Source organism: Coptis chinensis, chromosome 8, assembly GCF_015680905.1.
Source record: "Coptis chinensis isolate HL-2020 chromosome 8, ASM1568090v1, whole genome shotgun sequence".
In the NCBI taxonomy this organism is placed as follows: Eukaryota; Viridiplantae; Streptophyta; class Magnoliopsida; order Ranunculales; family Ranunculaceae; genus Coptis; species Coptis chinensis.
Genome location: NC_141463.1, coordinates 81320410 through 81392498, shown reverse-complemented (window position 1 = coordinate 81392498; position 72089 = coordinate 81320410). Strand labels below are relative to the sequence as shown.

Genomic DNA, 72089 nt, shown 5'->3' with positions numbered 1-72089 from the left:
TGGAGGTTTTCCGTGCAAGCTTGTTCCTTAATTAGATAACCTCAATCTTTGCAAGCTTCCTAGACATTTGAATATGAGATATTTTATGATTGGTTTTTTTTTTTTTTTTTTTTTTTTTTTTTTACAAATTTTACTATTCACATATTATACAAGCAAATAAGGCAATACAAATCTCAATACAAGCAAATTATTATACAAAAATACTTAGCATGTAAACAACCTATAATCAAAAAATTGTAGAATGCTTTGTAAAAACCAATATTGTATTTCTAATATACTATAAACTTAAATAAAAATCATGCTAAATACAAATGCTTCCTAAACATGTGACATGCTACATAAAATATACGACACTAGTTGACGTTTGTTTCGTATAAGAATTTGATTTTGTCAATATTCATTGAGATTGCGAATGTTATATAGAGAGCAGCTTTGCCCCGAAGGGCTTAGAAATAACATACCCAACTCTGATTTTAATCCCTCGACGGAATGTTCTCTTCTTTCTTGACAAAATCAAATTTTTATACCAAACATTCCACACAAACATATATATGCTAAACAATCCCAATCATGCAAACAAAACTTGAATACACACTACAGTACGCATACAAGGTTTAAACATGTTATATCATGCAAGAAATGGACTCCTCTTATAAGTGAGTCGAGGAGTTAGAGAAAATGGAACCTAAAAATCATCCCGCAACTCCACCTTATTGATAAAATTTCAGAACTTCCTCGCAAGATATGGAATACTACTATCCACTCCAGGAACAGGGTTCACTGCCTCAAATAGGCATTGATATCATATGGATCCGGAGGACTTGACGTTCAAATGTGGGAATCTAATTCCCGAGAACAGTAGCGGGTGCGACTCAAAAACAACAACCACAAGTCGTGCGCCAACTCTGTTAAACTGGGGGACTCACGCACGCCACCTTTTTAGTTGCATCCCGCGACTAGAATCTAGTGCCAGATATGAGAATCTGTGACCAAAAAAAAATTAGTAGACAAAAATAAATTAAAAAATAAAAATAAAAAATGGAAGGGAGAGAAAAGGGGGGATTCCCCGTGACTTAGATGAGCTTCATTGTATTGCCTCAGTAAATGTTAGGCCGGCAGCAGCACCATTTTATAAGAATTAAATTAGATGATACTCTAACTCACACTTATATCAATTACCTTACTCTCGATTCATGTTGAAATATACTTCGAGTAAAGTGATAAGAGCCCAAAACTATAGTTTTAACCCCCCTAACAATTACCTACTGATCGGATTTGGCTGAAGAGGCACCAAAATCCTACTATTTATATGGAGTGTATCCAGAAGACGTGGAGGTTTCCTGAAGAGAGGGTAGTTGAAGAGGATGAGTCGGAGGATGAGGAGGACACGACATGTTTTCATATCGATGCCTTGGAAAGGTGTACGTCTAATGCATAACGAATGTCGGTACTTCATCGTGGCATGTGTTCTCTTAATACTATTTGTTAAGATCTCCAGACTCGGCAGGCTACCATACATCATAACTTTGAGACTCGTGCCCAACGGAGGATGAGCGTTGGGAAGAGATGAAGGCCGAGATGGAAGCTTAGCGAAAGTTCCGAGAAGATATGCTGGAACACTACCCACCCCATGGGGGTTCTTTTACTGAGGAGGCGGCTGTGAGGCACGAGCGTCGTCGCCGAAGGACGGATGGCTCTGGCCTTTCGGGAGCTTAGGAGCCATCTCCTTCTCATGTTCCATCCTCTACCAGCAGCGCGTGGTTTAGGGATATTATGAGTTGATGTTGTTTTTTATTTGTTTTTATTAGTTCGGATGTTAATTTTTTTTTGAATTCGGTAATTAATTGTATTTGAATTTGAATTTGAATTTAATTTGGTTCTTTTCAAATTGTGCATTGATTTTATTGTTAATCCCACCTTCCCGAATTGTTTGGGGGTGGTATTATTTATTCAGAGATTGCATTTAATCTCCTTGCTTAAAAAACCGGTACATTAAAACCCCCTCAAATCCTAACCACTCACAAAACCTCCCTGTTTTTTTGAAAATAATAAACTGACAAAAATACTCCCCCTACTTAACAGACCCGTGAACCTGTGAATCCTTCTATTTTCTCTCTTCCTTCTTTTTAGCTTTTTAGATCTGAAATTTCTTCTCCTACAAATCTAAATTCACATAGTTAAGATGGCAAAACAAAAGAAAAAAAATGGTTGAATCACCAACAAAAACTATGAAAGCAACAAAAGAGAAAATGAAGAACTCTACACTCTCGAAAAAAGCTGAAAATCCAAAAAAAAAAAAAAAAAAAAAAAAAAAAAACTTTCAAGTTCTAGAAGAGATGGAGATGAAGTTGAGAAGATGACTGCTCCAAAAACTTCGACGAACAAACCAAATCCGGTGAAAATCTTCAACCTTTAATCATATTTCTATAAATTTGTATGAAAAAAATGAATTTTCATATGCTTGTAAATATGAATTTACGTTTGTTTAGTTATTTTACTATGTATTTTCTAGTTTTCATAGTTTTGCAATTTCATTATGCATTTTTATGTTTGTGTAGTAGTTATACTATGCATTTTTATATTTTCGTAGTAGTTTTTACTCTGCATTCTTAATTTTTATTGTGCTTGTTTTTTCATGTTTGTGTAATGTGTGGTGGTAGTTTTACTCTGCATTTTAAAATTTGCGTAGTAGTTTTACTATGCATTCTTAAATTTACATAGTAGCTTTATTCTGCATTTTCATGTTTGTGTTGTAGTTTTATTTCATGTTAGTGGACACTAGACAGACAAAAATATGGTGAGTTTCTCATTAGTAGGCTAGCAATGACTTAGGTCTTAGACTAGTAAGGCTACAAACGAAACTCCGATCCACTATGTTCCAGTCCAAATCCTCTCTCTCTCTCTTTCTCGATCGATCGAACGAGAACCCTACAATTTCAAGCCTTGTCTACTCCAATTTCCAGTGAGATATCCACCAAAACGAGTTCTCTTTTCGGTGTTTGTAGAAGTCTTGGAATGAAATACTATGAAGTCCTTTGGTACACCCATGTCAATTAAACTGGAAAGAAGCCAATAAAGCCATCCAAAAACTGATGTTGTTTTATGATGTTATGTTTTATCCTTTGTGGGATCTATCTATTATGTGGTTGTGTGCATATTACATTGTATAAATGATTGGCCATCCCTGAGTTCAATTATTAAAGATTGTTTAGTCCATAGTAGTTTTACTCTATAATCTTAAATTTTCATAGTAGTTTCACTCTCCAATCTTAAATTTTCATAGTATTTTTACTCTGCATTCTTAAATTTACGTAATAATACATTTATGCATTTTAAAGTTTTCCTAAATGATATTTGTTATTAATTGGTTTTCTCTCATTATAACAGAATGTAAACAAGAAGAAGGTGTACAAGACATTTAGAGCTTCCGTAGTAACTCTACTAGGTCATGTGCAAGATTTTAAGGCAATTCTTAGAGATGACCATATTGCGAAGCTGAAAGAAACACCATTTGGAAAGTTGTTTATGGTGCTTCACAATGGTACAATCACAAAGACAATGTTAGAGAAGCACAGACACTACACATAATCAAAGTCTTACGAGCATACTCAAAGAAAAGGCGAAAATTCAAATTCGGAAAAAATAAATGGGTGGAACTGACTCAAAGCTGTTACTTTCGGCCAGGAAAGATAGTGTTATTCCAGTCGAGAACCATCCTTACTCGGGAGTGTTCGACTATCATGTACTATTACTGTTAATATGTTGGAGTTGTTTAGTATTCATATTCCGACCACAAATTTTGAAGATCGAAAACAAGTTGAAGATAATTAACAAAAGAGAATTCAATTTCTAAATGTTCTCTAATGTTAAAGTTGTTTAGAAAATGTTATTGTTAATCTTCTCATCTTTTCAGTAGCTATTTTATAGAACAAACTATTCACATCTACATACAAATTTGCATAGTTTAAACTAGTATGAAAATATAAATTTCCATATGTAAATATAACTTTACATAGTTTAACTCGTATGAAAATATGTGTTTTCATATGTAAATATAAAATTGCATAGGTTAACTACTATGAAAATATAAACTTTCATACGCTATCTCAAATTTACAGACATGTTCAGTTTCAAAAACTACTATGCAAATGACAGTTTTCGTATGTAAAAAAAAAAAAAAAATCATGTTAACCAAGTATCTAAATATAAATTTTCACAAGAAAAATCAGAAGTCATACTTATTCAGATTTAAAATTTTGGTACAGTGCCAATTGCTAGTTCAATTGCGGCTTGCGCTTTTTATTTTCCTCTTGCAACACCACTGCTTTCATTCATTTTCTTGTTTCATATTTTTATTGGCTTCTTGATTGTATTCATGCAATCATTTTTCTCTTGGGCATTTCCACAAATATGCAATGAGCATATTCAACTTCTCCCCCACCTTGAATATATACCACTCAAATTTATACCTATAAAATATGGTTATCCATGAACCCATTTTCTATCACAAGAAATCGGTGTTTTTTTTTTAGTGTAATGAAGAATCTTTGCTGTTTTATTGGAAAAAGTAGTTCTTCTTTGAAGGATCATGATTTAATGAAAAGGGTAGAATAGGAAACCAAAAATTTAAGGGGATAAAAATTAGACCGCAAATTGCTTATAATTTGGCAAGGTCTAAATAATAGGGAGGTTCTACGGATACGTTCGTGACTAAGGAGTTTACACATAACCGGATTGGATTGAGGGGGTTGAGGCCTATTTCTTAATTATTTATTCTAACATGATTTTTATATGATCCTCAATTTTAGAAGTTGATTTGGAGTGATTGTTGGGAATATTGTCGATATTGGCAGGCTATGAGTAGATATGGTGGTAGGATGAAATCTAAAAGAGTTTAGAAGTTATTATTCTAAATTCAATCTAAAAGATATTAGGTTTGGTTTAGAATCAAGAATATGGCTTGTTTCCGTTTCGGTTTTGGAAATATTTTGTTTCCGGCAATTGCCTTAAAGCTTTTTGGCAACTTCCCGATTTGTTTTGGAAACTCAAAACCTATATAAACTTCATTCATTCTCCACACAAAACTCACATCTCTCACCTTTCACTCCCAATTTTTCTTTTTTTTTTCTTCTTCACTTCAGCACTCAAGTAGCTCGAAGTGCGCCTGCGCCCAAAACACTATAAAGAGAATTTCCCCTGAGCGCAACCCGCACCCTACCAAGACTAAAAGTGAGCCCCGCGCAAAAAACTCTTGTAACTTCGAAATTCACTTCGAAGGCCAATTACCGCCTACCCGAGCATAGTTTGAGCCCCCCGCTAACCCTCAGAGTCCGCGAAATATTCTGATTTTTTGTGGGTTGTTCCAAGATCGTTTGCAGCTATTCTAGAGAGTAGTTTTGTGATGAAATCTCCTACAGTCATACCGGAGCAATCTTTCGAAGACTTGTTGGGAAGCGAGACTTATGGAGGTTGGTTCCGCGACAAGATCTTGCAGTTAGGATGGCGGCATCTACTGGTAAGTGATGACAACTCATATTCACCTCAGGTTACTGCATTTTTCTACAATAATATTACTTTCTATTGGAACCAAGACGGAGAACAAAAATTTTCCCTTGCAATTAATGACACGACAATGGAATTCAGTAAGTCTTTGATAACATTAGTTTCGGGATTGCCCTTGCCGGATCCTATGCACACGTGGGGATATATGATCGATAATGCATACCTCTATGACTATACATATTTTCATGAGTATTATGGGGGAGGGGTGTTTCGTATAATGGACCAAGGGCGTTATAACATAACCCTTGGTAGCCTGTCCCTGAATGTAGGCACCACCATGTTATTCATCCTGATGAATATCTTAAGGGAGTGGCAATTTACTTCTGCAAATAGTACCGCTGGTGATGTTTTTCTTGCTTTAGCTGAGGGACGTCGCCGATATGACATTCCCCGAGTATTAGTGGATAGTCTTAAAAGAGCCCAAAGCATGAGGCATAAGTATCTTCTTATGCCTGTTTTGGTTTACCGCATCATGCACGGTTGTTTACCTGAATTCTGTACCCAGTTCACGGATTGGAAAAGGGTTAAAGTCATGAGACCCACCAATTAGGTGGTTCGTTCATTTCGAGTTATGACTTGGCCTGGTTGGCAGGTGTAACCTCATTTGGTTGCCCCTTACACCCCATCAGACATAGTAACACTCGACATGTTAGCACGAGTTGATGACACACGGTGGCGGGCTTGGCAAGTTATCATGGCATGGCAGGACGTGAAAGAACCTCATCTCTTTGAAGAGGAAGATGAGGAGGATGACGATTAAACGGGAGATAAGGTAAGTTTTTTTAGTTTTAGTTAGTGTCTGCTTATGTCCCAAGCAATTTAATTCTTGTTAACCCCATAATGGGTGGAACTCATATAGAGTTGTGTCTATTTTTCTTTTTCTATATTAGTATGTTTAACCTTATTTTGCAGATGTTTCAAAATTTCACACATTTCCATGGTATTTTTCTACCCTTTTTATTAAAATACTTTGAGGACAAAACATGCTTCTTGTTTGGGGGTGGCATAGAAACATGTATAATTAAGGCATCTGTTAGGATATAGATATGTATAATATGCACTTGTTTTCTAGTAAATTTTCAAAAAAAATAAAAAAATATGAATAAAAAGTTCATGCTATACATTTAGGAATATTGGTATTATTTTCTTTCTCTATGCTCTCAATAATCTAGAAGTCTCACGTAGCTTTTGCATGAAAATAGTTTTTAGAAACTTAGGTTAATATGTAGGTAATAATCTCTACATCTATCTATAACTATATTACATGAGTATCTATAATTGTTTGGCAGTAAGTTTCTGAAATCTAGGCTAGAGTACTTATTCTACAAATTCTGTGAGAATATAGCCTAAAGCCTTATATGAGTTAAACATTTGAGAAATGACATAAAGGAGAAGTAAAATCCGGATAGAGAAATCACACGTCCACTTACTTGATCACTATACCATATCCTAAGCGAGAATTTAGGACTTCTTTGGATCGATATAGCCAGAAATTCAAACCTATGAATTATTTTCCGCTAGTCGCCCCTTTGAGCCTTTCTTTAGCCTTTCATAAACCGCAAATCCTTTAACCTTTTACAAAAACAAAAATCAACCTACCCATTATAGAATGAGTCTGAGAATAGGATGAGTGAAGAACAGAGAAGAGCAAAACCTGTGTAAACAAAAATTAGTTAGTTGCTTCAAAAAATAAAAAGAAAAGAAGTTTCCATCCAAAGAAAATAAAAGAAAAATAAAAATAGAAACAAAATAAAACTCCAAAAAAATAGAATAAAGGACTCAAAAAGCCAAATAAAAAGGCTAAGGATGAAAACAAAGTGTAGAAGCAAAAGAACAAGGGTTTCTCTAGTTATGTAATATGAAGACCCTATTAACTCAGACTTGTCTCTTTTGACTATCCATTTCCTTCCTTCTTAAACCATCTCCTAATCCCCGCAACACCTAATAAAGACCTCTAGCTCAATTAGGAATAGGTTAGTGTGATAGTAAGTGGCAGATGTATTTGATCGACTCCGGCTTCCTTGTGTGTCATTGAGATTGTAAGGTAAAGTGTGCCCACTGCACACTGGAGTAGCAAAACTTAAGCGGAAAAATCAGAGTATTTTTGTCTTGACATTTATGTAAGGACCTACTTAAGGACGCTATTCCGAATTTTCAGAAACGGGCCTGCTAGTGCATTTCATAGTATTACTCATTGTATATATGTTTATTCGTAGATGATTGATTATTATGAATATATTAGCTTAGGTTTCAACTTGATTATTCTGTATTCATTGCTAAGTGAGATGTATAGATAGTTGAGACATAAATAAGAAAATAATAGTTTTGTTTCTTAGTCGTTGTAGTATAGATGAAGTTTGTGAGTACCTTCTCTAGAAAACTCTCACGAGGCTATAACTCGTCCACTAGGAAATTTCTAGTGGTTTAAGGCCTTGTTGCATATGGTCAATGCAATCGCACTCGGCCAAACGAGAGTAGTTAGAACTTTATTTTTGGTCACTTATTTTAATTTCTCATATTTGCTTGAGGACAAGCAAAATGCTGTTTAGGAGTGGTTTGATAAGAGACCAAAACTGTAGTTTTAACCCCCTAACAATAATACTTTTAGACCAATTATGCGAGTAATAAATAAGAGTTAATGCTGATTACGTGTTTTTATGTATTTCAGGCATTGGAGTCAATTATGTGCAGAAATGTGTCACTTTGGCGAGATAAAGGAGGAAGGGTTGGTTGTTAAGAAGTTCTGTGATTAAAGGCCAAGATTCAATGAGAAAAAACCTTTTAAAAGCCCGGTCAAAGCTGAAAAGTCAAAGTCAACGCGGGCAGAAATAGCGCACAAAAGTCAGTAAAACTTCCAAAGACTATATCTTTGGACTCAGACCTCGGAATTGGGCCTACCTTATGTCAAAACGACCGGCTCGAAAAGAGTTTTTAAATGGTTCAACTCTTGATCCAATCAGAGGAGCAAAAGTGGACAAAAAGTCTACTGAAGTCAAATCCGGCCCAAAACATGGCTCCTCAGCCCATGCACGAAAATGTGGATTTGGTCTCCTCCATTTCAACATACAAGACTTAACTCTTAAGAAGTTTTGGAGGTAGCCATTATAGATCAGTTTTAGATCTAGATTTAGACTCCATTAATTAATTAGTTTTTACTATCTTGTTTTAATTTAATTATTGAATCAATTGTTATTTCTTCATTAGATCAATAAAGTTAGTTAGTTCTTTATAATCTAGTTTTATTTTCCATTAATTATTTAGTTTCAATTCATAGATTTAGTTATTTGTCATTACTAGTTTCAATTAATTCTTGCATGATTAGATTTCCATTTGAATTCAAATAAGCAAATTTAGAATCTTTATATCATGTCTTGTTTAAATTCTATTAGAAATGATAGTTTAATGACTCTAGGCTAAACCTCCATTAGAGGGGGTTGAATAAGCCTTGATGAAAGCTTGATTGTTGTTAGCGTAGAATAGTCATAATTTTCCATTCCAATCTAGAAAGTAATTAGTTCACCATGAGAATAGGTTTGATTGCTTCACATGCTAGATGTTAGTTGGTAGAGATTACCATGAACAACTAGGGATTAGGAAGAACCAATCGCTATGCGAAAGCATTGCAATTTGGATTACGATGAATATTCGCTAGTTAATTAAGTCGAGTTAAGGTGGAATCAATCCCCCCTAATTTTTATCTAGTATCAATTTAGCATTTCGTAGTTGAGTTATTCATATCTTGTTTAGTATTTGAATTGACATCGTAGTATAACTCCCATCATTACTCTCATTAACTTTGGTAGGATCGATAGTCTTAGAAAACGCAAATTCTAAAGAACTAGGAGTGGAACGAATATTTTACTCCAATCTATTGCGATAGCATTCAAGAGTAGAAAACTTTGATAAATACTTCATAGAAAATAGCCTTAGTTTTACTTGCGTTTGAGTCTCGTAACTTATTCATAGGTAAAACTAACGTTTTACATATTATCATAAAAGAATCGTCCCATGCCTAAGAACCAGAGCACTTGTTCACAACTTAGCTAGACTATTCAAGAGAAACCTTAAATGAGAGAAGGCTTTAGGTGGAAGTTTTTACACTACATTACACTTCTTTTAATTACAAGTTCCAAAAGTTACTAATAACAAATTTATTCTAAATTTACTAAAGAAGATAGAAGAGAGAAAAGTGTGGAGGATTGATTTACCATGTGATTCAAACTACTATTAATGAAAGACATATTTCAATTGTTAGTTTTCATATTCACTTTGATTCATAGACAAATCAAAGTGAGAAATTAAACTTTGATCCCTAATAGAATTTCTAAATCTCTAAAGAGATTCTACTAGCATGAGAGATTAAATTAGCACCCTATCTCTAGAGAACTTTTTCAACCTCTAGTTTATTTTCCATTTCTAACTATTTTGTAACTGAAGTAAAAATCAAACTTGTTAAATTTTAAGCAACTGAATTACATCTTCATTAGTAGAGTTATCCTCACATGGGTTTATCTAACCATCCACAAGGGATGGGTTAGGTCATGGTGAGATAAATACAACTAATAAAGAAGAAGAAGAAGAAGAAGACATTTCTTATTTCCTAAACTATGGAATTATTTTCCTAAACATGAAACTAAAAGAGAGAATAAGAGAGTGCAGGGCTACAAGGCCTCAAATCCACAAGTAAATTGGCAAGTTTATTTAGAGAACCACCCCTCATATTTATAGTTTCAAATAAGTGAAATGGGTGGCGAAGATTACATATTATATTTTCAATCTAAATGTTACAATTTAATCTACTTTTATAATGGAATATATTTAATCTAAGTGGAGAAAGTGGGAGAATAGTAATTCCTATTACAAGATAAATAATTAGGAGTGGTTTGTGCATTTATTAAGTGGAAAAAGTGGGTGTTTACATAAGGTTTCACTTGATGATATCATGATGAATAGTAATTGGATTTTTATTTTGTCTTGGTTAGAACTTGTTTTAATTCTCAGTCCATTTAATTGATAAAACCTATATGCCATTGCATAAAGCTTGTTGCGATGATCGTTTTGACAGGTCACACGCCCAAAACGAAGTTCGGAGTCAAAAGACATGATTTTTTGAAGTTTCGTTCATTTTTCTACAAGATTTGACCAGGGCTGACCCAGAATTGACTATTTTAACTAGACATCATGGACTTGATTATGATCTTTTTAAACTTCCAATAGGCTTCTTTCGAAGTTGATAAAAAGACTTTGTTTTCAATTAGCATATTCACCTTGTTTCCATGCTAAAATGCCGATTCTTTCTAAAATTTCATCATTATGTGTCGTAATCTGCAAAAACATGAAAACACAATTAATTTTCATCTTTTACACACATAATTAACCAATATGTAATGTCTCTACGGGCTTTATATTATAGTTTTGGGTGCTTATCAACAATCCTACACTAGCTAGTAATAAAGTTAACTCACATTAGGGGTCTCCCAAATTAGCTAGGTGATTCATTAAGTTAGGGAGTTTTTCAACTTGTTTGAAAGCAAGAATGAAAGATGCGTTAGTACTAACTACCCCTCCGAGTAACCTGACTCCCTAAAGTGGACGTGAAATGTTTGGGTGGAAGAAACTAGGATTTTAAAAGATAGCTCAATTTGTCTTTGCATTGCTGCCATCACGCCACCAACAGCCAAGGAATCTGATAAGCAGCAAAAGCTTTCACTCTCGGCATTTAGGCTGATTCGATCCAAATGGAGAGCCAATTTTTTGTAACTGCTACTTCCACTGTTTCTGTTATAGCATTGCATTCCGCTATGTAATTAGTAGTAATACCCAAACTTTTGTAGAGTGTACTATTAGTATTACTACATTGTTATCTCTAAAGAAAGCTCCCAAACCTGCAATTCTAGGATTACCTCTTGCTACACCATCATGATTAATCTTGATTACACTTGCAGTCGAGGAAAACCATTCACACTCATAAATCTTAGGTGCTCTTTCAAGATTCCCCTAGCACTCCAAAGTTCTTTATCACCTCCAATCCTTGTCAGTCATTCCCCCACATATGCCCCTTCGAACCCTGACTTGCATGATGTACTTTTTTATTTATTTTTTACCTCTTGGGGGATATATAGGTTTAATTTGGATCTTCAAGAAGAAACTAAAACATGATAGTTGTATTGCAAAATACAAGGCTAATATAAATAGCCAAAGGGTTTTACTCAGAGATAAAATTTATACTATTTTGGAACCTTGCTCATGTAACTATAATTTCTTATTTAGAATTCTAAAGACTCTAGTTGAGTAGATGTGATCCACAATTTTATTCATCAAATGGTTTTCTAAAAACTTTTCCTAAAATAGTCATCTTGATGAAGAAAATTATATGGATCAACTTGAGGAACTACAATACCAAGTAGTACCAGGTGATGAGCTTAAGGTATACAATTTAGTTAAATTTTTCAATGAGTTAATACAAACGCCTATAAATAGCATGAGAAATTCGACAATATATTGGTGTCTTCTAGATATCAAAATAACGATGTTGATAAATATATGTACTTTCTTTAAGGTAAAGTAAGACATATATATGTTAATCTCTCTTTGTTTAGATGATTTAATATCATGAGTGCTAGCATTGAGAATGTTTATGAGACAGAGAAATTCCTATTGAGACATATATAGACTGTCATTAGAGATATGATAGTTAATTATGTTGTTTTATCTCATTTCTGTAACTATTATATTAAGTTGTCAAGATGTTAACGTTTGAATATAGTTGTAGCCCACAGCATACCTTAAACCAGACCGACCGGATGGTATAGGGGAATTTTAGGCACAACAGAATTGAATGACTGGTGAATATAGGAATTAAAACTTATGTTGGTCTCATTATGTTGTTATAGCACTTAATAGAAATATTTTTCATTGAAAACTATGGGTATTGTGATAGTAAGCCTGTGTTAACACCTCTTATGACATATATTCATCTTATAAAAAATAATCTACTTATGTTTCTCATACTAAATATGTCAATATCATTGGTAGTTTATTGTACTTGATGGATTATATATGTGAGAGATGACATATATAATTCCCACATTAATGGCATACTGAGCTGATAACCCATTGTCCTTATAAGGAACATTGATGTATATTGTCAGATTGTCCAAGTACTATAGCGGAGCCATTGATTATGGACTCATATTTAGTAGATTTCCATCATTGTTGGAATGGTAATATGTCATAAACTGGATCCAGTAATGTTTATGTGTTTACCCTTGGTGAAAATTGAGTGTCTTAGATATCATCCAAGCTAATCGCCTTAGAAAAGGCATGTGATGATGCTGAGTAGGTTAGCAACCTCTTGGTAAATCTTCCCATTGGCTCTAAACAGCCTCCTGATGTGTATATGTTTTGCAACTATCTCATTGCAATAGCTAAGACTTAAAGAAATATGTGCAATGGGAAATGTATACATATAAGTTTGAGATATAACTTAATCAAGCAGCTGCTAGAGATTATGTTAGGTCGGACTTAGTTTGGCCACATGTCTGACCGCAGAACTTATTTGGAGGCAAGTGGTTATACATCGAGGGGGATGAGATTTATGCCCATATATAGGGCGACACTGACGGCAACCCTACCTATGTGATTGGAGATCCCATGAAGTAGGTTCAAAAGGAAAAACAAGGCACTTCGTTGTCCTGCAGTTCTATCATCTTATTTATTTATAAGACGTCCCACCCTATGGCAAGATGGTATTATAGTATACATTATATAACTAGAATTGTAGTGAGTAAGGATGAGTTCTTTAACTCTTATTCGATTCCATATCCCATATTTTAATGAGGTGGTGTATTTAAACTGCAATGTATACCTAATGGAAATCCACCCATGTGAATGTAGAATTGGGTCAGTTCTTATGGATATTTGGGCAAATATTCTAGAGCATTCATGTATCACAGGTAGCGCAGGGCCAAAAAGCACAACACCGCAGAACAAGCAATACAATGAAAGAGTAGTGTGGGTGTATGTCCTCTATCTCGCTACAAGGGAATGTTGGTTCAAAGATTTTATTCTACCACTTTCACGTGAAATATGATTTGTTGCCCTATGACTGGTTTAAACCCGTAAGGCACCAGTATCTTAGGCGTTTCATTTTCGATTCTCTCTAGCATTTCATAAACCATTTTCTTTTGTAATATCCTATTCCAAAATAGTTGGGGACTATAAGTATTTTGAAATAGTAGGGGATTGTTGGAATCTCTTGATTGGCATTTCAAATTACTATTCCCAGTAGGCTTCCTTCTCTGGTTTGGAAACCGAGTTTTGGACTTCTATTCCCAGTAAGATTCCTTCTTTGTTTTGGGAAACTGACCTTACCTCTATATAAACAGGACTATGCGTCCATACTAGAAATTAATTTACTCGTACAGAGAAATCAAACCAAAGATATTCAATTACGGGGACCCAAACCCATCTCTTTCATTCAAGCCTTCGCCGCCAGAGATAGTTTTGTTGCTATTCTAGTAGAGTAGATTATTGAAGTGTATCTTAGTCTACTTCTGTCATTGAATATTGTGAGTAGAGACGCGTGTGAAGCCTTTACACCGTCTAAGGGGGTGAAATCTCTTCTTAAGGATAGTGTATTCACACGCCTTGATAGTTCGTTCTTCCTCTGTCCTTTAGTTCTATTCGATTATCTAACCCCTATTACAACAACTACTCAACTAGAGTCTTTAGAATTTTGAAGAAGAAATTTTAGTTACATGAGCAAGGTTCCAAAATAGTATAAATCTTTTCTCTTAGTAAAACCCCTTAGCTATTTATATTAGCCTTGTATTTTGCAATACAACTATCACGTTTTATTTTCCTCTTGAAGATCCAAATTCAACCTATATATCTCCCAAGTGGTAGATTAACTACCTCCCTTTAATGATTATGTAAATCAAGAGTCCAATTTAAAGGAGTTGTATCCTTATAAAAAAAAAAAAAACTTCTTATAAATAGACAACATCTTTATAGGTGAATGAATCTTCCTCAAAAACATGTAAACGTCGTCATCACCATGAATGGTGGATGTACTCACTGATAGTCTTCCAAATTTCTTGTTCAGAAATTATAGGATTTTCATTTTGTAGTTCATTATGAACATTCAACCACAGAAAACATAATTTCAAATAAATTAGCATATAAAACATTCAATGATAGTGTGGTATCTGCAAGATTGTTATCACTCATGACAACTGAAAACAAGCATCACTATTATAAGTTTAACCAATGAACATCTACTAGATAGTTCTAGGTCTCAAAAATATTTCTTTTAGATTCATTCACAATAGCCTTGGGAAGGCACCCCCCACATTTTGAAGCATTTTGGATAGGCCCAAGACATTTCCATACTTTGTAGGTCAATGTCTTTCCAGTTATCTTGTGAGGTAAACTATGGTAAAACCGTTTCATGCATATAGATCACGACCCCCCACAATTCAATGGTTACTCAACCTAATCAAACTTACATGCAAAACACATTATACCGCAAACACTAAAAGAACCTACAACAATAATATGCACTCTTATAATAAGAATATACATTACTCAAGTCTATGATTATGGATCATATTAAGCATATATAGTCATATTATGTTCATGCTATCTATATGAAAGGAAATCCACAAATGATTCTAATGAATCTTAAGGAATAGTAGAATTAGATTAAAATGTTTTCTCCAAGATAATACCATTATCAATCTTCTTTTCATCATTCAACATTCCAATTTTCATAGTGAGCCAATCCACGCACTTGTACATCACCTTGACTATTTATCCATAGTCAAAGGAGGATAATGCCTAATAAGACAATCCACAAGCGTTACATCTCATTGTCTAAAATAATGACAAGAGGATATTGTCTAATAAGACAATACATAACCTTACATCTCCTTGACTAAATTAGGTTTAGGAGGATATTGATTGTTTCACATATTGTTTCCTTCTTGTAGACAACGATGTTCATTACTTAAAAAAAATATATGACATAGTTAAACTTCATGCCAAAGGTAAAGAATGTATTCATGCCAAACATACTTAATATCATACTATTGGTCTAGGAAAAGTAAACTTTAACTACACCATTCACAACAAAAGGTATATGATATTAAACAAATCCAACCACTGAATATGCAAAACAACAAAGGACTCCACCTCCTCTTCATGCATGAGCTCAAGTAAGATAGAATATCATATCAAGAAGACCTCAAGTGTAACCACAACATCTAATGGCTCAACCCATTAATGTCTTCAACTAGAAAAAAAAATTACCAACAAACTATCATTAAGTTCAAAGTAAATCCACGATGATTAATTTCCAAACTAGCATGCTACACAACTTTAACATATACTATATTGGATACAAGCTACAAATTACTTCATCTAACATGTAGTCTCACAACATTATAATTATAACCATCATATAACAACACGTACACTCAATAGACAAGGTAAGCAATTATGCATTGAATACATTATAATTACTAACCAAGATTTGAATGTGGTTTATATTAAATATCTTAAGGTCTCTCTTAGACCATCTACATACATCTTCATATGTACTGTGTGTGCATATTTTAGCAAATAGATATGTAACACGTGGCAGCATCTTCTTAAGGCTCGGATATGGTCTTGGTGTAGGTAGAAAGTACCAGAACACACTTCAAGTCCAGATCCTCTCACTTCCTAGGTTCAGAAATGAGACATTTCCTAGGTTCAAAAGTGAGACAAGAAGAGGAGGTTCGTGGGCTTTGGAACTAGTTGGAGTAGTAGGTTCATATAACCAACTCCTAACTATGAACTCCAAATCCGGAGCTCAACTACTAGGCTCGGAGCTCTAACTACTACTCCGAACCTAAACATGTTTTTCTGTTGTTTAAGTCAATAAAGGAAACCTATTTGACTTGGGAAACATGGGGCTTCTAGAAGAGTCAAGATGAGACTTAACAAGAGACGGTCTCCTAGTTAAACACTAATTGGAAAACCTCATCTATTCTTATAAATATAATAGTTGAACTACGCTTTGAGTTTGATTCCTATACACAGGATACGTAAGCAGCCATTAAAGAATGTGGTTCAACTCATCATCTTTTAAAAACTTTTCTTCTTCTTGATCCAATACTTCTCATTGTTCTTTGATCATCAACAAAATACTTGTGTTTTTAGATTAGGAAAAATCATCACACAATTGGCGCCGTCTGTGGGAACACCATATAGAATTAATTTGATTTCTTGGTCAAAAAATTTTGGTTCTAGGTTCTCCTACCCACCATTTTTTCTTGGGTTTGTTGTTCTTTAAAAAAAATAATTCTTTTCTTCACTTTGATTCAAAATCATGGTTACTACAAGAGCCAACGCGAATCAAGGTAATAAGGGGAATAACGAGATCAATAACCCACATGTTACTTCTCAAAAACAATCTGAACGTAGAGGAGATCGTCATTTTGGACAAGGGCATGAAGAATATGAGCCTAACAATGATACTCCTCAATCTGCCATAACCAACCAAGCCGTTATGGATGCTGTGATGGCCGAGCGTGGTCAGCAGGAAGCTCGTTTGCATTTTTTCCAAGACTACTACTGCACATAGGAGGGTCGTTCACCTCCAAAGGTGTTGCCTACTAATGGAAACTCGAGGAGGTAGTTCCGGCCACCAAGTCTTGACCATGGTAAGGGTTATGTCCCAACGCCTTATATCCCTTACTTCGTTGGGTATCATAGCGACCAACCAGATTCGGATTATAATCTGGAATTGGATCCAACCAGACCACGTTCTTTAATGGCTACCTACGTATCCTGTGTATAGGAATCAAACTCAAAGCGTAGTTCAACTATTATATTTATAAAATAGATGAGGTTTTCCAATTAGTGTTTAACTAGGAAACCATCTCTTGTTAAGTCTCATCTTGACTCTTCTAGAAGCCCCATGTTTCCCAAGTCAAATAGGTTTCCTTTATTGACTTAAAAAACAGAAAAATATGTTTAGGTTTGAAGTAGTAGTTAGAGCTCCGAGCCTAGTAGTTGAGCTCCCGATTTAGAGTTCATAGTTAGGAGTTAGTTATACGAACCTACTACTCCAACTAGTTCCGAAGCCCACGAACCTCCTCTTCTTGTCTCACTTCCGAACCTAGGAAATGAGAGGATTTGGACTTGAAGTGTGTTCTAGTACTTTCTACCCACACCAAGACCATATCCGAGCCTTAAGAAGATGCTGCCACATGTTACATATTTATTTGCTAAAATATGCACACACAGATGCCCCCCTTTTTTATTCATGGGTTGTGAATCAAACCCTTAAGGAAAAAGGGCGGGTAAAAATGTACGTGACATCTTATGCCTTGATTTTCTCTGTGGAATGTATCGGCAAAATTTCACATTACTTCAATGCAAGGAATTGTAAATTCGGACCTGCCATGACCATGCCCCGAACCTTGTATATTAGGCTGAACTTGGTGAAAACCGGTCCTTCCATGCCTTGTGAAGATCCAAACTTGGACATTAGTAACTTGGTGAAATCCGGACATGCAATGCATTGGGATGACCCAGATCTGGTCAGATCAATCCGACCCATGTTTCACAATGATTCGGACTTGAGATTACATTCCGGAACTAAACTTCATGAAAGCCGGACTTGTCATGCCTCGCGTTTACCCGGACTTGGAATACTAGCTCATCTAATAGACCGAACAAGGTCACATGGCCCAGACTTGGGTAGATTTCACTAAGTCACCTTGACTCGGACTTGAACTTTTGAAAGTGCGACCCGGAACTGAGCCTTGTGAAACTTGAACTGTTTAACATGAAACTCTTTTAGGTTCGAGCACGTTTATATTATATAACCCAGAATTGTAACTTTTTTTTTTAGTCTTTCTTTAAGTCCGGACATGTGACCCGGAGTTGTAACTTTTTTTTTTTTTTTTAGCTCCTAACATGGACCCTGAACTTGTGCTCACATCCCATAAGCCCATAACTGGAACTGTAACTCATTTATGTTCTTTCTTCACTTGGTCAGGAGGTGGGAGCCGAAGGTGCAACTAGCCAATCCGGAATAGAGATGCTCAAGAAGTCCCTTCACTTCCTTACTTTCCGAAATCCGTTTATCTTTAAATATTAGAAACTAGAAAATAAACTTACTATCTCATCTGCATGTAAACTTAAGTACCCACTTCCACAAAGTCCTTGCTTCCACCATAACCAATTTGGTTGCGTCCGCCTTTTGAAGCATCTCCTACATCTCTTTAAGTTTGCAGCATTGTGCTTACATCCAATGTCTGTTGATCTCACCGAAAAGAAAACAGTAAGCTTGAATTTTGGCTCTAACAGTTTACCTTGGTCTAACGATTCGATTGTTTCTTCTCTATGAAACCACCATTAATGGGTTGTTGAAGTTGCTTGGTTGCCACGAACACAACACCTTTCTCTTTACGGAAATTGAGGCTTTTGGTGTAAACAGCCACGTCTTTTTCTTCAAAAACTGAACTGTCAAACTCGGTCTTGATCAGTTCTGGGTTTGCTAATTGAACCATAACTCCTAGTTCGATCAAGTAAAAAGAACCAGTTCTGGCTTTATCAATTGATCGTGTGCTCTCAATTCCGATGTCTCACCAATCAGTTTTTTAGTTCTCCAATTGGTGAGGTAGTTCTGGATTTAGTACTGGACAATGCAATTCTGAATTCTTCAATCCACAAAACAGTTTCGGGTTTATTACTCAACAGAGCAGTACCAAACTTGGAATTCCCATAGAAGAAGTGGAGTTCCAAATTTGGAGTTCCTGACTAGTTAGGAAGTTGAATTTCAAACATGGAAAATTTCCGAACTAGTGAGGAAGTGGAGTTCCGAACTTGGACAAGTTCCGAATGTGGAGTTCCAAACTAATTAGGAAGTGGAGTTCCAATCTTGGACAAGTTCCAAACTAGCGAGGAAATTTAGACAAGTTTTGAACGTGGAGTTCATGACTAGCTAGGAAGTGGAGTTCTGAACGTGGAGTTCCTAACTAGCTAGGAAGGGAGTTCTGAACTTGGACAAGGTCCGAACGTGGAGTTCCTGACTAGCTAGGAAGTGGAGTTTCGAACTTGGGCAAGTTCCGAACGTGAAGTTCCTGACTAGCTAGGAAGTGAAATTCCGAACTTGGACAAGTTCCGAACGTGGAGTTCCAGACTAGCTAGGAAGTAGAGTTTCAAACGTGGAGTTCCTAACTAGCTAGGAAGTGGAGTTTCGAACTTGGACAAGTTCCGAACGTGAAGTTCTAGACTAGCTAGGACGTGGTGTTCTTTTCTCCTTATTTACATAAATATGTATACACATGTACAAAGAAAATTAATATCACACTACATCTAGTCAAACCAAATAATATCATTAATGATAAACAAAGCTCACGCATAACTTGTTGACTAGGTTATTAATAGTAAAAGGTTTAAGCTTAGGGATTTCCGTCCTAAGAATAAAAACTAGCATGCAACTCTAGGTATGAATATCCTAATATAATCAAACCAAAAAAATTGCAAGAGAGTGAAAGAATACGATACCTATTCAGTTGAAAAATAGGATTACCACGTTTTCCTCCATTTAGAAAAACAGTCCCAAAGAACTGTGAAACTGAACTAGCTTAGGATGAACTAGATATCAAGCCATATACCACTATAAATCTCTTTGAATCAGTTATTCAACCCAAAAAGCAGATTGCAAAACCGAGCTCTGAGCTGAAAGTTTAAGCATTTTCCATAACAACTGATGGAGCTGTCCAAATGACGAACTTTGACGTTTTCTTGATTGAAAAACCTATATTTGACTCTCACAAACGTAGGAGAAATATATACAATCATCTAGGGTTTGATAAACCATGAAAGATCGATAAAAATTCAATCGTTAAATAGTTTCCCTAGCAAAAATGAAATTATAAAAAAAAATTGTAAAGCCATAACTTATTAAACCAAACAATAATTAAAAGTAAAACACTTATCTTTTTTATTGTCGTCTGAAAACACTATCTTTTGTTCTACGAATATCTCTTCTTAAGATTGTTGTAATAGGGGTTAGATAATCAAATAGAACAAAAGGACAGAGGAAGAACGAACTATCAAGGCGTGTGAATACATTGTCCTTAAGAAGAGATTCCACCCCCTCAGATGGTGTAAAAGCTTCACAGGCGTCTCTACTCACAGGATTCAATGACAGAAGTATACTAAGATACACTTCAATAATCAACTCTACTAGAACAGCAACACAACTCTCTCTAGCGGCTAAAACTTGAATGAAATAGATGGGTTTGGGTCTCTATAATTGTACTAGCCATGCAACCTGGCCTATAGCCAGGCCTGCTAATTTAAGGTCTGTGACTTTAGGTCCTTATGTTGGGTCTGTTATTTGTGGGCCTTTTTTTTCGCAATAGTTTGGATGGATATGCATGTTAATTTAAACCCTGGTAATTTGTATTTCAACTTTTCATGTGGTTGGGTCAATGACTTTCTTATAGATATAGCCATATAGACCGGGGATGCTTTTATGTATTAGTTAAAGTAGGTGTTAAGATTAGATATGTAAGAACAATAGAACTATTAATAAAGGGTTCATCTCCATTTACATCCTCTCAAGTGATATGTTGCAGTTCATTCAACATGTTACATAAGATATTTATACTCCTAATTTGCTGACTTCAACCTCATAAAATGGGTTCACTTTTATGTATTAGCTTAAGTTGGTAAAAAAAATATCCTAAGTTTTCATGACCATCATACTAAGCCTATATAGATGGGAAAAAAAATAATATGTATAAAATAGTTGTCAAATAAAAGGCAATCAGGACGATGTAATCATCTCTATGGTTAAGCATATGCCCAAATTAAAACTATGCCTAAAAAAATCTCTGTGGTTAAGCTAAATAGGCCATTAATCTGAATTAAGATGCGAAAATATCCAACCATATCTATTATGTTCAACATGATTTTGGTGTAATATGTTTCACCCCTGCATTTTCAACTTAAGTATATTATTTGATATATGTTGTTCTAACCTTGACATATATGCTATTACTATTCGTTGGAAACTACTATTTAAGCCACAAAGAGCAAAATTAATGGGTAACCTGACCAACTTTCCTAGCATGTAAAGGTATTATAAAATTTGGTCATTTATCTACTTGAATCAATAAGAGAAAATAAGGCAGATTGCACTTTAAAATCAATGTAATAGAAATGTGTTGTCATTAAAAACAACAGTTTTGAATCCATATACATATGGAAGAAAACTATAAGTGAAACATCATTTTCTGAAATATAATATATGACATAAGAAATCAACATTGGTCGCATATATGACAGACCAGCCTGCATGCTATTTCAGCAAGAAAAGTTCACAATTGTCATGCATGTGCATTGTAATTTGTACATTCAATATACCAAATTATTATGCTTTGCCTATTTTGGCCACATATATAATATAAGTTACATTCCAAGGTTTCAATATCATGGAATTGGGTTTTGATATTACATCACACAATTGATTGAAGCATTGCTATACTAACACGTAATAATAAGATTACTTCACTTGGAATGGCAAAAGAGTGAACATATTCATATAGGTGTGTAACTTTTTTTACTAAAATTTGATAAATACAGTTTCCGGTAGCAAATCAAACACATTAACTTCCATGGTTTATTAGCACCTTTGAAGGCTAGCCAATGCACACCAACCCTAACTATGAATTGACATATTCATATATCAAATCTAATATGCATGACATATGACCAATTAACCAAAACATTCTCACATTAAAACTGACATAAAAATCAAAACATGAGTGACCATTAACTAAGAAAGATCAAAGGATGACGACCACCTAATATCCTCAACATACTTATGTTCACTCTACTTGGTGTAACATTCAAATCTTATAAAGAAAGAGATTTATCATCCCCGGCCTCTTGTTAGTAAAGTCTTAGGCTCATCATCTAAAGGATGATTCTGACCGTGTCCTCCAGAAATAGTGCTGCTACCATAGCCGCTGCCACTTGCACCACCACTAAAAAATTTATCACTGCCACCTCCATCAGCGACACCATACTCTCCACCGCTTCCACCATAACCACCAGCAATAGCACATCCATCAAAATTTCTTCTACTACCATAGACGTCCACTGCTGCCACCACTTCCACCACCACCACCATAGTCTCCGCTGCCATTGTGTAGTCCTCCTAAACGATCTGTTACAAAATTTACCCTTATCTTTTTGTTATGATGTTCATATTGGTACATTGTGTATATAACACTCTGTGCATTCTCATGAGATGTGTACTCAATGAAACCAAAACCTCTGAACTTGCCTAGTCTCACGATCCATGAAAATTCTTGTGCTTGTTCGAACAACTAACACATCGAATATCATTTCTCACAGTGATAAACCAACAAAAAAAATCATAAAATCAAATAAATACCCCAGAGAAAATGATAAAAAAAATATAGAACTGCATTCATATCATTCTCTTTGACATCAATCAAATTAGTACAACTTAGCTTACCCATATAATTACACGCTCTTCTATAAGGTAAGTCCCAACTAACCTAATGTGCAAATAAAAGCTTCTTTGTGCTTTGTCCAATGTCTAAACAATTCAACAATGAATTCCAATCACAAACCAATATCATTAGTTTATTACCTACCTTCGTAGATTAATAACAAACCCAATGCTTAACTTTGAGGTGGATAAATGTACCAATCTTCAATATAAATTTTATGAGAGGCATAATGAAAAGAAAGCTATAATTGAAGGAAAATCTCAAGATTACCTCAGCCTTTTCTCTCAGATCAGCGAGCTTTGAAATTTATTTGAGAGCTTCAACCTTTTCATATGCATCATTGTACGCCTCCACAAAAGGTCTATAACCTAAACAATTTCAGTATAGATCTCTTTAATTATCACAGGATAAGCAAGGAAAAAGTCCTGTGTGAAAAAACCACCATATATGGAATATAGTTAGTTGACTTAGACACTTGGTGTACATTTTTTACCTAACATTTTTAATTGCAAACACCTATAAATCTTATAATAATCAAAGCAGTCATTTAAATACATATATTGAGTCATGCATAACATATACCTAAGCTGGCATGTGAACCTAAATACTGATTCAATGTGGCTTAAAAGGATATTAACAGCTCAAAATGCAAGAGACAAACGTAGAGAGAATCAGTTATGACGATATCATCGCAAGATTGAGCTACAACTAAATGGTCATATTAATAGTAAAGGTACACAAATTTCTTTTGTTCTCTTTTAGCTACCATTTCAATAAGGTTCCCAATTTTCTTTTCTTTTCTTGTTAAAAATTCTAATGGGTTGCCCTTTGCAAGACAAAAATGAACTAAAGCATGTGACCATGAAGTACACAACATATGAAACATGATACAATGAATTTGCAAGCCCTAATCATATATTAACAATGGCATGAGAAAATCAAACCTTCTCAAGAAATTGTAACTCCTTCCTTCGTTCTTTTCAAGTAGTTGCCTTGTTTGCATTATATGTGCACTGAATGAACAATATAAAAAACAGATTAATAATACTTCAATTGTGCCGCAACATTTTCAATGGTTGTTTGCTTTGGAGAGCTCTTTTTGTCAATGTCCACTCCACCACCAAATTTTTGTATGCAAGTAAAACAACCTAAAGCAAGAGGCTTACTTTCTCAAACATGAGCAAAATGCCCCACATTCAATACATAATAATAGATTAAGTTCAAAAATCTTTAGCTTTATTTTTTAAGGAAAAAAAATAGTATAAATAAACTAATAGAAAACCAATTTATAAATGGAAGTTCATTAAAAAAAAACATGAAACTAATAATAATCCACACATAAAAATTTGAGATCATATCACCTTCATGGTTATCAGCTGGCTAATTTGAAGCTCTAAATATTAAATATGACAATTCTCTAGCATCAATACCTATAGTTTTCAAATTAAACCTCTACGACAACCACAAAGATTCAAATCTACAATCCAATAACAGTTCAACGAAATAAATATGATATATTTTGTTGAGCACTCCTACTCAACAAAAAGTTAAGAAATCATTCAAAACTAATCCAAACAACTTCATTTAATTAATTTTGCCAAAAATAAAATAAAATAACACGTGACACGTACCTGTATAGATACAAACATAGCTCAATCCGCTACACAGTTTCCTTACGAAGCTTCATAGGGCCTTGTGTTAGTGTTGTTCATCTAAACTTGGTAGTATTATTCATAGTCCCTCCAAGTAAGAGTTTACATCAAACGTAATCAAACTTCAACAACTACTGCAAGAGAAGCAAAATCAAAAGGTAGGAAATCTATTGCAACAACAAAAGACACAATCAACATTTGCTTAAACATAACTTATTTGGCCATCAAATTTAGAGAATGTCACACTTCAATAAAGGATGTTGGTTGTTCTTTTTTAATACAATTGACATTGAAAGAAAAAAAGCAAATATCACAATGACACAACCTTTCCCTATCAAACAAATATGATAGAATAAAAATAAACACAATCTCTTAAAGTGGAACTGTAATCTATGACTGTGTTTATACCAATAATGTCCTATGGACGGGATATTGTTACTTTTTTCTCCTTTTTTTCTAGTAAAAATAGACAATAAATATTAAAAAACTTAGTGTATATATATATTGAAAATGATTATCATAGCCATGTTAGTACATGAATCAATTCAAACTCTATCTTTAGGAAAAAGAAATTGAATGACAAAGTGATCAGTTCTATATATATATTGATACATGATAAAAGAAATGACAGTACAAATGCTCAAAGTAGGCACGCTTATGAGCAGCTCTAACTGGTATTGGGCAGTTTCAAAAATTGGGAAGCACATTCAAAAACAGATTTCCATTGCCTGCAAAGAAAGATATGTTAGGGATATAAACATGGCAAAGATATACACAAAAGTAACACTCAAGAAATGGTATACTCACAGAAGGATTATCTCCGAAAGCTTTCTTAACTTCAAGTAACTTTCTGTTGGTCGGTTTCAACTCAATAAGTTCTGAAGCGTATAAGGAAATTGAGCTGAAACATGTTTCCTCAGTCTGTACGGGTACTAAAGCTAGAGTTCTATCTACACTTGCATCATTAGAAGAATCTTATGCAGATTGGGCACAACGGTCATCCATCAAAATAGTGTTTTCCATACAAACCAAACAATTTTCTTTCAATCCATTCTCAGTAGAATCATTCTCTACTCTTAGTAGCTCTTAACCAAAAGTTTTTTGGCTTCTTTTATTCATATCCACCATTGAAGCCACACTCAATACCTTAGAATTCCTACTGTTGGAACATTTATGTTGTTCAGATTACCTTTCTTCAAATGCATACTTAAACTAAAATGATTCCAAAAAATAAAAAAACAAATAGAAAATAAACGTTAAAAGCCATTGTCCCTAAATATATTGCAATGCTCTATTGTTGAAACAGTGACTATTATGATGCACAATTTTTGAAGAAAATTATCTATGGCATTACCAACTATAAATTTATGCTACATAATTTGATTACCTAGCAAACTATTTGTCACATTGACAAATGTTGAAACTTTTTTGATAGTCCTCCTTGTCATACTGGCAGAATGCTCTACATAACAAAACCTCATGACTTGAAGTGGCTCCTTAAATTATGATGTCCATACACAGTTGTTGGTCAAAAGCATAGTACATCCATATGCATGGATTAGGACAAAAATAGTACAAATTAATAAAAAAAAAACAAACAAATTTCTTATCAGCGGGAATGTGCATCCTCAATGCAATTGTCAAGTGCTTAGCACCACATTTAACCTTGACATTGTCACAAACAGTTAGACCCCAATTCAATCCAACACAACAATAACTAATTACTAACTGGAAATCAAAGTGAAATGATGTGTATCTATGGCACTAATACCTAGTGGTTTCATTTTTATGCTAAGATGAAAGATAAAACTACAACCCACTTCCAACCAAATGAGGTCAACATAGCAACGAAGGAGAGCAGCATATTGCGACGTAAAACCATTAGTCCCCTACTTAAAGACTCTTCACAAATACTCACATAACTAATTTTCCTATTGGCCCAAGCATCCTTGGTCAAGTGTAAAAATACTGTGAGGGGTCAAAATGTACTTGGTTTTGGTCATGAAACTGAAGCACCATCAGAGAGCAAGGTTCAGAGATTTGATATTTCTAGTTAGGAGGACATCTCTTCCGGTGTTTGCTCACGCAATCTACACTAAATGTAGGAAAGTTCCATCGCCTCCTACCTATTATAAATCTAGATTATATCCCATACATTACAAAGCCAAGTAGAAAATAGAATTAGAATGTGTCTAATTACTAACTATACCTAACCTGATTTGCTATTGTTGGATAATACAGCAAGCAAAGTTTATGCAATCACCTGGGCGAACGATATGAGTGAGAGCCAAAGCTAATGCAATCACCAAGAATCCTATCAAGATCTGACCGCAACCCAATCGCAAGGGAAACATACCAATAACTCTAGTCCCCATTGCCAAGAATTGCAAAAACACTTGAAAAACATTGGTTTCATATCTATCAGTTCCAATTTTTACAAAATTTGTTATCTTCACCTTCAAATAATTTTTACATTTAATAGTGTATTAAAAAAATCATATAACTAAAGTAAGTAGATGGTTACCCTAAGGGCTAAAGACTCATCAAAAGAGTTGAGCTACCGGCGATCGTAATCTGTCATCCCCACCTTCTTCTCCATATGCTTTCTATAACAGTGGTTCACCTTTCGTTTTAGGAGATCTGAAGCTTAAATTAGTTTCCACTTCCTCTAAGAAAGAAAGCTTCTCTTTGAACTCTACAAAAGTGACTGCTCAGGGACTGATGTTGTTGAATACTCAACAGGCAAACTACCAACATGGCAAGATTAAGATTTTATATAAACTTAAAGTGTTGGGACAAAAGGGTCTAGATTCTCAATGTCACAAAGTTTTTGAATTATTGATGTCGGATTAAAACAGGTTGGGTTTACACGTGCTCGAAGACTGGAATCAGTTAAGATCCATCTCTTAGATGCATTTCCAGTTCAATTAGATGGAGAACTGTGGTTCCATCAACTCTATACACTAACCATATCAAATTATTAGCAGGTTCAATCTCTGGCTCTCTTTCTCTCGTACGCACACGCACACACACACTCTAGTATTAAGACCTATCTATGAGCATAATGGCTTATGAGATATAGGGGTTTATGTCAGTTGGACAAACAGCAAGTGTAAATTACATTGACTAACATTTGAGCCATGACAACTTCAAAGCACTTGATGTGATCAACTTGTAGAAGATTTTGAAGATAAACACCTATGTGATAAAAATAAACTAAATACATAATTAAAAAATAGAACTAAACAACATAGTGATCATTCAAAACTTCTATACTTACCATGATTTACAAACTCGGGAGGGTTGCTTGTGCTACCAAGCCCACAATGGGCTTCAAGGGTTTGATTAGATGTGTTAATGGAAGAAACACTTATCTGAGACTGAATTGCACTGGTATTCATCTCACAGGTGCTTGTGCTCCAAAAATCTTCTGATATGCTTCCTTTTTTCATTGTCCAAGCTTGAATTTTCAGCCCTTTCGATAGCTCGTCAACGGTGATAACTGGTGTTGCCTTAGTACAACATCCAAGACAACCTCTGTTCTGTTACAAATCAGCTTACCACAACAACGATTAATATCAGCAAATGAATATCAATAACTTGCAGTTGCAATAATCAACACTAATTATTCAAGAAAGTGTAACACTAAAAAATATCCCATAATCTAAAATAACGGTATATTCACCTCCAAAAAGCAAATTAGGCCGTTTGAGAAAAAATCTATTGTTAAATTTCATTTATTTACTAACTTTTTTCTTCCATCCACTTAAATTCATCCCTAATGGAAAACAACACAGTCCTCCTCTGTTTACTCCATCACTAAACCACGATAGACAAATTAACTCATCTCTTATGTTTCTTCACTTACCAAAAAGAACAAACACAATTTCAGGTATGTCATTCCGAATAGAGGTATGTCATCCTGAATAGAACTGCAACACGCCTTGTGCTTTTAAACAATAACTCGTGTTACAAATATTGCTATTAGACAACAGTTCCAGTAATAGAAATTAAACATTCTACTTAACTTGAGTCCAAACACGAAAAATCAGTGATAAAGAACACAATCAAACACAATAATCGAAAACCCCAAAAGTATATTCCAATTCTTAAAATTGCATAGAAATAAACTAAGAAGCTTCTAAGCAATCAAGAACAATATGTTATAACAGTACCTTGAAAGAAGATGCTCTATGGAGTCATGAAGAAGATTCACTACTAAAGGAACATGGAGGTGCTTGAATTCAAGAAATTGAAGTTGATGCTGAGTATGTTCCCCCATGACAAAATTATTAATTCATATATTAATTACAGTGTGATAAAGATCCATTTTAACAAAGAAAAAACGATATTAAATTTTACATTGCAGTCACTAACTATACATGGAAAATAGGAACAACTAAAGAATGCAATACTTGTAGCAGTTTTACCTGGTAGCTGCCCAACTTTTCAATATACTGCTCGAACAAACTGATATTGCTATTTATTATGGCATGATTGCATTCAGATTGAAAGTAAAGCACCACCAATTCAGATTCAATATTCTTGAGTTTTTATGCATGTATTAGTACTTAGCATGCATGACTCTGTACCTAAAGTTACCAAACATTGCCATACCAAAAAAACAATTACCAACCAAAATTGAATACAAAAAAATTCTTGATAATCAACTAAACAATTGATTTATATGAGAAAATTAATGCAAAAAAAATAGTTATTAATTAGAAATTAAATACTATTGTCTACAATCCAAAATACTTTCGACTAATTTTTAAACTCAATAAAAGCATAGAAGTTCATATTGTTAAGAATTAATAAGAAGAAGATTAAGGTCTTTGATTATTGATAGATCCTAAGTAGCTCATATATAATGATACAACCTAAACCTGTGTTAAGGCACTGGTTAAAAAAACGAAAAAAAAAACATTTCATGGTATTGTTAACGCTCCATGATCAACTACATGCCATATAAGCTCTTGTAATAATGCCTACAAACTATACTTATAAAACATATGAACGGGTTTAGACTTTAGACACATACATCAATATACACTCTATACTTATAAAACGTATGAACGGGTTTAAACTTTAGACACATACATCAATATACACTTTAGTAGTCATTACTATTAGACTACCCCTTTTTTGCTTAATGTACTTGATTCCTATTGACATGAGGTTGCTCAAGCCAACCCAAACTACAGCTCCATTCTCTAGGATCCCAACCTTGACCCTAATAATCTTCTCCTTCTTAAGGACCAAAGCAAGGATGGCAGTGAAATTGTCTTTTGGTGATATGAATCCCTCAAACATGTACTTAATCTACTTGTCCACGACCAACATAGGTAGTTATGAAATATCCTCCTAATTTCAAACGAAACTGGTTTGTGTAAAAGTTCAAGTGACCATTCAACATAACCTTAAAACAACAACTGTAGAATAAATTTAAGTAGGTAAAGACCATGCAAAAGAAACAATTAGTTAATTTCTCACTTCAGTCAAGAGCATGTACTGAGTTTTTCATCATCAATTATGTGCTCTATATTAAGAAACACAATATTATATATTGCAATAACAAAAAACAACCATAACAATGGTAACAAAAAATATAATAAAGGGGATACAACACAAACACAGAATGAAAGTATACACCAGAGTTCATTTGTATTATCTTTGAAAATGGCAACATAATAGCATTCAGTAAAATAGAGACCATCGTATGGATATTGAATTACCTCTGAATTAAGCCCACTCCAAAAACCCGTCCAGTGTCTGTGTATGATGAAATCACAATAGATAAAAGGGCGCAGAACTTCATGCATTTTGCATTCTATTAAGTCAAACAAAATCATGGTAGGAATAAGAAAGCGAAAAGACTCATCTGAACGTTTTCTCAAACACTTGAGATGCAATTGACGACACTTCCCAAATAATAAAGACAGTACCCATGAAACTGAAAATGTGTAGTAACTATTCTATAGAAACGATAAATACATATTATTAATTTGAAAGGCAAATCATAAGAGTTTTGAATTGTTGTGCACAATATTTTTATTTTTAAAAAAAAAGATCGGAATATGAGAGATTGCAAATTATATTGTTTGATTTGGTCAATTGTGTGGTATCTTGTCTTGTATCTCTATAATAGACACAATTGCTTCAGTGCTTTAAACAATGATTAAAACCATTTACAGGAAATCCACACAATTCTAAATGTAAAGCAAAGGCTTTGAGTCATAGTTGTAGAAAATTGTATAATAATAGAGTTTGAAAGAGGTTTCTTCATAAGAGATTAATGAAAAACTTTGAACAACACAACAAACAAATCCTTTGTCAAAATAAGGCGATGAAAATAGATCATGAAAGGAAGGAGCTCACGAATCAAGAAGAGTAGAAAAATAAATTCTACATGTTGGAAATAAATAGAATTGAATTTAAAAAAAAAAAAGCATAGCATGTGAATTAAGGTGAGAGAAGAGAAAAAGATTGAAACTTTGGGTTTCATTAAGAAGTTCTTATGTTTTCTATCTAAATTAATGAACTTAATGAATATGCATAATTTAAGAACATCAAATTAGGGTTCTTTACCTTCTTCGGGCCTCTTAAGAGATCATTGGATATATATTATCATCAATTCTTCTCTACAGCTGAAAATCCAAGGAATTAATGTAACCGTAAAAGTGGTAACTATATGTTCAGTATAATTGTGAGTGTCTAAGGCTTGCAAAGCAGTTCTATCTGATTGTGAACATTAATAAGATATATGCCAGATTGTGAATAGTAACAACCTTATTTCTTTTTCTTCTACTAAGTGCTGGAGACCAAAAAAACAAATCAATAAATCATATCGTGTGAACTGTGAGCATTTTAATTTAACCTTAACATTCTGCTGCGTCCAAGTCTCCAACACAACAAAAGAAACGCGGGTGACAATGTAACTCACATCGAAAAATGCAAGTACTTGATTTGATCGGTGCAAAGTTACTTGGAATTTTGTTTCATACCTTTAAAATTTGTCAGCATACCTAAAACCCACCATCCACCTCTTTTCAATAAAAAGCAATACACCAATAAGTTCCTGCATTGTTGTTCAAGTCTTCGTCATCATCCTCAGATTGTCCTGATAACTAAGAGTGGAAAAGCAATCAACCATTATTTTCACAAAGACAGATGCAATTAATTGAGTCAACCCATTACACACTTACACCTGACATTGCCAAAGTATAGGTAAGTTAACTAAAAAAAAATTAAAATCCAAGAGAAACTTAATTAACATTACATGAAGGTGTTATAAGAAAAAAAAATTGTGTAAATATCTAAATATTCCACATAAAGTCTACCATTCCCAGCCAGTTCATCACTATAAACCATATATTCCATTATAAAAAATATATATTCCACACGAAGTCGAACAGAAAATCTAATCCAAATTCCACCACCACATTGAATTAGAAACCTTCATCATTTGTTTCGACAGTTCAGTCATTGTAAAAAGAATTGTTGCCTATAGTCTAACTTTGTACCACCTATAACTACATATGTTGCTAACTACAAAAACACCCTTCTTAATCAACAAAAATATGAGTATATTGAGTATGTACCATGTCATTCTTCATATTATTTATGTCAACTGAACTATTTTTAGGGAATATGCTACAAAAGTTAAAAGAAATCGGCTTGTCTAGAGATTTGATAAATCTTATGTTTGCTCTTAATTCCTTGTAGATGGTGAGTGCGCTTCTTCCATGACTTGTGGTTGAGCCAAGATTATCAAGTTTACTGTAGTGACCCAAATTATGATAGCCCGAAGATCAAGGATGGATGGTCGCGGTGCTATGATAGTAAGTGGAGCAGGGAGCATCCTAACATGGCCGCGGCAGCAGAGATAGGGATGCAAGGGGGGAACACATGAGGCGTGGGACCGAAAGAGGAATACCAGGGGTGAAAGGGTGAAGGGGCCTGGAGTCAGATAAGGATGGTACCTGTGGGGCACCGAATAGATTTGCGGACCCTCCATTAATTGCGGAAACCCTACACGTGGCAAGAGGAGTGACCAAGAGATAAAAGGACAGATGGACGTTCATGATGAGAGGAGAGGGGGTATAAAGAGAACATTGAAAGGGAAAAGAAAGGAGAAAAAAGGAAAGGAGGGGGGTGTTACAATCCTCTTATTCTTATTAGCCTCTCCCCTAACCCTTAAGCACTATTCCTTCCTCAGTCTTCTCACTCTCCCCCTCCCTTTAGGTCTCTCCCTCTCTAGGTTAATGAATCCGCCTCCTCTCCTCTCTCACCCACTATTACCCTTTATACCTTTCTTTCCATCCATCATGGCCCTCCACCTGTCCCTCCATCTCGCGGTCCTCTTAGCTCCATGTGTAGGGTTTCCGTACCGCGACCCCACGCTTATCAGCTCGATCTGGTGGATCGCGGACTTAGATGTTACGCTGATTCGGCCCAATTCACCATTCCTATTCCGTTGATACATCCTGCCACTACAGATGCCCCCTCTCGATTCCGCGATAGTATATCGGTCGGGGAGTCGAAAGTTCTCCACATTCACCTTTCCAACTGTAGCCTTCCGTCTTCCTTTCACTGCTGGATTCACGATTTTCCATGTGATTACAGCTGACGCCCCCTCGTTTCTTGTGCATCCACGCGTCCATCATTGGCTGGTTCCTTTTGGTGTCCCCTCGATTTCAGCTCCCCTCAAATTACCCTTTTGCCCCCTCCTCTTATAAAAAGCCCGCTCGATTCTTCCTCTCTCACCTAGCTTTTCTCTTGCCTTTCAGTTCCTCTCAACCTCTCCTTCTACCTTCCTGTTTTCCAGCACCGGTCGCTCTCACGGTCGTCTTCTCCGGTTTCTTCTGCGGAAATTCTTGCTCCGGCTGCTTTCCTCTTACCTCAAGTTGGTCTCCTCTTCTCTCTAGCTCCGTTTAATTGCTATATTGCGCATTTCTCCTTTGTCCTTGGCGTTAGAGTCTGTTCATTTTCCCTTCCTTCTCCGCCTTGCTGTGACTGATTGTCTTCCACTCCGACCACGATGTCGGCTCCGAGATCTGCCACCTCTTCCTCTTCCCAGTCCCGTAGCCGTGCTTCCCAACCTCTCCCCGACCAGACCGAGGCCCCTTCAACCTCTGGGCAAGCTTTTGCCCTCCCGCCGCCCCCACCACGCGGCCATAGACCTAACCTTGAGGCTGTTAAAGCGGCTTATGGGATACCCGCTGACGTCATCCTAGAGTATGTACCTTACCTAACTCATTTCCCACATCTAGTTCCCTACAGGCCGGGGTGCCTTGTGGCCACGATAGGACAGATTGTTGCCGGCCTGCGTTTGCCCCTCACCCGTCTCGATGTCGAGGTGTGCAATCACTTTAACATCCCCCCTTGCCAAGGCATCGGCAACTTCTGGAGGGTCATGTATGCCGCGAACCACTACAACCGTTCCGAAGTACCCAAGATAACGGTTCGCGACATGACCACTCACTTCTTCATTAAAAAGAGCACCAAGGATGTCAGTGTCGGCTATCACTCTTTTTGTGTCCGTCCTAAAAAGAGTCATTTTATTTTTCGTGTCACTTCCTCCGACAAACTGTGGCACCACTACCCTTTTTATATCTCAGGCAACTTCCTCTCCGCAGATCTTCCATCCGAACTGAATCTTAACCACTTGGCTTTTCTTCCTAGTGGTGAGTCTCTCTCTTTATCTACCTCCCTTGATGTATATCTTCTGGTTTCTCAACTGACTTGACGGCTCTCTTTTTCAGGTTGGCGCCCCGACTCAAAGTCGCGACCTTACGACCACATTTCCTCCACCACCTTCCAGAAGATCCGCGACCTGGGACCTGCTCAAGCCGTGATACTTGGGATTGACCCTGCCACCGCCACTCCCCTATTGGCCGATCCGGAATTGAAATCCATAGGGAAGTACTGCGCCCCATTTTTCCGTCCTCCTCCACCCAAAGAACGAAAGCCACGTGACAATCCACCCCCTAAGGGAAAATGCCATACCACTAAGCCCCCACTCCGTCCCAAGCCTGTTCGCAAGAACCCTTCTCCCTCCGCAGCCCCTACTCCTTACCGATCCCTGACCACTTGGAAAGATCAATACTCATCCTCTCATTCCCCTTCCACCGCCTCTCAAGATTCAGACATGGCTGCTAACAAATGCAAACTCTTCGACAGCGACTCGGACGAGGATGTCGTCCCCATTATTGCCCCCCTTGCCGCTGCTCACTCCTCTCCTCCCCAAGCCTCCAAACGTCCACGGCCCTCAGCTCCTGAAGAGGGTCCCCCAGCTACAAACGCCTCTCCACCTACCGCGCTTCCCCAGGCGGTATAGCATCGACCTGGGAAAGAGGTGGCGCCCCGGACTGAGAAGGGGGCCGCTGGACCCATTCCTCCATTCTGCCCCGCTTTAAAACTTCACAACCGCCATCTAAACATCAACGACTCTGCCTTGGAAAATCCAGCAGTGGCTTCCTCCCTATTCTTTGGGTCTCATCTCCCCAAGGACATGGCCTACGCTGAGGGTGGCACCTTTGAGTCTCACCGGACTTCGTTCTACACTGGCTGGGAGAAGGTAACCATCTCTTTTCACTCAAGTATCTCTCTTCCTTTTCTCTGAGTATTCTAACTCCCATTCCCTTTCCCAGATGAGTTTGGATATCTCCTTCATGATCCGCGGCCTATTTGGTGCCAGGGCGCGGATCGATGAACTGGACAAGGAGGTCGCCCAGTTGGAAAAGGATAAGTCGGCCGTGGACATAGACAAGCTCAGGGCCCAGGATGAGCTTAGAGCTGCAGAGGCCGCCCACCTTGCCTACATGGACAAGGTTAATGACCGCTTGAGTAATCAGCGCGAGACCCTCCAAGTGAAGCACGCCGCGCTCGACGCCCTCTCCCAGAAGCATCAGGAGGAGGTATCGGCTCTCCTGAACCAACACGAGGCCGATATGGACGAGCTCCGGGACAGCTTTCGGGCCCAAGCCGAAAAGAGGGTGGCCAAGAAGGTCAAGGAGGAATTTGACCGACTCACCAAAGAAGGTCATCTCCTTCCCGAAGCCCCTGCCGCTGCTCCCCTACCCGAGGTCTCTGTGCCCATCCCGGACTCCCCTCCTGTCATGCAAGATGCCGCTGAGTTGGTCTCCGGGGCGATAGATGAGGCGGCGGATGAAATTATAGCAGAGGCCGCCGAGTCTGTGATCCGTGAAAGTGTTGCGGCTTGAAAATAGCTTGTTTATGCCCTGGCTAGGCTTCCTTTGATGCTACTTTGTCACACTATTTTTGTTATCTTTTGTTGTCTTTTCACCCCCTCTAGTTGGGATGTTTATATTATGTTATGTTTGTTTGTCTGGATTGTTTCTATTGATACTCTTACTCGTGTATGAACCCAGCAATAACAGGACCCTATTAGTGTATTTATCCCCCATCGGTGGGGAATACTTGATTTGCTTGTCCCACGCCCAGATCAGGCCTCCGCCACTCTCTCTACCTCTGGCAGGCACTCTGCCTGTAGTGCGCGAAAGCCTCTTTGCTTCCGTTCGCCTCTATCCCACATAGGTCCGGGGCAACTCCTCTCACCCCGACACTGTGGGGAACTCATCTTCGCGAGGCAACTCGTTTTGCCCCACTAAAGTGTGGACCTCTCGTCCTTGGAGGGCTCACCCCCCTCCCTTCCCTTCACTCTGAGGGGCAATGAAAACTCATGCAATAATATTTAACTCAAAAGTGCTACAGTTTTATATATGTACAGATAGCTCACGCCATTCCCAGTTTCTTCCATTACATCTACTCGTGAAATTTTTCCAGCAACCTTACATTCCACGGCCTATCCACCGCTGTGCCCTCCACAGTTTGTAACCTGTAGGTGCCTGTTCCCCCCACCTTGACCACCACGTATGGCCCTTCCCAGGTCGGACCCAATTTCCCCTCGCTGGCCTTCTTGGTGTTGGGTGTCACTCGCCTAAGCACCTTGTCTCCCACCACAAATTTCCTCACTCTCAATTTCTTGTTGTCTCGCCTCTCTGAGAGGGGCGCCGATATTCTTCCAGTTTTGACGCCTTGTGTGTCTCTCCTCTCTTCAGCTAGATTCATGTCTCTGGCCAGGATGCCCCAGTTTGACCCATCATTTACAGCCGTGGTCCTAGTGGTTGTTGCCACCATTTCCGTTGGTATCACGACCTCTACTCCATACGCCAATGCAAAAGGCGTCTCCTTGGTCGAGGTCCGTGGGGTTGTCCGATAAGCCCAAAGCACCCGATTTAGTTCGTCGGCCCAAGTTCCCTTCTTGCCCTCCAGTTTCCTCTTGAGATTGTTAAGTATGGTTTTGTTAGAGGATTCCGCTTGCCCGTTTCCCTCGGGGTTGTAGGGGGCCGAGAACCCTTGTTTGATGTGATATGTTTGCAGAAAATTCTTAACCCTTGATCCCGTGAAATGGGTTCCATTATCCGCAATGATAGTATAGGGCACCCCGAAACGGCATATGATGTTTTCCCACAAGAACTTGATCACTTGCACCTCTTTCACCTGCTGCAATGGCACTGCTTCGATCCACTTTGTAAAATAGTCTGTTGCGGCCAATAAGAATCTCCTTTTACCTCGAGCCATGGGCAGCGGCCCCACTATGTCAAGGGCCCCATCATCGCAAAACAGCCCGCGGGCTAGACACACCTTGTCGCGGCCGGCTCTGCTTTGGGGCCAATATCAACCTGAAAAACCTCGACACTTCTCTCACATTTTTGGCGAATTCCACGGCTCTTTTTCATGTGAGGCCGTGGGTAGCCTTGTGTTAGCAACCTGTGTACCGTTGGTCTGCCTGCCGAGTGGCTCCCACAGTCCCCCTTGTGCAACTCACTGAGCACCTCTTGAGCTAGTTTCGGCCCTAAGCATCTCAACAACGGTCCATTGAAATTCCTCCAATATAATTCCCCTCCCACCAACATGTATCTTCGTGATGTCTGTTCCAACTTTCGTCTTTCTCTGGGACACATCCCCTCACCCCCTGTCAAAAACTGCTTGATTGGCACCATCCATCCATCGTCACCCTCCGCGGTGTTCATCACTCCCCATGCTTCCTCGACACTCGGCTTGTCCAACTTCTTCACTTTGAGGGTCCTTTCCTCGGACCCTGGCATGGCCGCCGCTACATATGCCAGAGCGTCTGCGTGGCGATTCTCCCCTCGATTCAAATGTACAAAGCGGATTTTTGCGAACTTTGACGCCCAGCTTCGCAGGACTCCCAAATATCTCGCCATCCTGGGGCACCTCGCCGTGAACCCTCCATTCGCCTGGCACACTACCAAATTGGAGTCGGAGTATAGAGTGAGTTCCTTCACCCCCAGGCCCTCTGCCATTCTCATGCCGGCGATTACCGCCTCATACTCTGCTTCGTTGTTGGAGGCCATGAAACCCAATTTCATTGTCAGCTCTAGCCTGTTGTTGTCTGGCGTGACCAATACTACACCAATTCCGCTGCCAGCATCCGTCACTGACCCATCCGCAAACACTCTCCAACCGTTTCGTTCGTCCCATGGGTTCAAGCTATCCTGCTCCTCTTCTCTTTCTGGTTCCAAAACCATCTCCTCCCCCCATGTAGGATCCTCTGCGGGAAACTCTGCCAAGAATTCCGCCACTGCCTGAGCCTTTTCCGCTGTTCTCACCTGATATTGGATGTCATACGAACTTAGCATCACGGCCCATTTCAACATTCTTCCCGACTTCTCTGCTCTCAAAGCCTGCTTCAGAGGCAAGTTTGTGACCACGATCACTGCGTGGGCTTCGAAATAGGGTTTCAACCCGTATTGAAAATATCAAAGCGGGGTGTACTTCTCCACCCGGATCATCTGGTTTTCTCGCATCCAACAACGTCTTACTCACGGAAGTATCGGCCTTTCTATCTTATCCACTACTCGAACGAGGACCAAGCTGATTGCATAATCTGTGACCCCCAGGTACAAATACAATTTTTCTCCCTCTTCGGGCTGCGACAACAGCGGCATACTCTCTAAATACCTTTTAAGCTCCTGAAATGCCTGCTCACATTCTGCCGTCCATCTGAAGTCTGTGGTGTTTCTCAATAGTCTGTACAGCGGCCTACATTTGTCGGATGATTTTGATATGAACCTGTTGAGAGCCGCGACCCTTCCAGCCAACCGCTGCACCTCCTTCACTGTCTTTGGTGATGGCATCTCCACTAACGATCTTATCTGCTTTGGGTTGGCCTCTATTCCTCGCTGTGTCACAATATACCCCAGAAATTTCCCTGTGGTGACTCCAAATGTGCACTTCTCGGGGTTGAGTTTCAAGTTGTGTGTTCATAGTATCTGAAATGTCTCCTCCAACCCTTCCAAGTGCTCCTGTTCTGACATACTCTTCTCCACCATATCATCGATGTATACCTCAATGCCTTTTCGGATCTTTCCCTCAAACATCTTCTCTCCCAATGTACCGGAAGGTGGCCCGGCATTTTTAATCCAAATGGCATTCTAGTATAGCGGTATGTGCCCCCACCACTATGATTTTTCTTGATCGGGCCCATACATTTGCCACACCGATTACCCCATAGATGCATCCATAAACGAAGAAGAAGCTGAACCCGCCGTCCCCGTCTACCAACTCATCCACTCGCGGCATTGGATAATCGTCTTCGGACATTCTGAATTTACGCCTGTGGAAGTCCACACACATCCGTTACCTTTCCATTTTTTTTCTGGGGACCGCGACCACACATGGACAACCCGATCACGTGAACTCCACCTCCCTTATTATCCCCGCACCCTTTTAGCCTCGCGACCTCCTCTCTCAGATTCATTCGCATATTTGGGCCTCATGCTTCTCATCTTCGTCTCCCGGCGGCGTCCTCCCTCCCTCATGCAAGCGATGACACGCAAACTCCGGATCTAACCCAATGACATCCTCTATCCCCCACGCAAAGACATCTCTGTTCCTCACCAAGCATTGGACCAACCTACCCTTCCATTCTTCTGTAAGCCTCGACCCTATCGATGTGAACTTTTCCTCTTCGCCCTCTCCCAAGTTTACTATCTCTATCTCATCTAAAGTCTTGGGATCCTCCTCGACCTCCCCTCCTTCCTCCACGGCCCCGCACTGTAATTGCTATGCCAGCCTCTTCCTAGTGCTCGTCGACTCCTCTTCTGGTCCACGGGACATCCTCTTGATTGTATTCTGGTGACTATTCTTGGATGCCATCTGATCTCCGCGGACCTCATATGTTCCCGTTGGTGTGGGGAATCGGATAACTTGATAGTAAGTAGACGGCACCGCCCTCATCTCGTGTATCCATCTCCTTCCCAAGATTGCGTTGTATTGGGAATTGGAGTCGACCACCATGAACCTTGAGAACAACATCCACGGGCCCGTTATTCTTGGCGGAAGTTCCCCATAGACTCTGTCACACTCCCATTGAATCCATACAGATTTGTCCGCACGGAGGCCTCAGTTGCCCCGGGTTGATCCCCATCTCCTCAAGAGCTCCTTTGAATAGCAAATCCACGGCGCTACCGTCGTCTATCAAGACCCTTTTGACCACATAATTGCCCATCGCCACTGTAATAACCAACGCATCCTCGTGTGGCGTATCCATGCCTCGGAGGTCTGCCTTGGAGAACGTGATTTTCTCATCTCCGCTCATTGAATCTGCTCTGTATCTCTGCCCGCTATGGGACTCATTGACCTGCTGGATACTCACCGTCTTTCTGACCTTATCCCGGTGGGCATTGTGACTCAGCGCTTCTCCGCAGAAGATAACATTTATGGTTCCCAATATTCGTCCCGCGGTAGGCCCGGGCTCCCGGTTTGGGTTTTCCCCAACGAATTCCCTCAACATCCCCTTCTCTATTAATCTCTGGACTAACCATTTCAAGGCATAACAATCATTGGTTTCGTGATTGCGCACTTGGTGATATTCACAGTATGGCTTGTTGGGCATTTCGGCCGGAATGGTTCGCGGCCCTTCATATCCTTGCACATTCTTAATCAGCGGTAGTATCTCACTTAACGGTTTCACCAACGGGACATGTTCCACCTCCCGGTATGGCTTTCGCTCCCTGTGCTCTCTCCGCGCTATCTCCCTTCCTCTTTCTGGCCTCGAGGACTGTCCGCGGTACCTCTCCCCACCTCGGCTATTTCCCTCGGTCTTTCTACGTTCGCCCCCTTTCTCTACCGCCGATACTGTCTTGGCTCCTTTCTTCGACTCCTTCTGCATGGAGTCTTCATATCTTATATACTTCTCTACCCTCGGATATAACTCGTGCAGTGTTGCTATCTCGTTCTTCGCCATGGACTGATGAACTGCCGTTTCAAGTCGCAGCCCCCTTTCGAATGCTATTACCGCCGTCCTCTCATCCAAATTCTCTACCTTTAGGGTCTCTGCCTTGAAGCGACACAGGTACTCTCTGACCGATTCCGCGGATCTCTGTCTGATGTTAAATAGAGCCGCGATGTCCACCACCCTCCTCTTCTGATGTATAAAGTGGTCAACAAACGCCTGCTCTAACTCTTGGAAATTGGTTATGCTCTTCGAAGGCAACCGGTAGTACCAATCGGAAGCCCCACCCTTAAGACTGGTCGGGAACATCATGCACCGCAAACCATCGTACCTCGCCTCTTGCCAAAGAAGCATCTGCTGTCTAAAATGATGGATGTGATCTGCCGGGTCCCCCGTTCCATCATATCTCTCGAATCTCGGCTGGTTAAAGCGCTTTGGTACCTCCAAAGTCCATATTGCATCTGCAAGTGGGTTCGCCAGTTCAGCCCGCCACCACTTATTGGCGCTACCTGTTTGGACCCTCGTTTGCTATAGATTCTCCACTCGATCACTGTTAATCATTTGTTGCACTTGTTCAGCCGTTAACCCGGTCACTGGATTATCCACCAGGGTTGGTCCTTGTTCCCCTTCGTCCTCCGCCTTTTCATTCTCTGCTTCCTCCCCTATTTCTTCCTCGGTCTCCTCCTCCATCCTCTCCTTCTCTCTTCTCAGCTCCTCATTTTCCTCCCACAACCTTTCAATCTCTTCCCGCATAAGCTGCGCCTCCTCTTCTGCTCTTCCCTCCTCTCGTCCTTCCCCTTCTTCTACCACCGCTTCCGGCATCTGTTCTGGGACCCTTATCTTTCGGGGCCTACCCACCGCCTTCTTTGGTGCCATTTCTACGCATTCCCACAGACGGCGCCAAATGTTACAACCCTCTTATTCTTATTAGCCTCTCCCCTAACCCTTAAGCACTATTCCTTCCTCAGTCTTCTCACTCTTCCCCTCCCTTTAGGTCTCTCCCTCTCTAGGTTAATGAATCCGCCTCCTCTCCTCTCTCACCCACTATTACCCTTTATACCTTTCTTTCCATCCATCATGGCCCTCCACCTGTCCCTCCATCTCGCGGTCCTCTTAGCTCCATGTGTAGGGTTTCGCATCCTGCGACCCATTTGTCGGCTCGATCCCGGTGGATCGCGGACTTAGATGTTACGCTGATTCGGCCCAATTCACCATTCCTATTCCGTTGATACATCCTACCACTACAGGGGGCAAGAGGGGAATAGGCACTTAGAGAAGAGATAGTGAAAAGGAGGTTACAACATTTGGGGCTGTCTGTGGGGAATGAGTTTAGAGCACTTCAGAGATGGCACCAGGAGTGAAGAGAGGGGTAGGTAGACCAAAACAGTTAGTAATGCAAGAACCGGCTCCGGAGATGGTGAGTAGTGAAGAGAGGGAGCAGGCAAAGACAACAGCAGCAGGATCAGCCACAAAGGAGACCCGGCTCATGCAAGAGGAGATTAGGAGATTGAGAGAGGAGAATGATGGATTAAGAAGGAAGAAAGAAATGGCGGAAGAAGATGCGGGGGTGGAATTAAGCGAGGAGTCGGACAATGAGGAAGGTGGGCCAGATCTGGTCGAAAATCCGGTGATCGGCTTGACGATGGAGCAAGTCCAAGAGAAGATAAACAATGATAGAGAGGCAATTCTGAGGCATGGGAAAAGCTGTAGAGGTGCGGCCAGCCAAGTGGTGGCGGGGTTGAATCGTAATCCATTGGCAGATGTCATCTGGGCGTCCGAAGTGCCGAAGCAATTCACCCAGCCGCGGTTTGAGAGATATGATGGCAAAGGAGATCCAACGGATCACATTCATCATTTTTGGTAGCTGATGCCTCTGTGGCAAGAGGCACGGTACGATGGACTGTGGTGCATGATGTTCCGGCTAGTCTTAAAGGACGGGCGTCGGATTGGTACTATAAGGTTACCGGAGGGGAGTATAAAGAATTTCCAAGAGTTAGAGCAAGCATTCATAGCTCATTTCATACATTAGAAAAGGCGGGTGGTGGATATCGCGGCTTTATTCAACGTTAAGCAACGATCCACGGAGTTAGTAAGGGAATACCTATGCAGATTCAAGGCTGAGATGCTGAAAGTTGAAAACCTGGATGAGAGGACAGCGGTAATAGCATTTGAAAAAGGTCTACGATCGGGAACGGGAGTACATCAATCCGTGGCTAAGAGTGAGATCGCGACCCTGGACGAATTGTATCCTCGGGTGGAGAAATACATAAGGTATGATGACACCATGCAGAAGGATTCCAGGAAAGCAGGGATGGTTATGTTATCTTTGGAGAAGGGTGGGGAACATCGGAGAATGGAGGCATCAGAAAGAGGGAGTGAGGGGCGTTGCGAAAACACTTTGCAGCCTGAGAGAAATCGGGAGGGGATTCGGAGGGAGAATAGGGAGTGAAAGCCATACCACGAGATGGAACAGACACCATTAAACAGGCCACTGAGTGAGATCTTGCCCTTGATAAAGAACCTTCAGGGATATGAAGGACCGCGGAGCATGCCGGTAGAGATACCTAACAAGCCATACTGCGCATATCACCAGGTACGCAATCATAAGACTAATGACTATTACGCATTAAAATGGCTAGTTCAGAGGCTAGTAGAGAAGGGGATGATGAGAGAATTTGTGAGGGGGTCACAGAACGAGGAACAGGTGTCACCTCACTGCCGGATATTAGGAATCATTAATGTGACTTTTAGTGGGGAGGTTTTGAGTCAAAATGCACACCGAGACAGGGTGAGGAGAACCGCGAGTATATAGCAAATTAATGAGGTAGCAGACCACACTCGACCTAATCCATGGACCGCAGAGGGAGGAGATAAGATTGTATTCAGCAATACAGATCTCAGAACTATGGATTCTCCCCATAAGGATGCATTAGTCATTACTGTATTGATGGGCAACTACATGGTTAAGAGGGTGTTAATAGATTGCGGTAGTTTAGTGGATTTGTTGTTCAAGGGAGCTTTGGAAGAAATGAGAATTGATCCAAGGCAGCTGAGACCTCCACGCACCAACTTATATGGGGTGGGAGTGTGACTGAGCCCTTGGGGAAATTTTACCACCCGTCACCACAGGACTGGTGACGGTCTTCACCCAATTTATGGTAGTAGATTCTAAATCCCAGTACAATGCAATTCTAGGGAGGCGATGGATCCATGAGATGAAGGCAGTACCATCCACATATTACCAGGTGATTCAGTTTCCCACCACCACCGGTATGCATGAAGTCCGCGGCGATCAGGTGACGACCAAGAATAGTCATCAGGGGATGGTGAAAAGATTGGTCCGCGGAACAAAAAGGGAGACATCGAATCCTAAGAAGAGGCAAGCATAGCAATTACAGTGTGCCTCTATGGAGGGGGAGGCGGAGTCAGCAGGGGACCGAAGACCCTCGACGAGATAGAAATAGTGAACTTAGGGAAGGGAGAGGAGGAAAAATTCACGGCAGTGGGTGCAAATTTGCTTGAGGAATGGAAAAGTAATTTGGTGTAGTTCTTGTCTGAAAATAAGGATGTTTTTGTGTGGGTAATAGAGGATGTCACGGGATTAGATCCAGGTTTCGCATGTCATAGGTTACACATGAAAGAAGATGCTAAGCCGATGAGATAGAAGATGTGAAGCATTAGACCAAAATATGCCGAGGGGATTCGCGAGGAGGTAGCGAGATTGAAAAGAGCGGGGATAATACGAGAAGTGGCATTCATAGATTGGCTATCTAACATTGTCGCGGTACCAAAAAAGAATGGCAAGGTCCGCATGTGTGTTGACTTTACGGATGTTAATTCAGAGTGTCCCAAAGACAGCTATCCCATGCCGCGAGTAGACGAATTGGTGGATATAGCTGCGGGATTTAAGATATTTTCAATGGGATACAATCAAGTCGCAATGTACGGACCTGATTAGGAGAAGACGGCCTTTGTGGTGGAAGGTAGGACCTGTTGCTATACAAGGATGTTGTTTGGGTTGAAGAATCTCAAGGCCACCTTTCAGCGGTTGGGAGAGAAAATATTTGAAAGCAAGATCCAAAAGGGAATTGAGATATACATAGATGACATGGTGGAGAAGAGCATGTCAGAGGAGGAACACTTGGAGGGACTGAAAGAGATGTTCAGTATATTGCGGACGAATAACTTGAAGCTCAATCCTGAGAAGTGTACATTTGGGGTGACCACAAAGAAGTTTCTGGGTTATATTGTCAATCACCGGGGAATAGAGGCTAACCCTGAACATATAAGGTCCTTGGTGGAGATGCCATCACCGCAGAACGTCAAAGAAGTACAGCCCCTAGCGGGAAGGGTCGCAGCCTTGAACAGGTTCATTTCAAAATCATCGGACCAGTGTAGACCGTTGTACCGATTGCTAAGGAATACACCGGATTTCTTATGGACAATGGAATATGAAAAGGCGTTTCAGGAGTTGAAGAGGGATTTGGGTAAGGCCCCTTTGTTGTCGCGGCCGGAATAGTGAGAGAAATTATATTTATATCTGGGAGTTTCGGAATATGCGATTAGTTTAGTTCTCGTTCGGGTCATCGACAAGGTAGAGAAACCGGTTTACTTCCAGAGTAAAACCATATTGGATGTCGAGACCCGATATAGCAGAGTTGATAAGTATACGCTGGCATTGATATTCTCGGCCTTGAAGTTGAAACCCTATTTCAAAGCACATTCGGTGGTGGTAGTAACAAATTTTCCCTTGAAACAAGCGTTAAAGGCGGAGAAGTCTGGAAGAATGTTAAAGTGGCCAGTGATGCTGAGTTCTTATGAGATACAATACCAGATCAGGACTGCGGAGAAGGCACAGGAAGTGGCTGAATTCCCAGCAGAGGATCCCCCCTGGGGAGAGGAGATGGTCATGGAGCTAAAAAGAAATGTGGAGCAGGACTTCTTAGACCCTTGGGACAAGAGAAACGGATGGAAAGTGTTCGCAGATGGATCTGCAACAGTTAAAATCATTCATAAAAACAACCATTTTTAAAAATCACCGTAAAAGACCAGGATGTAAAAGGTCCAATTTACCCTTATGTAAAAGAAAAAACATTCAGTGTGCATTACCTAGTTGGGGCATGCACACAGATTGTGCATTCCTAGTGGGGGCATGCAACATAATCTGTATGCATACCTCCATATTGTGTTATGCACATTTAGTGTGCATACATGCAAATATGTCTTGTTATGTTATTCTTTCTTGTTAGTTTTGCATGCAAATTAAGATCAATATGCACACCAATGTGCATATCTGGTAATCAAAATGAAAATATCATAAAAACGGCCCGGTCAATATTATTTGTCCTTGCGGATTATTTAAGCTGTTTTCACTTGGAATTTGTTCTAATGGTGATTTCAAAGTCAGGACGTCCTTAAGGGTGATTTAAACCCAAAAATGGGTCTTTAGCCCAATTTCTTGCTTATTTTATACTAATATATCGAAATTTAATAAATAACTTAAGTATCTATCCTGAAGTAAAAATGGGGACCATTTCTTGGTGATTGGGAGTGACATAACTTAAGTCATTCAAATGATTTTGTACTCCTTTTTTTGCTACTTTTAGTCAAAAAGTTTAGTTTGGTGTATAAGCTTATCCTCTCTTCTTCATTTTTCATTCCACTTCGGGTAAAATCCATCACTGGCCACAGTGAGTGTTCTAAATTGGAGTGTCTTTTTTTTTTCCAGTCTTGGGTAAAATCCTCCGCAGCTTAACTGTGCGAGTTCTTCAGAGACTGGAACACAAGGCTTGATTCGCATCTCTCTCTTATCTCAAGTTCCTTCCTTTCAATGGCTACAACATCGTCCCCTCCTCAACCATTCCTCTGGAGCTCCTTTTTTCAGAATGCCAACTCGACTTTGGCACCTTCTAACTTTGTCTTAGAACCTTGAACTCCATCCTTTGATGAAGGTGCAGCAGTAGTACCCCAGGATATTATTGATGAGGGTATTGTGGAATGGGAAGAAGTGTTAATAGGTTATTTCCTGGACAAAAGGATGAGTTTTCCCTTTGTTAAGAATGCATTAGAGAAAGCCTGGAAGTTAAAAGGGTCTATGGATATTACTACAGACAGGGACTTGTTTTACATAAGTTTATCTACTTCTGAAGACAAGCAAGTTGTCTTTGAAGGTGGTCCTATCTTTATTGCTGGCAAGATCTTTGTCGTTATGCCATGGTCACCGAAAGCGGAAAGTAAAAGGAACAACGTCTCTACTATGTCAATCTGGGCAAAACTTTCAAAAGTTCTGAAAGAGCTATAGACTAAGAAGGGATTATCTTTCCTAGCCAATCTTATTGGGGGTCCTCTCTGTATGGATGTGATAGGGTTATATACTAAAAACATTACTTTTGTATTAACTCTAATTCTTTATATTTTGAATGAGAATCATATGGGCAAATGTTATGCATATTATATATGTTATTAGTTATATGCATACGTCTAATAATATATGTTGTAGATGATATAGTGTGTGGTGACACACAGAAGATCATATCATCAGTACCTTATAAAGTATAAGTAAACGTTCACAACCTAGATGGATTTGGACAAACCATTGGTACGGTTGTAGTATAATCTGGTATTAGTCTATCTTGGCTACAAGATTACACTAGTACACTTTGTGTGTATTGAACAGGACCAAGTGAGGTTGTTTCTCTTTATACTGGCTATATAAGAGAACAAACACCTCTGTTATTATGGATGCTTGTCCTCTTAATCCGGATATAATAACGGGCACTTAGAAGGAATCAATGAGTGAGATTCATTTGTGAATCAACAAACTCGATGGATTGGGTAATGACATTGTATGTAAGTTGTGATGTTGATTATAGAAGGAATCCTTGACCCGCGAGAAGTCGGGTTGATGATGTCCCCTTGAGAAGCTCATAAGGATTGTCATGTAAACCCTGCAGGTGGATTTAATCTGACATGACAATGAGGTTGAGTGGTACTACTCAAGGACATAAGAAGTTGATTAATGTAGTTGTCAATAACTTGACTTAATCAACGAACATTCGATATCTTAAACATGGGGAGATCCACAAACATATAATATGGAGCCCATAAACGTAACACATAATTTGGGATTAGGGCGGTAGTGCAACAATGGCCTTTAGTGGAATAAGCCATTTGTTGATGGACTTGGGTCGTGTGTTCTGGGCGAACATGGGAAGCCCAAGCCCGTCAGGAGGCCCAACCCTAATTTCTCCTCATGGTCCCTGTTGTAGCCTATAAATAGAAACCTCTTTCTTTAGCCGTTTTTTTTACATAAGAAAAACTCGGGTTTTGCTCAAGAAAAGATAGATCTAAAATCGGTTCTAACTTTGTGAGTGAGAGAGGCCAAGAGAGAAAGAAGAGGCTGGAAGATCGTTGCCCACACAACGTCCATTCTAAGAATACGAATACAACAGAAGATCTAGAGGTTGCTGATTTCGTAGATCTTGGATTCTCAGAAAAATCACAGCCGATCTAAAGGTATGAACTCTAAACCAAACCGTGAACACCTTTATTCTGCTGCGCATGGTGTTTCACAGTTCGTAGTCATTCGATGCAATCATAACGGTTCCTACAGGATGGAGCAACTTCTATGAAGAAAAGGCTCAATTTTGCAAAGGTCTGTGTTAGAATACCTTTGAACTTTGATTTTCCAACATCGATTCATGGCAAACATGTTTATGTCGATGTGGGGTACCCTTTGAAACCCCCATCATGCACTAGATGTTGTAGGTTTGGACACCCAACAGCTAAATGCCCGGCAGCTCCTACCCAAGTGTGGGTTCCCAGAACAAGTCTTGTACGGGAACAAAATTCCTCTGTTGCAGCTCCAGTCACTCGTTCAAGCACGCAAGATGCCACTAATCAGAACTTCACTACTCCATTTGTTTCTGAAGTAGTATCTTCTCTCAATGATGCAGTAGTCACTAGGGAATCTCCTAGCACTGCAAGGACATCAGCTAGATCTCCTACCTCTCTCATGGATGCAGTAGTCTCTAGGGAATCTCCTAGTACTACAATGGCGACAGTGAGGTCCCCTTCCTCCCCATCACTACCTCGGCCAATCCAGTCTCTCTCACGAAATAATGAGGATAATTCCAGTTCACTAGGCCCTCTTCTAGCCACTCCTCATATTTCTCGGCTTCTTAGAACATCCACTGATGGCTCATCGTTTAACTGCTTGCCTGGCAATTCTCCCTTTAGTACTTTGAGAAATTCAGGCAGTCCTTCCTTCTCTCGAGAATCTGCTCAGTACAGTGGAAACACTCGAGAAAAAGAAGTTGTGGTCTATACAACTCAAGAACAGACACAATCAGTCCTTGAACAGGAGGAAGGTATCTTAACAGAAGAAGAACTTTTCCAATTTAATGTCGACAATAATGCGTATGCAGCCTTAGTGATTGAAGAGGATGGTATAGATGATGACATCTCAGAGACGCATGACGAACCTTTTGACGATCATATTATGACCTCCTCGCAAGTCACAAGATTGCAAATGCCATCTCAAGTTGTGACTAGAGCCCAACTACAACAACAAAAACTGCAGAGCTCAGGAAAAAGAGGTAGAGGAAGGGCCAAAGGCTCGGGTAACAAAGGAAAAAACAAAAGATGATCTTATGTAGATATGCACTTATAATGTTAGGGGTTTAAATGATTTGAATAAAGCGAAGGCTCTAAATGCTTTCAGAATCAAGAATAAATTAGCTTGTTTTTTCCTTTTGGAAACTAAAGTTCGGCAAGCAAAATTTTTGAGTATTAGCAAGGTCTGCTGCCCTTCTTGGAAGTTTGAACACAATTACTCTAATGCAGTTTTTGGACACATTTGGTTCTCATGGGATCCTTCAGTTCTAGGGGTTCAAAAGATTTTGGAGAGCGATCAATTTATACATGCTTAGGTCACCATCCTTGCCTCAGGACAAGTGTTTCATTTTATGGCAGTCTATGCAAGCAATAATAGATTAGAAAGGTTGATACTCTGGCAAGATCTCATCAATCTTGACTCATCCTTCTCGGGTCCTTGGTGTGTGGCTAGTGATTTTAACAATGTCCTCTATTATCATGAGAGGATTGGTACTGACTTGGTGCATCCTAGGGAAGCTACTCCTTTTGCAAATTTTCTCAACACTGTAAGTGATAAGAGCCCAAAACTGTAGTTTTAACCCTTTAACAATCATACTTTTAGACCAATTATGTGAGTAATAATTAAGAGTTAATACTGATTACGTGTTTGTATGCATTTCAGGCTTCAAAGTCTATTATGTGCAGAAATGTGCCACTTTAGCGAGATAAAGGAGCAAAGGTCGGTTGCTAAGGAGTTCTGTGAATAAAGGCCAAGATTCAAGGAGACAAAGTCTTTGTAAAGCCCGATCAAAAGCTGAAAAGTCAACACGGGCAGAAACAGTGCACAAGTTAACAGAACTTCCGAAGGCCGTATCTTTGGACTCAGACCTCGGAATTGGGAGTATCTTAGGTCAAAACGATCGGCTCGGAAAGAGCTTTCCAATGGTCTAAGCCTTGACCCAATCAGAGGAGCAAAAGTGGACGAAATATCTGTCGAAGCCAACTGTAACTGAATAGCCCATTTTGGACTAAAGAAATTGGGTTTTGGGCCCGATTTTTCGGCCCAAAACATGGCTCCAAGCCCATGCACGATTTTTGGATCTGAAAGTATAAAAACAAAAGTTTGACTTTTTGTTGTTAGGTAGGTAGTTAGGTTAGGAAGCTAATGTTAATGGAGTTTAGGGTTAGAAAAAGATAGATCTAGATCTAGTCTTTTTACATTCATTCAATTAGTTAGTTTAGAATCATATTTAGTTTTTAGAATAAAGTATTAGTTCTTCATTTCAATTTAGATTATTGCTTAAATTCTTATTTAGATTTAGTTGTCTTAAATTCATAATTAGTTATTCACAATCTTAGTTCTCAATTAGTTTTAATTTCAGTTTAATTTAATTATGTCTTATTGTTATTATTGTTCTTGTGATGGGAACGGTAGAATAGAAATTTCACATCAAATCATTACTCTCACCATTGTTCCTTTTGGGTTTGATTAGTTGAATTCGATTTAAGTCTAGAGAGTTAAGAGTGGACGAATCCTTACTCATTATATTGCATGATTATGTTTTGAGAGTAAGAAGAATTAATTTAAACGTAAGAACGGTAGGATTACGTATTAGTGTTAACATTAATATTTAGGATAATATTATTTTTACGGTTATCAATAAGTTTTTATGATCATAAATCCAGTGGCTGTTTCTTTACTTGGACTAACAATGGTGATGGTTCCATGAGGAAATGGTCTAAGATAGACATGTATCTTATCAATTCCTTATGGGCTACTCAATTTTCTTCTTCTGGAGTGGAATTTTTGCCGCAAGGTCTTTCCGACCATTCGCTTACAGTTATCTCGATCTCCAACTCTTATTCATGCAGGGCCCCGTTTAGGTTCTGTAATTACTGGGTTATAAATCTTTCTTTCAAGGACACTCTTATTAAGTGATGGTCTATTCCTAGACAAGGAAATCCATCTCTCATGCTTTGTAAGAAATTAAAGATGTTCAAGAAAGCTCTCAAAGGCTGGCCTAGATTTAGTTCCACTGACCTTCAAAATCAAGCGGTAGCTGCCAGGGCCAATCTAGAAGATATCCAAATGCATATGTGATAATTGATAAAATGAATAGCTTACCTACGAAATGAACGATGAATTCAAAACGTAAGTAAACTAAACTATCTTATGATGCTTATATTTATCAAAGTTTCTACTCTCAATTCTATCGAAATAAAGTGGAGTCACAAATTCGTTCCACTTCTAGTTCTCTAGCATGGAATGTTTTCTAATCTAATTAGTCGGTCTTAAGTCTAATGAGAGTTTTACGAGGGGGAATTATACTACGATGCAATATGAAATTGATTATTTTAATTTAAACTACGAATGCTATGGAAATATGATTGTTTTGAATCTAGATAAAGGATTAGAGGGAAATTGAATCCACCTCGAATCCAACTTAATAACCTAGCATAGATTCTTGTATCTCGATTTTTACGCTCTTATGGCAAGAATTTCGATTTCTAATCCCTAGTGTTCATGGCATTTCTACCAAATACTAACTAGTATGTGAGGTCGTCCACCCATTCTCATGGCGAAACACGACCTTCTAGAGTGGAATAGAATCTACAAACAATTCTACACTAACAATTAAGTTTTCATCAAGGCTTCATCAACCCCTCTAATGGAGGTTTTAGTCTTGATTCATCAAACTAACATTTCCCATTGAATCTAAACTAAACATAATGTAAAGAATTGAAATTTACTTAATCAAACAATAATGACATCTAATTTAATGACTAAAATGAAATAAGAACAAGAATTGAAATTAGATCTAGAAATGGAAATGACAAAAATTGAAATTGATAAAAATAATACTTTATTGATCTAATCAAATGAAGAACAAGATTCAAAGGTTTAATCTAATACAATGAATTGAAACTAATTAAACTAAGTTCTAAAACTAATTAATGGAGGCTAACTAATCTAGGTCTAACTATCTACCATTAACAAAGAGTGAAGCTTTGGTTTTTATACTCTCAGATCCAAAAATCGTGCATGGACTTGGAGCCATGTTTTGGGCCAGAGAATCAGGCCCAAAACCCAATTCTTTCAGTCCAAGAAGGCCTCTTCAGCTGTAGTTCGCTGCAACAAACTTTTCGTCCACTTCTGCTCCTCTGATTGGGTCAAGGCTTTGACCATTGGAAAGCTCTTTCCGAGCCGGTCGTGTTGACATAAGGTAGGCCCAATTCTGAGGTCTGAGTCCAAAGCTATGGTCTTCGGAAGTTCCGTTGACTTTGTGCACCAAGCTTTTACGCTGCGTGGACTTTGACTTTTCAGCTTTGACCGGGCTTTAGAAAGGCTTTGTCTTCTTGAATCTTGGCCTTTAATCACGAAACTCCTTAGTAATCGACCTTTGCTCCTTTATCTCGCTAAAGTGGCACATTTCTGCACATAATGGACTTTGAAGCCCGAAATGCATAAAAACACGTGTCGGTGTTAACTCTTAATTATTACTCACATAATTGGTCTAAAAGTATGATCAATTCTGAGTTAAAACTACAGTTTTGGGCTCTTATCAAACCACCCCCAACAGCATTTTGCTTGTCCTCAAGCAAAGATGAGAAATTAGAATAAGTGACCAAAAATGGAGTTCTATCTACTCTCGCGTTTATTTGAGTCGCGATTGCATTGACCATATCATGACAAGGCCTTAAACCACTAGGAATTCCCTAGTGGACGATTTATAGCCTCGTGAGAGTTTTTCATGAAGTTACTCACAAACTTCATCTATACTACAACGACTAAGAAAGAAAACTATTGTTTCCTTATTCATGCTCCAAATTATCTATACATCTCACTAGCTATGAACAAGAATAACCAAGTCAAAAACCTAAGCTAATATATACATAATAATCAATCATCTACAATAAACATTTATACAATGAGTAATACTATGAAATGCAATAGCAGTCCGTTTCTAAAACTTCGAATAAGCGTCCTTAAGTAGGTTCTCACAATAATAGTCAAGATCTGACACTCACTGATTTTTCCACTCAAGTTTAAGCTACTCTAGTCTGCTAGCGGGGGCACACTTTACCTTACAATCTCAATGACACACAAGGAAGCCGAAGTTGATCAAAGACATCTGCCACTTACTATCCCACTAACCTATTCCTAATTGAGCTAGAGGTCTTTATTAGGTGTTGCGGAGATTAGGAGATGGTTTAAGAAGGAAGGAAATGGATATTCAAAAAGGGACAAGTCTGAGATAATAGAGTCTTCATATTATGTAACTAGAGAAAACCTTGTTATTTTACTTTTGCTTCTACACTTTGTTTCCATCCTTAGCCATATTTTTTTTCTTTTCTTTGGCTTTTTTGACTCCTTTTATTCTATTTTTTGGAGGTTTTATTTTATTTCTATTTTTATTTTTCTTTTCTTTGGATGGAAACTTCTTTTCTTTATTTTCCTCAAGCAATTAACTAACTTTTTGTTTACACGTTTTTTCTTCTTCTTTCTTCCTCATTATATTCTCAGACTTATCTAAATTGGGTAGGTTGATTTTTTTATTTTATTTCTATTTTTATTTTTATTTTTGTAACAGGGTAAAGGATTTGTGGTTTATGAAAGGGCTAATGAAAGGCTCGATTAGGCTAACTAGCGGAAAATATACTTAGGTCAGAATTTCTAGCTATATCGATCCAAAAAGGGCCTAAATTCTCTCTTAGGACATGGTATAGTGGTCAAGCAAGTGGACGTGTGATTTCTCTATTCGGAATATACTTCTCCCTTGTGTCATTTCTCAAATGTTTCACTCATATAATTGCTTTAGGCTATATTCTCACAGGATTTGTAGAATAAGTACTCTAGCCTAGATTTTAGAAACTTACTGCCAAACAATCATAGATACTCATGTAATATATTTATAGATAGATGCAATGATTATTACCTACATATTAACCTAAGTTTCTAAAAACTATTCTAATGCAAAAGCTACGTGAGACTTCTAGATTATTAAGAGCATAGAGAAAGAAACAATACCAATATTCCTAAGTGTTTAACATTATTATTTTTATTTTTATTATTTTTAAGACAAATAATACGTAATATACAACCTAATATGTGCTTAACATTTACATCGTGTTTCTATACCACCCCCAAACAATTTGGGAGAAGGGGGTTCATGAAACAATTCAATAGCACAATTAAATTATGTAACTAACTAATTTTTATAATTTTTAACATTTTATAAATAAAAGTGCATAATTTACATCCTAAAAGTGTCTAATTTTTGCAAATGTTTCTATCCCACCCCCAAACAATCGAATGCTTTGTCCTCAAAGTGTAAAGAGATAAGGAAAGAATTTACCATAGAAACGTGGCAAAAAAATTGGCGTGCACATAATGAAAATATTGTAAAGATGATATGATAATATGAAGCACGATTAAACCGGTGCGTGCTAACTAACACAAACTCTCTTTGGAGTAAACATGACAGGGCTTAGGGTGGCAACATGATTTGAAATGAATACCAAAATCGCCACCCCCAAACAAAATTGGAAAACTCTTTTTAAGTTTGAAACTTTTGTTTGGCCTATACTCGAAAAGTTGGTATTGTACTTTAAAACTTGGGTCTTTTAAAGTTAGATTCGAGACTTGCTAGATTAATATTTTTATAGCTTTAAACTTTTTTACTTTTTATGAATTAGGTTTAATATAAAGGAAAACAATAAGCGATAAAGACATAATTCACACCATAGAGAAAACATGACTCAAAACCAAGAAAACATGCAAGAGTGGAAAACGTGAATTATGTGAAGCGTGGACTTAGGATCCGTACTTACAACCACACACTCCATAGGGAGGGCCGGTTACCTGAATGGTGCATTCACCAATATATGGAAATGAAAGGAAATGCACCAAACACAAAAAATTGAGTCGTTTATAGTCGATACTTTCGAGACTTTATCTAAATATATGTATGAATATGCAGTTTATCATATATCAACAACCTAAAATAGTTGTGGATCGTTCCATAAATAAATATCACAGAAAAACATATCCAAACACAATCAAGCACCAAGATTTCCTCTGGCCTTGACCTAGTGGAATGAAAGCGAAGTCGGATAGACCTATAACATAACCGAGCATGCACCTTATGTTTCATCTTTGAACGAGAGGGTGTCCTAGTGAATAAGTGTGGAAAAGTGAATGGTTGTGGAAGATATGGTGGATTGGGATAAGTTTTAGAGAAAAAGCATGGAAAAAAATGAGGATGTGGGTTTAGCACAAAACTCATTCATGGTGTAGTTAGGGACTGTCTCAAGTCTGAAAATGAAGGTGTCAAGTGGTTTATCCTTGGAAAGTATTTGTTTACTAGGTGGATTTAAAAAATCATGAAGCACAGGAGAAACTAAAGGATCGAGTGCAACTCGAGGTTCCTTTGAAAAAGTGGAGGGTGGGGAATATTGGTGATGGAAGGTGAATGATTCTCAGCTAGAGCTCTCAAGTCCATATCATCAGAAATCTTGATATATGCAAGACATTCCTTAATAGGTGGGTCAAAAGGATCACTGGGATAGAGATTGAAAAATTCATCTTCCGTCATAACATCAAGGGATGAATGGTTGTTGGCAAGGGGACTCGCTGAAGGTGGTAAAGAAGTCTGCAAAAGAGTTCGCGGGAATTCTTCTTCGATTTAGCCTACTATCGAGGAGTCATTGTTAAAGTCGAATTTTCGAAAAGAAAGGAATTTGTTAATCTGTTTCTCCGAAACATGTTTTTGAAGTAATCTTGAGCTAAGCTCTCGATCATGCTAACCTCTCCATTTGTAGATGAATCGGGATCTTGTGTCCTCGTTTTGAAAACATTTACCTCAACGAAAAGATGGCCAAAGGACAAGGACATCGAACCATCGCGGCGGTTTATGAGCCGCTGTTGGCGTAGCCAAGAAGGGCCCTAAAAATGATAGGTACAGAGTCGTTAGTGACTTATGTGTCGAGGATAACGAAGTCGGCCGGGTAGTAAAATTTTGGACTTTAACCAAAGACGTTTTCAACCACACCCTTAGGATACTTAATAGACCGATCGACTAATTGCAATGTCATTTTAGTAGGTTGCATCTCCTCTAGACCTATTTGTTTATACAAATAAAATGGGAGTAAGTTAACACTAACCCCGTGTCTAGTAAGCCGTCATCGTGTGAGAATCTCCTAAGGTGCATTGTGCGATGGGGCGACCGGGTCCTTGTACTTAACAATTCCATTATTTTTAGGATAAAGTTGGGAACTGCTCAGTTAGAAAAGCATCTTTAGGTATGTTGGTCTTACGCCTAGTAGTGCACAACTCCTTAAGAAACTTAAGCGTGGTTAGGTAGCTTTTTATAGCTTCGAGAAAAGGAAGGTTTATCGTTAGATTTTTGAAAACGTTCCTAATCTCCTCAAAGTTAGTATCCCCGGTTAGCATGGCTAATTTTTGAGAACGGTGGTTTAAGCTCTATATGTAGCGTATGGCTCGACTTGATGTGTAACCTTGGTTTTCTGTTTCTTAGGTTGTGGTTTAACCGGGTACCTCTACGGTGGTAGGTTCTTGAGTTTCTATTTCGGTATCTAGTTCGATATCCGGTGTAGGAGTCTTGATGGGGTAACTATAGGCATAGTTACTTTGTTATCAACCACTCTTCCGTAATCGGAGAGTGGTGATGGCATTTAGCTCACCCTGGGTTGTAGTTTCGTTACTAGTATTATCGTTTACCTCAAAGGTCGCGGTTTTCTTTGTTCTAGGGTTGGGTATCGGCACGGCCCGGAAACACGCCTTTTGGTTGGAAGCTTTCTCTTGGGCTAACTGTTGGTTTAAATTATTAACGGATTGTAGAATGTGTTGGTTAGATTGAGCCATGGTTTGGAAAAGTTGTTGGCTCACTTGTATGAAGGTGTCAAGACGATCCGGTTGTGTTGGTGTAGTAGTCACGGGTGGTGTGACTGGAACTATCTCGCGTTGATTATTTATGGGTGGATTGTGATAGTTATTATTTACCGGAACGATACCTCTATTAGCATTATAATTATTATAACTACATTGACCTTGTGCTTGACTTTGTCGAGGTTGCGTTTGATTGTTATAATTATTATAATTACCCCGATCCTATCCTTGTTGTGGTGAAGCTTGGTTATAACTGTGTGTTGGCCTAACATATTGATTATTGTACCCTATAGGTGTGACTTGTTGGTTATTTCTCCAACCGAAGTTGGGATTTTGTCTCCAAGGGGTGTTAGGTTCACTATTAATGGAACAAGAATGTTCATAGGCTATAGGACAGTGGGAGTCGGGATGCTCAGGACTCCAACAGAAACTACATGGATTTGAATTTACATTCATTACGGGGATAGCCTTTTGTTGTCTGAAAATGGCCTCTACCTTTTTGTGAGGGATTCAATTATAGTTTTAAGCTCGGGATCTGATTTAACCTCAAACATCTTGGTAGCCTTAAATCGTTGAAGAAGAACTAGTGGAGCCGGGAGTAATCGTCACTACCCCCCATTATTATTATGCTTAGTCGATCTTCCAAAAATTTATATGCCTCCTCGAGGCTCCTTTACTTAGGAAACTACCCCATTCATTATATCTAGGACTTCTTTATGGTGGTGTAGAAGTCCTTTGAAAAACACGAACTAACGTGTCTTTTGCTAGGTGATGGTGTGGAACGATTTCAAGCCTCTAAAAATGATTCATGAGGATTCCGTGAAACAAGTGAATCTTGAAAAGCATTTCATCCGTCTTTTAGGGGTGGGTAAAATGTTCCATAAACAAATTTGAACAAGTTTGGCCCACGAGTCCACAATTAGGCGCTTGGGCGCTTAACCAAGACAGCCTTTATCGGCTAAGGTGAAAGGGAATACCCTCAATTTAATTTGTTCCGCACCAACCGTAGGATGGTGGAATGTTATAGGACTTGTTCAATCCTACGATAATGCCGATAAGGTTTTCATGGTCTAAACCATGAAAAAGCGGGCAACAAATTAAATATATTTGGGGGATCGCGGAAATCCCCAACGGTCTCCTAGAACGATGCAAGATTTAGGGCTATCGCTTTCGAGGCTTTATAAAAGTCGAGAGAGGAGTCTCTCTTTCTTCCCGACCCATAATATCGGGTGGTGTGTGTGAAATAGCGACTAGAGGTGTAGTGGGTGGGAAACTAGATAAACTTGTTTGTTGACATTGCCGTGTAATTCGTTAGTTGTTTTTCTTCGACCGGACCTTAATCTCATGCAAGACTAAGTCGAACTTAACTAAACATGCAACACTCCAAACAATTCGATATACTAGTAGAAACCTCCAACCGGAGATCACGAGGTGTGGAAGAAAGGAATACCTGATTAAGTCCTTGCTTCGCCTTATGAATAGCATCTTGTTTCTGCGTGTTCGGTGTAAATAACAAGTTAGAACAACGAAAAACTTAAAAATCGAAGTTCAAACAAACTGTAGAAATCCATAAAATTTTGCATAGAGTGGTCGCTACCTTGTCGATAAGTGGGTAGTGCGGTATGAGGTCGCTCGAAGTCCAATAAGTAAGGGCGTGTCGCTCGGTATGATGAGGCGGTCGCTCGAAGTCCAAACTATAGAGCAGCGTTCCTTATAAGCGCGCGATCGCTCCGTGTAATTCGTCCGAATTTTTCAAACAAAACGAATAACCACAGTATGAATCAAACAAGGGTGGGTGGGTTTAATGGGACTTAAAAATGACTAATTCTACTATGAAAACAATGTTAAAGTGCATACTCCCCGGCAGCGGCGCCATTTGATAATTGATAAAATGAATAGCTTACCTACGAAATGAACGATGAATTCAAAACGCAAGTAAACTAAACTATCTTATGATACTTATATTTATCAAAGTTTCTACTCTCAATTCTATCGAAATAAAGTGGAGTCACAAATTCGTTCCACTCCTAGTTCTCTAGCATGGAATGTTTTCTAATCTAATTAGTCGGTCTTAAGTCTAATGAGAGTTTTACGAGGGGGAATTATACTACGATGCAATATGAAATTGATTATTTTAATTTAAACTACGAATGCTATGGAAATATGATTGTTTTGAATCTAGATAAAGGATTAGAGGGGAATTGAATCCACCTCGAATCCAACTTAATAGCCTAGCACAGATTCTTGTATCTCGATTCTTACGTTCTTACGGCAAGAATTTCGAGTTCTAATCCCTAGTGTTCGTGGCATTTCTACCAAATACTAACTAGCATGTGAGGTCGTCCACCCATTCTCATGGCTAAAACACGACCTTCTAGAGTGGAATAGAATCTACAAACAATTCTACACTAACAACTAAGTTTTCATCAAGGCTTCATCAACCCCTCTAATGGAGGTTTTAGCCTTGATTCATCAAACTAACATTTTCCATTGAATCTAAACTAAACATAATGTAAAGAATTGAAATTTACTTAATCAAACAATAATGACATCTAATTTAATGACTAAAATGAAATAAGAACAAGAATTGAAATTAGATCTAGAAATGGAAATGACAAAAATCGAAATTGATAAAAATACTACTTTATTGATGTAATCAAATGAAGAACAAGATTCAAAGGTTTAATCTAATACAATAAATTGAAACTAATTAAACTAAGTTATAAAACTAATTAATGGAGGCTAACTAATCTAGGTCTAACTATCTACCATTAACAAAGAGTGAAGCTTTGGTTTTTATACTCTCAGATCCAAAAATCGTGCATGGGCTTGGAGCCATGTTTTTGGGCCTGATTCTCAGGCCCAAAACCCAATTCTTTCAGTCCAAAAAGGCCTCTTTAGCTGCAGTTCGCTTCAACAAACTTTTCGTCCACTTCTGCTCCTCTGATTGGATCAAGGCTTGAACCATTGGAAAGCTCTTTCCGAGCCGGTCGTTTTGACATAAGGTAGGCCCAATTCCGAGATCTGAGTCCAAAGATATGGTCTTCGGAAGTTCTGTTGACTTTGTGCACTGTTTCTGCCTGCGTGGACTTTGACTTTTCAGCTTTGACCGGGCTTTAGAAAGGTTTTGTCTTCTTGAATCTTGGCCTTTAATCACGGAACTCCTTAGTAACCGACCTTTGCTCCTTTATCTCGCTAAAGTGGCACATTTCTGGACATAATGGACTTTGAAGCCTGAAATGCATAAAAACACGTAATCAGTGTTAACTCTTAATTATTACTCACATAATTGGTCTAAAAGTATGACTGTTACAGGGTTAAAACTACATTTTTGGGCTCTTATCAATATGCAGAAGCGACCTTTTGATTCTCACCTCTCTAATCTAGAAAGGATCCATTGATCTGAGCTTTGCGATCTTATGCTTATAGAGGAGTACGACCTCATGCAGAGGACAAACACTGACTGGCTATCCTTTGGTGACAAAGGTAATGCTTTCTTTCACAATACTGTAAAGGAAAAGAAGACTAGGAACAACATTTGGTCTATATTGGATTCCCAAGGAACCCAGTAGGATGGCCAGGCTAATGTTGCTCAGGCTTTCATATCTTTCTATAAAAATTTGTTGGGTACTTCTTCTTCATCCTCATGTAATCGTCGGATTCTGGAGCAACTTAATCTTCAAGTGTTGCCCCCTGAGAGTGCAGCTAGATTGATCAAGGATATAGATATCTTGGAAATCAAGGAAGCACTCTTCTCTATGGATGATAACAAAACGCCTGGGCCTGATGGTTTTAGTTCTTTCTTCTTTAAGAAAGCCTGGGATATTGTTGGTGAAGATTTCTCTCTCGCAATCCAGCATATGTTCAATCAAAAGTCCATACCAAGAGGTACAAACTCCACTCTCATTTGGTTAATTCTAAAAAATCTTGCACCTTCAAAGGTTGATGAATTCAGGCCCATTGCTTGTTGTAATGTAATTTACAAATGTGCTGCAAAGATTCTAACAAGTAGGATGAAGGAATATATGCCCTACTTAATCTCTTCGGCTTAGTTTGCCTTTGTACCAAGCAAAAACATCCAAGATAACATTATACTTGCGCATGAGCTTATTCGAGGTTACACCAGAAAATATGGCACCAGGAATTGCGCAATCAAGATTGACATAAAGAAGCCTTTTGATTTAGTCAATTGGGAAGCTATGGGTATGATTATGCAGAGATTTGGTTTCCCTCCTCTCTTTATAGAGTGGCTATCGATGTGCTTCACCACTCCTTCTTATTCCATTATCATCAATGGAACCTCTGAAGGATTCTTTGAAGGTGAACAAGGACTAAGGTAGGGCGACCCTATTTCACCTTATCTTTTTGTCCTTGTGATGGAGGTGCTCTCTGGCCTTCTAAATCAAGCCCTCTACTCTGGACACATTCATCCGCATTCTAAATGTCGGAAGTTGAGTATCTCTCACTTATTTTTTGCGGATTATGCTCTTCTTTTTTGCAAAGGAGATATGGCTTCTATTCTTGCAATCAAGGAAATTGTTCTGCAATTTTCGCTCCTCACAGGATTGCATATCAACTCAGCTAAATCATCTCTGTTGGTTGGTTGTATGTCTCATGAAGCTGGACTGGACTTGGCTAATGCTTTGGGTATACCCGCCTCTTATATATCTTGGTCTACCTCTTACTTCTTCAAGGCTAGGTATACGAGATTGTCTTCCTATGGTAGAGAGATTGACTTCATGAATCTCAAATTGGAAGAATATATCCTTGACAAGGGCTGGTAGACTTGAACTTATCCAGTCAGTTCTCTCATCCTTTCAAGTCTACTTGTCCAAAACCTTTGTCTTACCAAGGAAAGTCATGGACAATGTATCTTAGATTTGCAATCATTTTTTATGGTCTGGTCCCAATATGACAAGAAAGATGCATCATGCCAGCCATGAAGTATTGAGGTATGCTAAAGAGCAAGGTGGACTTGGTATGATTGATGTAAGAACTTGGAACAAAGCTACTTACTACAGCTTGATTTTCATAATAGCTGAGAAAGATGGATCACTGTGGTCAAACTAGACATGGAGCTAACAGATAAATAAGTCCTTCTTTTGGATTATGAAAACACTGGCAAGCTGCTCTTGGGTATGGAGGGGGATACTAAAGCATAGGAACATTGCTCAAAAATATGTCCGATATGTTATTGCTGACGGGACTAACACCCTCTTCTGGCATGACCCATGGTGTTCAAGTTAACCGCTTTGGGAATCAACAATTGCGAGAAACTCATTCGCACTGCCAGTTGACGCAAAGGTTAGTGATATTTTGAATCAAGGTAACTGGTCCTCTCTGGTGACGACTATTTCGAATAGTTCCTTGAAAAATCTCATCTTGGGTATTGAAGTGAATTGTTTTCTAGACAAAGACGAAGTTATTTGGTCACTGAGTAGCTCAGGTGACTTCTCAGTAAAATCAGCCTATGTAGCTCTGCGAAAAGAGAGACCAAAGGTAAAATGGTACAGAGTGGTCTGGGGAAAACTCTCTATCCCAAGTTCTCGTTTACATTGTGGCAATTGCTTTCAAATTATCTTTCTACCCAAGATAGATTGATACAGAAGAAGACCTTGCAATTCTCTGAATGCAGTCTCTGTGGTATATGTTCTGATCACTCAAAGCATTTATTTTTCGATTGTCACTACTCTAAACAGGTCTGGGCCACTGTTAAAAACAATCTTGGACTAGGGGAGCTTGTAAAAGATTCTACTTCGAAAGGGTATAGCATTTTCAGGCTATGTCGACAAAGCTCCACTTGTGTCGATATCTTTAAAGTCTTTGTTGGAGCCACTGTTCACGAACTCTAGTGTGAAAGAAACAGACGAAAGAAGAAGAACATCTTGGTGACATCCCAACAGCTAAGCTTAAGGATTATGGCCTCAATGAAGCTTTACATCAAGAAAAATATGTCAGATGTCAAAGATTCTTACTCCCTTCGAGCTCTTGTTACCAGGCTGGGGCTGCAAATTAACTTCAAACCTCAGGAAGTACTTTGGTGCAAGTGGAAGCCAGTGGAACAGGCAGCTTTCATGCTTAACACTGATAGATCGGTCTAGCAAAATGGAAATGGATATGGAGGGACTATACGTGATGGCTTGGGGTATGTTGTTCGAGCTTATGCAGGTTGCTCGTCAAAGAACTCTGTCATATATCAGGAGATTCAAGCCATTACAGTTCGGCTTAAGCAGGCCCAAGAGTTAGGTATTGAAAATCTAGAAGTCAATTCTGACTCTCTGGGAGCCATAAACATCTTAAATGGTAATGAGCGATGTCCATGGTATTGTTCTAATATGGTCGCCTATATTAGATGTCTTACTAGCTCATTTGTAAAATGCTCTTTCAGTCATATCTTTAAAGAAGGAAATCGGGCAGCCGACTACCTTTCAAAGTTGTATAGATCGTCAGAAGAAGTTGTTGTTTTATTTTCACTTCCTTTTGATGCAAAGTTACATCATATAATAGAGGAAGATAGAATAGCTAGGCACTATGTATCCCCGTTTTTCATCTAATACAGGTTGAGGTCAGCCATAACCTCTAGCTTATTAATATATATAAATATATTAGGAAAAAGTTGGAGCAAATTTTTCCTAATAATTTAACCTAACACTGAACTTCACATCTTCACATGGCCAATATTGCCCCTCTACTCTTGGCAAGCAATTTCTCAATAGATCTTTACTATTACGAATGAATGATCTTAATGAGCTATAGTAATAAGTGATTGTAATATTTCATCAATTCATGTAGATAGTTTTGCTTCTTATTTTTTCTTTTGATATTGACTATGTCACCCCTGAACTCATCTCCAAATAATTACTATTTTTTTTTCAATTATTATTTGTTGTGATACAGACTCGATACTTCATATTAAAACATGCAAAATTGCATCAAGGCAGTATATATAAAAGTTTGCTTGTCCATATGATCTAGCCCAACCAGCCAACTTCATAGGCCATGAATTAAGTTATAGAGAATGGGAAAAGAAAAAGGCATCAGCATAAGAAACTACATAAGTTAATATTAAAACTGTCCAAAATAGTCATCAAGTTTTAGTTTGTGCTTTTTTTTTTTTTTTTCGGTAAGCAATATGATTTTATAAATAATAAAAAAAGTGGGGGAGGGGGAATATACAAAGCGGTTATTAAGCCAAAGGGAATGTTTTATCATAAGCCCTCCAAGATACAAGTCCCAAAATACAACACAAAACCAACAAGTCACCCTTTAAGAGTACATTTAGTCAGTGAATCTATAGTATGTACTATGTACTATCCGACAAGTCCCATCTTCGAAGCCAGTGGGGCCTTCCTTCCTCTAACTCTGCTATCATCTCTGTTGCACTAGCTCCATGTCTAGTGATAAGAGCCCAAAATTGTAGTTTTAACCCATAAACAATAATACTTTTAGACCAATTATGCGAGTAATAAATAAGAGTTAATACTGATTACATGCTTTTATGTATTTCAGGCATTAAAGTCAATTATGTGCAGAAATGTGTTGCTTTGGCGAGATAAAGGGAGCAAGGGTTGGTTGCTAAGAAGTTCTATGATTAAAGGCAAAGATTCAAGGAGAAAAAGCCTTTGTAAAGCTCGGTAAAAGCTGAAAAGTCAAAGTCAACGCGAGCAGAAACAGCATACAAAAGTTAGCAGAACTTCCGAAGACCATATCTTTGGGCTCAGACCTCGGAATTGGGCCTACCTTATGTCAAAACAACCGGCTTGGAACCATCTTTCCAATGGTTTAAGCTTTGACCCAATCAAAAGAGCAAAAGTGGACGAAAAGTCTATGGAAATCAAATCTAGCTGAAAAGGCCTATGTGGACTGAAGAAATTGGGTTTTGGGCACGATTTTCCGGCCTGAAACATGGATCCTCAGCCCATGCACGAAAATGTGGATCTGATCTCCTCCATTTGAAGACACAAGACTTAACTCTTAAGAATCATTAGGTTTAGGTAGAAAGTAGCCATTAGAGAATAATTCTAGATCTAGTTTTTACATTCAATTAATTAGTTTCTATTACCTTATTTTAATTTAGATTATTGAATCATTGTTATTCCTTTATTAGATTAATAAAAGTAGTTAGTTATTCATGATTTCAGTTTTGGTTTATTAAATTATTTAGATCTAAATTCAGTTTTAGTTGTTAATCATTTTTTAGTTGTTAATTTAGATTTGAATTCTTGATTAGATCAATATAGTAAAGTTATAATCTTGATATCATGTCTTGTTTAAATTCAATTAGAAATGATAGCATAATGATTATAGGCCAAACCTCCATTAGAGGGGGTTGAAGAAACCTTGATGAAACTTGATTTGTGTTAGCGTAGAATAGTTGTGATTTTCCATTTCATTCTAGAAAACGATTAGTTCACCATGAGAATGGGTTTGATTGTTTCACATGCTAGATGTTAGTTGGTAGAGATTATCATGAACAACTAGGGATTAGGAAGAACCAATTGTTATGCGAAAGCAGTTCAAATTGGATTACGACGATTCTTCGTTAGTAAATTAAGTCAAGTTAAGGCGGAATCAATCCCTCCTAATTCCTTATCATAGATTCAATTTAGTATTTCATAGTTGAATTATCGTATCTCATTAATATAATTTGCATCGTAGTTGTTTCGACCCCCACCTACGTGGCAAACGTCCATTAGTAGGGGTCTCTATTTTATTCATTTAATCAACAGGGCTAAAGCCCAATTCGCAATATCATGGATCAATGTACATGCCCATTAACTCATGTGTCTAAGGATGAACCTTAGCCACATGGCTTGCCACTAATGTACATTGATTTATGTCCATATTCATTTCTTATCAAAAAGATAATTACCAGTTGACAGTTATATTCTATCACAATTACTCAAGCTACAACGACTCTCTACTCTACCTCTATAAATACCAAACTATTTTTCATAAGAAACTACGTGGAAACTTGATCCCTAGAGAATAGATCTTGGGTACGTAGGCAGCCATTATTTGGTTTAGTTTCATCTCCCCCGACATCAAATTCCTTTGTTTCTTAGTGCGTTCTTTACCATTGCTCTCGTTGTGTTGAAGCAGTTTACTGCCGAAACATAATTGGCGTCGTCTGTGGGGATTTTAGAATTCATTATCACGTGAAACAATCAAGATGGTAAGCACAAGAAGCAGACCAAATAGTCGACATATTCCTCCTGCTAATAATACTCGCAACCCTCGAAATTCAAATAGGCCAATGCAAGAACCGTTGAACAATCAAGTTGCTCCTAGTGGTAGGATCAATTCGCAACATCCAACTGTAGCAGCACAACCGCCACCGCCACCGCCACCGCAAAAGGCAATGCAACCGCCGGCACCAACCCTAACAGCCTTGCAACAAGAAAACCGACAAGTCAGTAATCCTCCATGCGGTCCACCGTCTGTCCATGTCGATCCTTCAGTTGATATGGACGTGGACATTACTCTCACACCAACTAACCGAAAAGGTGATAGTAACAGCCAATTCACCCCTAATACGGTTGAGCGTGAGTTACAACGAGTCAAAATTTTAAATAGGAACTTGAGAAGGAAGCTGGCAAAGAGGCAAAGGCGGTGGGCGATCTTTGCAAATTCAACAACATCAAGGCAACCACGGAGGGACGCAGGCCATTCCAGTGTATGGGACCGTTTTGAAGAACCACTTCATCGTCCTCAGCAACGTGTTATTTCTCAAACATAATCAAACAGTGCACGCTCCAAGAGTAATGACCCTATTACCCGTACTTATGGGGAGAATCATATTGGCAGGGATAACTACTACCCTAGACATGTCCGATCTCAAAGAGAAGATTTACCTCTGAGATGCAATTTTAGGGAAGACCGCCGTCCGAGATATGTCCGACATGACTAGGAAGGCGGGCATCCCAGACAAGAGCAGCAAAACATGGAGAAGTGGTATAATTATTCCGACCACCCGGCCAAGGGTGACTACCGGCCTAGACAGGCTGGTTACAGGGATAGACAAAGACAATCACCGGTCGGAGCTGATCGTGCGTACCGCCAAAGATCTCTAACTCCAATAAGAGATAATGGAAGGTATCCTTCTCCACATGGGCACGACCAGGGGTGTCCAGTTGTTCGAGCCAATACTTTAACTCTAACAGAACAACAGTTGAAAGAGTTGATTGCAAAAGAACTTAACGATAGAGAGTCAAGGGATGTAAGAATGAAAAACTTGACAGTCAATGATGGCGTACTTGATAAGTTTTCTCTCGACATTCAAGAAGCTTACCACCATCCCGACTTCAAACAACCTGATTTTGAACTTTATGATGAGTCGGAAGGAGATCCTGGCTTGCATGTTCTATCATTCAAAAATAAGTTGGTGTTATGGGGTGGAGATGACCCGCTCATATGTAAGCTCTTTCCATCAACTCTAAAGGGAGAAGCATTACGCTGGTTTAGTGAGTTGCCTTCAAGATCAATTCACCAATTCAATGAACTAGAAAATCAGTTTGTTAATCATTTCTGCCACAATTGCAAGACGCCAAAGGATGTCGACTCACTTTTGAACATCAAGCAACAACGTGACGAAAAGTTACGTACTTTTGTTACTAGGATCCGAAGGCGCAGCAGATGTTCGAGAAGTTTACGATGGGATGCTTCTTTTAAGCCTTTAAAAGAAGCATTATATTATGAAAGAGACGAAGTTCGAACTTCATTGTAAAGGGATCTTTACCACTCTCTAATTAAAGATGTCCCTAAAACTTCGACGATCGTATGTTAGGGCTGAACAACACATCCGTGTCGAGGAGAACCTATCGGCAAAAGCGCAAAGAGATAAAGATATTCGAGTAAAGATTTTTCGACGACAAAAATTCTAAGCGGAAACAAGGACGGTCGGATCAACAAAGATAACGATGGAAAGAATGACAATCGGAAGCAAGTTAGTTTCAATCATGATGGAAAGACTCTACATGAGCTAAAACGACCCGCCAATGCCAAGTACTCTGTTATATATGAGAAGTTGAAAAGTGGGAATTTTCTTTCCTCGCCTTATCCACTTTCAGAAGATACCAAAGGGACAAGGGACAAATCCTTGCGGTGTAAATTACATAATGACTATGGCCATGAGACAGAACTTTGTCGCTCTCTCCGGGGTCGGATTCAGAAATTAGTGGAGAAAGGACTTTTAAATGAATATCTTACTAAAAACTCTCAACAGTGATTCTTTTTAACTTATGAGCATGTCATTAATGTTTCCCATTCTCATGTTGAGTCTCTTACCAAAAGGCAGAGTAAGAATCAAAAGCGTTTGAAAGTTAGTTTTGTTGGTGAGTTTAACCGTATCAACAAAGTCGATTTTGTCAAAGGAATCCAAACCGAAACTTCTAAAGAAGAACCCCTCCGATTCACTGATGATGATCTCCTTAGTGTATATCACCCTCACTATGACGCAGTTATAATTTCCGTATCTATAGGTGCTTCTCGTGTTCAATGGGTAATGATCGATACAAGGGCCACCTCCAGCGTCATTGTCAATGGATGTTATTCTCAGATGCAACTTCGCGAGGGTATGTGACCAGCCTCTTTTTGTGTGTGAGATGTGGTATATGGATGATGTAGATAAATGATGGTCGTTGAACAAAAAGAAGCATATCAAAACCTAATTATCCCTCAATAAGTAAAGGATGAGTAGGGTATCGTTCCACTTTTAAGTGTATGTTTATATGAAGGACAGGACTGGAAAGGGGGTTTGAGGGATTAAAACTATAATTGTAGAGATTTTAGATTCTAATGCTAAACTAAACTAAACTAACTAAACTTATACTAAAGCTAAGAATTGGAAATAGGGAGAGAATATGAGAGAGATAGATTCAAGAGATTCAAATCCACCAATGCTTTTGATTTAATGACTTTTTGCTTCATGTTGTTCTCCAAGTAGACTACAATGTCCAGATCGAAATGAAAGCCGATGCCTTTTAGGTGAAACATCGTTAAACAATTAACTCTACTTAAGGTTGTTCCTATGTTCATGTTACTAGTATCTTCTTTCCTTTTATGTGAGCTTGGGCAGCTATTCAATGAATCACCATCTAAGGCAAACACAAGGAATACTTCCCTTACTCTAAAACACTACACAATTAGAAGAAAAGTAGAGAATAATAGTATAATATTCAATTACAATAAATAAAACTCTATTCTAGCATTATATTCAATTGCAATAAATAAAAGCATGTTAGTAGCAAATATTCAATTGCAATAAATAAAACCCAAAACTAGCATGATATTCAATTATAATAAATAAAAACCTTAATCTTTACTTTCATCCCCCAGTGTGGGCAATGGAACTAATAACTAAAAACATAAAGAACTAACCTGACTGAAGAACACCATAAACCAGAAGAATCATTAAACCTTAAGCACCGGCTTCATCTCCTCCCTTGAAAGAGAAGATTAGCCTTCCATATAGAAGGAAGAACACGAAGAACGAGAAGAAGAAGAGTCGAAGAACATAAGACTAGAAAGACTAATTTATTAAGACTCAGCTAGTTAAAACCGATCTTTTATTATTAATCTCTCTCTTCCTCAAGTTCTGGAGACAAGAATATAAGTGAATTGGCAAATTACATGAGGCACTTAGGTCCTCTATTTATAGGGGTTACAATGAGCTCTAGAAGCATTCCAAACCATCATTTGTTTCCTAATACAAATAGACTTCTTCCAGAGTCCGACTTCGTCTTCAAAACTGAGAAGGAATTGGCTACTGATGTCAATTCATGCGTCGGGCGCGTTATTTATCGTCCCCGGACTTAATAAATATGTCTGGACGCTCGATCTATGCGTCCCAGACTTGATCAATGCGTCTGGATGCTCGATCCATGCGTCCCAGATGCATAAGCCTATTTTCTCTCTTCTGCTCTATCCTTCTATCATCTTTTGCGGGCTTTGGTCCAAGAATAACTAAATCCTTTGGCCTTGGGCTTCCAAATAGGCTTAAAATAGGTCCAAGTCACATCTTTAATAGCTCCAATTCCTTGGCCTTCTCCATGATTGTCCACGGGCCTCCCATGTGATCCTTAATGCTCCGAATTGCTTCGTTTTACCCCATTTTCTCTAATATTCTACAAAACTGTTTTTTTCACCTGTAGAATCTTAAAACATAACTTATAAACACTATTAGTCCACTAAGATGGCTGAACAAGAGGCATAATCAAGGGTTAAATAGCACTTTTTGAGCACTTATCACAACTCCCAACTAGCATTTTGCTAGTCTCTTAGCAAATAAGATAAAAAAATAGATAAGTGATCAAAATCACATCCTAATAACAAAAATAAAATCCTAACTCATTTTCGCAGGCATCGCGATTGCATTTACCATATGCAACAAGGCTTTAACCCTTTAAGTTCCCCAAAAAGGACGAGTTATAGTCTCGTGAGGGTTTTCAGGTGATATACCCACAAAATCAATCAATAGCATGTTCAAGAATGATAGTATTTTTCAGAGAGAGAAATTCCTTACCCACTTAGTGCTTACTCCAATAGACGGTATCCATTGCTAACTACATTGCTGCAAAGACTCATAGATTATGATGGGAGATAGTAAAAATTGACAAAATTCTCAATCAAGGCTTATGTGTGTACTTAGTCAATCTCCTATACTCTCTTATCCAAGAAACGGAATCCCTAGTTTACCATAGGTAGATAATCTCGACTTTCAATCCTCACCGGTCATACTCTCAGAAAAGAATCTCTCAGAAGATGGTCTACTATTTTACCTCATGTATGTGGGGAAAAGAATAATGCATATGAACATCCCACATACTACTTTGAAAAACAAACTTCTGAATAAAAGTAGTCTCATGGAAAGAATGTCAATCACATATGAAGTGTCGGGTCCTTCACTTTAGCATCTTCTCACCTATTCTAGACTTAGGTACCATCTTGTAGTGATAAGCCATGGGTTGTAACTTGGCTTGGGTATTGGTTTATGAAAGAAAGGTAAAAATGATTCTAAGGTTGTTTCTGAAAAACACTGAGGGTTTTGCTTCTTTCTTTGGAAGATTTCTTTAAATTTTGTATTGCAGAGAAAATTCTTCCTTTGTCTTAGCTTTTCCATCCATTCTGTTCACCCTTTTTTTTTTTTTTTTTTTCGATGGTATATCCTTGATTAATCTTTGATATACTTGTTTTCCACTAGCTTCTTTCACTTTGAACAGAATAATGATGGTCTTCATTGTATCTCTCCTCGATATTTCCTTGTAATCTTCCTTTTGGTGCTCTTTCTTCCTCCTTGTGCCCCTCGTATTCTCGAAACATATGGGTATGGCTGATAAAGATTTTGGCTATACTCCTTGTCTGGAGTTGGGTAAAGGGTAGAGGGTTTTATGAAAGAAAATGGCTTATTATAAGGCGCAAAAGGGTTTAACATGATGGTCCTACTAGGTGGGATAAAGGTTAAATGGGTTTACTACTTGACTTATCAGTATAATACTCTGTTTCGAATAGACTACAAGACCTAATGGCTATCTCCC

At 38.6% G+C, this 72089-nt stretch overlaps 2 protein-coding genes and 1 long non-coding RNA gene across 3 annotated transcripts; all 3 read right to left on the bottom strand.

The window, feature by feature from the left end:
- Window positions 1–23368: 23368 nt before the first annotated feature.
- LOC147483454 (uncharacterized) lies at window positions 23369–31981 on the bottom strand. Its single transcript, XR_015203671.1, has 3 exons — window positions 31771–31981; window positions 24059–24127; window positions 23369–23482 (listed from the first exon to the last, which is right to left on the bottom strand). It is a non-coding gene; the product is annotated as an uncharacterized LOC147483454 (long non-coding RNA).
- A 5444-nt stretch (window positions 31982–37425) lies between these two features.
- Window positions 37426–38472, bottom strand: LOC147483453 (uncharacterized). Its single transcript, XM_086579566.1, has one exon. The coding sequence runs from the start codon at window positions 38470–38472 to the stop codon at window positions 37426–37428; it is 1047 nt and encodes a 348-aa protein (XP_086435692.1).
- Window positions 38473–40175: 1703 nt separating this feature from the next.
- On the bottom strand, window positions 40176–41405 carry LOC147483452 (uncharacterized). The gene has a single exon (XM_086579565.1). The coding sequence runs from the start codon at window positions 41403–41405 to the stop codon at window positions 40176–40178; it is 1230 nt and encodes a 409-aa protein (XP_086435691.1).
- Between the last annotated feature and the right edge of the window lie 30684 nt (window positions 41406–72089).

Excerpts from the sequence above, each read along its gene's own strand:
- LOC147483453 (XM_086579566.1), bottom strand. The coding sequence starts at position 38,472 with ATGTTGAAATGGGCCGTGATGCTAAGTTCGTATGACATCCAATATCAG.
- LOC147483452 (XM_086579565.1), bottom strand. The coding sequence starts at position 41,405 with ATGCTTCTTTGGCAAGAGGCGAGGTACGATGGTTTGCGGTGCATGATG.